The sequence below is a fragment of the Macadamia integrifolia genome, chromosome 14, assembly GCF_013358625.1.
Source record: "Macadamia integrifolia cultivar HAES 741 chromosome 14, SCU_Mint_v3, whole genome shotgun sequence".
NCBI classification, from domain to species: Eukaryota; Viridiplantae; Streptophyta; class Magnoliopsida; order Proteales; family Proteaceae; genus Macadamia; species Macadamia integrifolia.
The window spans coordinates 10,141,397-10,213,485 of record NC_056570.1 but is presented as its reverse complement, the minus strand read 5'-3'; the positions used below and the strand labels follow the sequence as shown (position 1 = coordinate 10,213,485).

Here is a 72,089-nt window from a genome sequence, read left to right as displayed (position 1 = left end):
TCTAAACGGAAATCATTAATTAGGAGATCCATTACAAAATCGCTCAGTTACATTTATTAATCGATTCGAGAATTTAGATTATGAACAAAAATCATTAAGAGATCCACCGCAGTAAATTCTATTTATTAATAGATTCCAAAATTTAGATTCTAAACGGAAATCATTAATTAGGAGATCCATCATAAAACCGCCTAGTTACATTTATTAATCGAATCAAGAATTTAGATTCAGAAAAAAAAAATCATTAGGAGATCCATCGCAGTCAGTTTTATTTATTGATTTTTATCACTTTATTACCGTTGGATCTTACTTAGTGGATCGGTCAAGACTCAGGTCTCTCAATCGATACTGATTCGATCCGGATGATTTCACTCACCTATCCCGATCCGATTTTTGAAACCGTTAGTCTCACACTATAGGCCCCACCGCCGCTAGGTGAACAGCATTGAGCGTGATTCACTCGTACGTTTCCTTTGAGCCCACTGCGCCAATGCGATTGGTATTGGAATTGGACTAGACTACCGTTACATGGTGCTGACTGCTGACCACTCGACGCGTAAAAAACGTCTCAGTAACAAATTTCCTTTAATGAGGATATTCTAGTAAATTTTTAACGATTTCGATAAGGAAAAATATGATCGTTAAAAAGGAAACGCCAAGGCCCTACGCCCTGCGCTAGTCCTGATATTTCTCTGATAGCGGTTTAGGGTTTCTCTCTCTGGTCCAGTTAACACCGGGACTGGATCCGCTCAGAAATGATTAAAAAAGAAACTATTTCCTTTGGGAAAGATATGGTTACCTAACGGATCGGACCTTCTCATTATAATCCAGATCATACCAAAGATCCATAATCTACGGCCCGCTTTCTCCTTCCCGCCGGAAAGAGAGGAACAACTAACTCAAGTCACGAGACACACAACAAACGAATTCCTAGGTGGCAAAATCTAGTCCGTTGGTTATCAGGAGACGAAACTTCTTCCCAGTTTCCTTCACCCCAAAATTTCGGTTATGGCCCACTATCTACGGCCACGCGGCATCTCGACGCTGATAGTGATTCCTAACTTACTTTTATTGACCAGAGGAAGAAACGCTCCTCTATTATCATCAAACTACTAATTTTAGGCTTGACTACCAAGAATCAGAAATCGAAATCAAAATCAAAATAGAAATAAATAAATAGAAATTGAAAAGATATTTATTTTTCTTTCCTATATAAGCCCCCTTCGCGTCCCATGCAATTCTCGCCTATTTTTCTCGACTTCACTTGCTCTGTGATTAGCATCTCTTCCATCTCTCCGGTGGTTTTTCCTTTTTTCCGGCGTGTTTCTCCGTCAACAACCTTGTTCCTTCGCGAGTTTTCTTATAGACTTTTATTTGTTTTTCTTGTTCTTCGTTCTCTGAAGGCGTCATCATCTTGGTCCTGTGACTTGCTATTATAAATCTCTGGTTTTTGGCTTGTTGAATCTCTGTCTTCGTAGGAGAATTTTGGTTCTTGTCAAGCTTTGTTTTTGAATCTCTATTGTTTGAATCTGTTCTTCTGAAATTTCGGTGTGGGAATAGCTGAGTTACGTAGAGGCGATCTAGCGTTCTTCTTCTCTTTCTCAGTTCTTTACTGCTTCTTTTGGGGGGGTGGCCGGGGCTCCGGCCTCGGCGTTTTTTAACGCCCCCTACTGCACAAACCAAAAATTTAAACCCTTAGATTCAGTTTTTTTACTAACCCATACACAGATCGGGGGAGAGATGCCGGCCTTGACATGCTACCTAGATGCTGCAATTCCTCTTGGTTATGCTTTTGCCGGGGATGGCTCTCTTCCCGCGCCGGATATACTTTCCGGTGCACCTCCGGCGACAAACACCACCACCACCACCTCCATCCTCGACCACTCGCCCCAACTTTGGTCTCCATCCCTGTCTGCCTCTCTGTACAGGATTGATGCCTGGGGTCCACCTTACTTCTCTGTCAACTCTTCCGGCGACATTACCGTCCGTCCTTACGGTTCCGATACTCTTCCTCACCAGGAGATTGATCTCATGAAGGTTGTCAAGAAGGTTTCTGAACCGAAATCCACCGGCGGATTAGGTTTGCAGTTCCCTCTCATTGTTCGCTTTCCAGATGTCCTCAAGCACCGTCTCGAATCTCTGCAGTCGGCGTTCGATTATGCTATCCATTCTCAAGGTTACGAATCCCATTACCAGGGTGTTTATCCTGTTAAATGCAACCAAGACCGTTTTATTGTCGAAGACATTGTTGAGTTCGGATCGTCATTCCGTTTCGGCCTCGAAGCCGGATCCAAACCTGAGCTTCTCCTCGCGATGAGCTGTCTGTGCAAGGGAAGTCCCGAGGCTTTCATCATCTGTAATGGCTTCAAAGACGCAGAATATATTTCACTTCGCGCTGATTGCGAGGAAGCTTAATCTTGATACGGTGATCGTTGTTGAGCAAGAAGAAGAGGTTGATTTGGTGATAGAGATCGGCCGAAAGCTGCTCGTCCGCCCTGTCATCGGTCTGCGGGCGAAACTTCACACTAAGCATTCTGGCCATTTCGGAGCGACTTCTGGAGAGAAAGGAAAGTTTGGTTTGACGACGGTGCAGATATTGAATGTAGTGAGTAAGCTTGAACAAGAAGGGATGCTTGATTGTCTGCAACTCCTGCATTTTCACATTGGATCGCAGATCCCTTCGACGACCTTGCTAGCCGATAGTGTTGGTGAGGCTGCGCAGATATACTCCGAGCTGGTCTCTCTGGGTGCTTCCATGCGAGTGATTGACATTGGTGGCGGCCTCGGCATCGATTACGACGGTTCGCGCTCCACCGACTCAGACCTCTCTGTTGGGTACGACCTTGAAGAGTACGCCGCCGCTGTAGTTCAAGCAATCCGACATGTTTGTGACCAGAAATTTTTGAAGCACCCAGTGATTTGCAGCGAGAGCGGGCGGGCAATTGTGTCTCATCACTCTGTTCTGATCTTTGAGGCAATGTCTGCTGCTGCAGCGAATAAGCAGCCTATGTCGTTAGACCTCGGACTACAGTACTTACTCGACGGATTTTCTGAGGAAGCTCTAGCAGATTACCGGAATCTGACAGCAGCAGCTGTTCGCGGCGATTCGGATACCTGTTTGCTGTACTTTGATCAGCTCAAGCAAAGGTGCGTCAAGCAGTTCAAGGAAGGCTCATTGGGCCTTAAACAACTTGCAGCCGTAGATGGTCTCCGTGATTTAGTTTCGAAGGCGTTGGGAGCATCAGATCCAGTCCGCACATATCATGTGAATCTCTCTCTGTTCACTTCCATCCCTGATTTCTGGGCAATTGGGCAGATATTCCCAATAGTTCCAATTCATCGCCTCGATCAACGCCCAGGGGTGAGGGGGATACTATCGGATTTGACCTGCGACAGCGATGGCAAGGTTGACAAGTTTATTGGCGGTGAATCGAGCTTGCCCCTGCATGAGTTAGATGGGGAAGGTGGTCGTGGTGGAGGATATTACTTGGGGATGTTCTTGGGCGGAGCTTACGAGGAAGCGCTCGGTGGATTGCACAACCTTTTCGGCGGCCCTAACGTGGTTCGGGTGTCGCATAGCGATGGACCCCACAGCTTCGCATTAACTAGGGTGGTGCCAGGTCCGTCGTGTGGGGATGTGCTACGGGCGATGCAGCACGAACCTGAGCTCATGTTCGAGGTACTCAAGCACCGTGTAGAGGAGTGCGGTCACGAGGACGAAATGACCCGTGCCACTCTGGCTAGCGGGCTTGCCCGCTCCTTCCATGCGATGCCATATCTTACATCAGCGGCTACTTGTGCGATGGCAAACAATAATGCTTATTATTACTGCGGAGAAGCTAACAATAGCGTCAATGAAGACACTAGTGCTGCTGTTGCTGAGGATGAGCAATGGACCTATTGTGTTGCTTGAGCTTCGCCAACATCTTCTATCTATGGTTTGGTTTATGTGTCAATGGAGGTCGTCTGTGTTTTTTTTTTTCTTTCTTTGTTTTCAAGCAGGACTAATTTCTGTAGTGGGAGGGGACGGGAACAGAATCAAACTCCTCTGTAATTAGGATTCTAATCCCCTTTTTAGTTTTCAAATTAATAGATCTTTTTTCCTCTTTTTTTAATCTTGGAGTGTCGCCTTTGCTTCCTTTGATTTCTTCTTCTCGTTGTCTCCATGTTTGGCCGGTAGTAGTCAGTGTTAATGAAAAGTGGGGGCCATCCCCATAACCAATGATTGATGAACACAATGGAAACTCTCCTGTGAGAAGAGAGAAAAACGATTTTGAAAGCAAATTTAGATTTTCGGGGAGAAACAAAAGATCCTTGGACCACTGAAAAAGTAACGAAGATTTTAACACATAGTATCAGCAAGGGAATCTATGAATTCAGTGGCTGGATCGACATCATCATATTTGATGGTTCAAAATTTTAGACCAATATAATGTTTACAAGTGTCATTATGGTTTTTTTTTTTCTCGAAAAGTTTGACAAATTATTTTATGAGAGAAAAAACATTCTTTATAATGTTCCCACGCCCACACACTGGCAGCCTCCTATATTAAAATGCCCCTGTAGTGTGTGAGTGTGGAATGCTAGACGGATAGCATTCCTTCCATCGTAAGATTGTTTTTGATACATTTGAAACTTTGATGTAGTGTCATATTTTATTTTGATAATTTTAAAATCTTTATGTGACCTAATACTCTAGATCATGATTCCCTTACCTTACCTAGGCAAATCAGAAAAAATTTCTTCATTTTTTTAATGAAATTTCTTAGTTAGTTATATACTTGTATCATGTATGTATTTGCTCAATCTTGGCATTATTGATCATGATTATTTTCCTCATGGCCCGGAAATTATTATTGGGTTGATTAAAGCCCAAATTTCATGTTGGAAGGCTCCGACAAGTTGCATATAGCACACACAACCTGTACTCGTCGCCTTTCTTTTCCCAACATACTCTGTTGTCGTTGCAGAGTAAGTCGTCTAGTTGGCTATTGCCATCTGTTGTGTGTAGTCGGGTTCTCAGAGTACTCCGTAGTAAAGTACCTGAATTAATGCAACATTATGACCTTCCCCAAGACCCTGAAGTCGTAGAAGCCTCAAGCATTGGACACGCCTTTTCACACTTTTAATGAACCATTTAACCTAAATGTCAAATATTTGCCAATATTGGATAAGATACTAATGATATCAATTTATATTATCCCAATTCTCTTCAGCTCTCTTTGGTATGATTAATGTTTCTACTTATTTGACGTATTTCTATTTCTATAGATGTTTGGTATGATTTATAATTGTATTCGTATCCATCCTAACAACATTGGAAAATGTTTTCTAATCTTAACGGCTCCGACACGTTGCATAGAGCACACACAACCCGTACCCGTCGCCTTTCTTTTCCCGACATACTCTGTTGTCTTTGCAAAGTAAGTCATCTAGTTGGCTATTGCCATCTGTCATGCGTAGTTGGGTCGGGTTGTCTTTTCCCAAACACACTGTGATGTCCCTCAGGGTACTCTGCAGTAAAGTACTTGAATTAATGCAACATTATGACCTTCCCAAAGACCCTGCAGTGGCTGAAGACTCGTGCATTGGACACACCTTTTTAAAATTTTAATAAATCATTTAACCTAAATGTCAAATATTTGCCAATATTGGATGAGATACTAACGGTATCAATTTGTATTATCCTAATTCTCTTCAGCTCTCTTTGGTATGATTTATGTTTCTATGTATTTGACATATTTCTATTTCTATTTCTATAGATGTTTGGTATGATTTATATTTGTATTCGTATCCATCCTAACAAGATTGCCAAATGTTTTATGATCCTGACAATTTGCTTAATGTTGACAATATTGATTTATTATACTTTTAATGCAATATTATATAACCTTCCACCGACCCTATAGTGGCGGGACTCTCGAGCATTGGATACGTCCTTTTTACACTTAAATGCAACAAATAACCTAAATGCCAAGGTTTTCAATCTTGGTATTGAAGCTTAGATCAAATGCTGAGTCTTGATCTGACCAAATATTTGTCAATATTGGATAGGATACGAAAGGTATCAATTTGATTTGTGCTAACATGTCCCAATTCAATTAATTCTATCCCGACAATGTTGCCAAAATTTTTGTAATCCCGACAATTCGCTCAATCCTGGCATTATTAATTCATTACACTTTTAATGCAACATTATGACCTTTCCCTAGATCTTAATTGTAGTGGCGAGAGCCTCGTGCTTTTCAGTTCGCACTTTACATTTTTAATGCAATATAGAATCTAAATGCCAATATTTTTTTTTATCTTGGTTGAAGATTGTATCAAACAATGCCAAATTGCCCAATCGTGACGTGGTGACATATTCACAAATATTGGATAGGATACTAACGGTATGAATTTAATTTGTGTTAACATATCCCAATACGCCTAATCTGATCCCAACAATGTTGCAAGAATTTTTCTTATTGTCACATGTCCAAGAAAGTTCTTTTGTTATCACTTGTCAAATTTGCTTAATCGATACTAACAACATTGCATGAAGTTATCTTGTTGTCACATGTCCAAGAAAGTTTTCTTTTTGTCATGTGTCCAATTCGTTTAATCCAATCCCAACAACATTACATGAAGTTTTCTTATTACCACATGCCCAAATTGCTTAATATGATATCGACAATATAGATAGAAGTCTTCTTTTTGTGTCCAATTCGCTTAATTTGACTCTGACAATATTGTCAGAAGTTTCCCTCTTGTCACGTGTCCAATGCGCTTAATCCATTCCCGACAATAATGCCAGAGGTTTTCCTATGTCAAGTACCCAATTCACTTAATCTGAGCCCAACAACATTGTCCAAAGTTTTCTTGTTGTCACTGTGTCGAGAAAGTTTTCTTGTTGTCACTCTGCCGAGAAAGTTTTCTTATTGTCAATATCTCCAACAAAATTTTCTTATTGGATAGCTTCGACAAGCTACATAGAGCACACACAACCCATCATCCTTGGACATCTGCTTCTATCTTGCGCCAAGAAGAATGCCTTTCTACGTGTGCCAGAGTTTGATCCACTCAAAAGTGTGATCCAACTGTGGTATCATGGACCACAAGACATCTCCTTTCTTTTCCCTACATACTCTGCCGTCTTTGTAGAGTTAGTCATCTAGTCGGTTGTAGCTATCTATCGTCTGTAGTCAGGCTAGGCTATCTTCTCCTAAACATCCTGTGTAACGCCTCCAAATTCAGGTGAGATATGGATGAAGGCCCTCGCGGACCACCATTAAATAACGGCATACAAATGATCTATTAACTTTAAAACCTCAAAACATTAGTCAACTAATCATGGGCCCACCTTTACTATTCACCTTGCTATTCATAGGACCCAATGTGTTTCCGTTGCGCACTTTGATCAATTTCATCAAATATACATAAAATCTATCAAATTCAAATATACAAATCAAATATCCATAAATCAAATCATGTACATCATGTACCCTATGTACAAATACAATAAAATACGTTTAATCCTCTAAAAATACATTTCCTCAATTCTCCTCAATTGGCTTTTCATCTGTGCCAAGCCACACCTGATCTGTGAGACATGAAACTATAGTGGGGTGGGCTAAAGAAAATTAGCTAAGTAAAATGGAACATGGCATAATCACATTTAGTAAAATAATACATTATTTATACAATCATACTTTTCTTATACATGCATAAAAACATCTTTCATAACATGTTAAAATCTCTTATTCATATACCTCACTGGGTAGTTTATTGACCCGCCTCAACTCCTCTCCCTTATCTTGCTCTTAAGCTCAAAGGATCTTGGTAGTATCTTGACCTAGAGTCTCACCTCCACGTTTCTTGACGGACATGAAACTATGCTTAAAACCTCTTTCATGAATTGTGTTTTAAAACTACTTTTCATATATAAAAATATATACATACATACTAAAATAAAAATACATACATACATACTATAGAGAATCTCATGCATATTAGGTGAATCATGGCATAGTCCACTTACCTTGGGTACAACTACATGTACACAAACCTTCCCTAATCATTGCTTTCTCGTCCCACTTCCTGGTTCTCGGTCTTTCTTCCATCTCCTTCTCATAGTTCTCTCTAACTTTTGTATTTTTTTTTTCTTTTTGTTCCTTCTTTTCTTTCCTTTCTTTCTTATAGAGCTTTCTTTTTCTCCGTTTACATTTCAATTAATGCATAACTAGTGGCTTAAATTTCTATGTAACTGAATATTTTTTATTTAATTAAACCCTATCTTCATCCTCTCTCATTTTCTTTCTTACGTACTCTCTCTATCTCCTAAATTTTATCTTCCGTTAATCTATTATTATTATTATTATTACTACTACTATTGTTATTAATGTTATCATTATTATTATTATTATTATTATTTTTATGTAGTAGCATTTAATTTTTTTCTAAAACGTAGAGGGTCCTCCTTTTACTCAACCCTCTCTCTCTCTCTTCTCTCTCTTATAAACATACAATTTTATCATTTTATTTTATTTTTAAAATCCAACATTAATTTGAAGAGAAGTTGTATATGCACACTCTCCCTTGTCTTTATTTCGATCACAATTGCACACACATCACTCTCATCTTTCTCTTTTTTCTTTTATTTTGTCTTTTGTTTGTTTATCAATAAATAAGTGAAGTGAGGGAACATGTAGTTCCACCTCACCTTCCACCCTCTCTTGTTTAATTTCAAAATCAATGTGTGGGAAAGCCTACTCACGTAACCTCCCTCTTTTTTTTTTTTCATTTTTTTCTTTCCTCATTTTATCTCTTTTCCTCATAGGGTAATTACCATCTGATACAAATGGTATCAGAGTCAACCCCAACAGCGTGTGGGGTCATAGCGGGAATGCTGTACCGAAAGGGGGGAAGTGTAATGATTCAAGAATACGGCAAGTACCAGACCCGCCTGAGAGATCGATGAGGTGTCCCCACCAAGAATACGACAAGTACTAGGGGGCTTGGGAGATCGGTGAGGGTGTGTAAACTTTAGTCCCACATCGCCTAGAGAGAGATTACTGGGCTAGTTAATCATTAACATAGCACAACACGTTTTAAAGCCTTGAGGCCCATGGGCCAAAGAGGACATTATTGTGCAAGATTAATGAGGCCGGGGCGTTACACCCTGTGACCTCCCTCATATACTTCGCGGTAAAGTCTTCAAACTTAATGCAACATTATGACCTTCACCAAGACCTTAGAGTGGCAGAAGCCTCGTGCATTGGACACACATTTTTACATTTTCAATGAACCGTTACCTAAATGTCAAATTTTTTTGCCACTATTGGATAAGATACTAACAGTATCAATTTATATTATCCCAATTCTCTTAATAATCCTGACAACTTTGTCAAAAGTTTTGTGGTCTTTGATAATTCGCTCAATCTTAGCATTATTAATTTATTATACTTAAAAGCAAATATAGTAACCTTCTGCAGACCTTGTAGTGGCGGGAGTCCCGTGCATAGGATACATCCTTTTTAGACTTTTAATGCAACATATAACCTAAATGCCATGATTTTCAATCTTGATATTAAAGATTGGATCAAATATGAGTCCGGGCCTGACCAAATATTTGTCAAAATTGGATAGGATACAAAAGGTATTCATTTGATTTGTGCTAACATATCCCAATTCACTTAATTCTATCCCAACAATGTTGCCAAAAGTTTTTTATTCCTGACAATTCGCTCAATCCTATAATTATATATTAAATCATTACACTTATAATGCAACATTATGGCTTTCCCCAGATCTTGTAGTGGCGGGAGCCCTGTGCATTGGGTACGCACTTTACAATTTTAATGCAATGTAAAATCCAAATACCAAGATTTTTGGTATTTAATATTGGTATTGAATATTAGATCAAACAATACCAATCTGCCCAATCGTGATCTGACCACATATTTGCCAATATTGGATAGTATACTAATGGTATCAATTTATTTTGTGCTAACATATCCCAATTCGCCTAATCCAATCCCGACAACATTGCCAAAAGTTTTCTTGTTGTCACATGTCCAAGAAAGTTTTTATGTTGTCACGTGTCCAATTCGCTTAATCTGATCTGGACAACATAGCCATAAATTTTCTTGTTATCACATGTCCAGTTCGCTTAGTCTGATCCCGACAATATTGCATGAAGTGTTCTCGTTGTCGCGTGTCCAATCTAGCTTAATCCAATCTCAATAACATAACCAGAAGTTTTCTAGTTGTCACGTGTTCAAGAAAGTTTTTCTGTTGTCATGTGTCCAATTCGCTTAATCCGATCCCGACAACATTGCATGAAGTCTTCTTTTTGTCATGTGTCCAATTCGCTCAATTTGATTATGACAATATTGTCAGAAGTTTCTCTATTGTCACGTGTCCAATTCATTTAACCCGATCTCGACAATATTGCCAGAGGTTTTCCTATTGTCATGTGTCCAAGAAAGTTTTCCTGTTGTCACGTGTCCAATTCACTTAATCTGAGCCCAACAGCATTGTCCAAGGTTTTCTTGTTATCACTGTGCCGAGAATGTTTTCTTGTTGTTAGTATCTCCCAGAAAATTTTCCTGTTGGATAGCTTCGACAAGCTGCATAGATGTCGCACAACCCATCCTTCTTGGACATCTGCTTCTATCTTGAGCCAATAAGAATGCCTTTCTACGTGAGCCAAAGTTTGACTGACTCAAAAGTGTGATCCAACTCTGGCATCATGGACCACAAGACATCGCCTTTCTTTTCCCGACACACTTTATCGTCTTTGTCGAGTTAGTCATCTAGTCGGTTGTAGCCATCTATCGTCTGTAGTCGGGCTAGGCTATCTTCTCCTAAATGCCATGTGATGTCCCTTAGATACTTCGCAGTAAAATCCCCGAATTTAATGCAACATTATGACCTTCACCAAGACCTTAGAGTGGCAGAAGCCTCGTGCATTGAACACAACTTTTTACACTCTCAATGAATTGTTACCTAAATGTCAATTTTTTTTGCCACTATTGGATAAGATACTAACAGTATCAATATATATTATCCCAATTATCTTAATCAATCCTGAAAACATTGCCAAAAGTTTTATGGTCTCTGATAATTCGTTCAATCTTGGCATTATTAATTTATTGTACTTTTAAAGCAAATATAGTAATCTTTCATAGACTTGATAGTGGAGGGAGAGTCCCAGTGCATAGGAGTATAGGACTAGGGGTGTCAACGGTCCGGGTCGGTGCGGTTTCGGTCCGGTTCCACCGGTTTCGGTGTGAGTTTGGAAGTGACCGAAACCGACCCAATAAGGATTTATCGGTTTCGGTCCGGTGTCGGTTTCGGTGCGGTATGGGTTCGGGTTGGTACCGGTTTGGATTTATTAGGTTCATTTCGGTTTGGATCGGTTTTTTAAACCGGTATGAAGCCATTAGGAAACAACCAAATGATGAATTGTTGAACTTCGATTTCTTAAATCGATTTGTAACCGGGTTGGTTTTGATTTTTGGTCTAGTTTGAATTCGATTTTCCATACAAATGTATACAAAACTATTCAAATTTTAATTTTTTTAATGAATTTTGGAGTGTTTCGGTTTCTTACCGGTTTGGTTTCGGTTTCGGTCCGGGTTTTGAGCCGGTTTCGGTTTGGTTTCGGGTTCATTCGGTTTTTGGTGCGGTTCGGTTTGGTTTTGGGGTTACAATACTTGAAACCGAACCGAACCAATAAGGCTTCGGTTCGGTTCGGTCCGGGTTATCGGTTCGGTCCGGCCGGTTTTACCGGTTCGGTTTAGGAATTGACACCCCTAGTAGGAGGTAACCCAAAAAGATATACTTAGTACTTTGAGGTTTTAATTTTCCTGATGAATGATGATCCTTAGTATAGCAGGCCCACCCAAAAGTCTTTGGAGGAACCAGGAAGGATGTAGTCCCTTGTAGAACCTCAGCAAGAGTTTGATAGTTGAAAACTCGAGTTGGCACGTGATTGATTAGGTAGGCCGCACTATAATACTGAGATGGAACCTGTCTAGCAATCATCATGGATTGAGCAATATCCATCAAGTGCTTGTTCTTGCATTCAACCGCCCCATTTTGAGTAGGAATGTCAACACAACTTGTCTGATGAAGAATCCCATGATCAACTAGGTATTTTTGAAACTAACATTCCATGTACTCTTTTCCATTATCACTACGGAGAATTTTCACAGTTGCATTGAACTAAGTCCGAATCATTTTATAGAGCTGCTGAAAATAACTGAACACTTCATTTTTGTGCTGCATCATGTAAATCCAAGTGATTCTAGAGTGACACAATAAATGACACAAACCATCTTTTCCTAGAAATTGATGTTTGACGAGACAGACCCCACCAGAGTGAACCAAATGAAAAAGGAAGAGCTTGTTTTATTTAAAAGTAAATAACTAGAACGAGTTTGTTTAGCCAGAGTATATGCTTAACAAAAGAATTCGTCCCTAATATATGATTTAACTAGATGTGAGGATAAAAGAGAGAAGGTCCCAATTGGTGAGTGTCCCTGCCGATAGTGCCATTGATTCAATTCAGAATAAGCAAAGTGTTGCTGATGAGGAGTAGTTGATGTTGCAGCCGTAGGGAGACAACCATCATGAAGCAAATAAAGACCACCCTGCACCTTACCACATCCAATTGTCTTCCTAGTTACCATATCTTGAAATATGCAACGAGAAGGAAAACAGATTACTTTACAGTTTAAGTCTTTAGTAAGAGTACTAATGGATAGAAAATTAATAGTAAAATTAAGAATATGTAAAACTGAAGACAGAGGTATAGAAGAACACTGAATAAAACCCTTTCTGGAGACAGATGATAGGGGGCCATCTGCTACCTAACTTTATCTCTACCTGAGATGGGTGAACTGGTGAAATAAACTGGAGGAATCAGTCATGTGATCAGTGGCACCGGAGTCAATGATCCAGGGAATGGAGACGATTGATACACAAATGACTACTAAATAAAATACCCAAGTAAGCAAAATTGGAACTTGAGGGGACTAAATTGGCAGGAGTTAAGGGATTGGAAGCCTTGAGCATAATTCGGAAAGCCTGAAGTTCCTCCTGGGAGAGTCCTATATCAGTTGTGTGTGGAGTGTCCATAGTGTCAGCCTGATGGGCTTTAGTTTTGGACCGACCCCGAGCACGCTTTGCCTCAGAATCATTAGGTTTTCCATAGAGCTTCCAACAATTGGCCTTTTGGTATGGTACGGCTTGTGGCAGTGTTCACATTTTTAATGATCTCCTTGGTGGTATCACCAGTTCGATTTGCTTCCTTAGAGATGGTAGTGGATCCAGTCTGTAGGGCTGACTTTTCAGTAGTAGGAGTATGTAGCATAGAGTTACGATGATATTCTTTCGTATAAACCATGGCAAAGGACTATTCCAGAGTAGGGAAGGGAGATTTGCTACGTATTTGAACATGTATTTGATCATATTCGACATTCAAATCAGCCAAGAAATCATACACCCTAATTTTATCTTTCATGTTTGGTGTAAGTAGTACTGTCTTCAACATTTTTGGGATGACGATCTGCAAAGCGGTCTAGTTCATACCATAGAGTTCGAAGTTCGGCATAATATTTAGACACAGAGTTTTTGGCTGGTACTGGTATTTGACCTTCTTGCGAAGATCAAATACCTGAGCATCATTCCCTAGTTGCCCATAAATTTCTTTTACAGCAGCACAAACCTGAGAAGCAGTATCAAAGAACAAAAATCCTCGAGAAATAAATTTATGAATATAACCAATCAAGTAAGCCATTGTCAATGAGTTATTAGTGACCCATTTTATCCTGAGGAGGGTTTCTTCAATTTCCCTGTAATGTGTCCAGTGAGACCTCTACTAGCAATGCTAAGATATGTAGATTTGAGTCAGAAGAGGAAATTAGTTCCATCTAATTTCACAAAGTTAGTCCCAAAAGGCATGTAGTCATTGCGAATTTATTCATCAGACCTAGAGGCTACAATAGTTACTTCAGACATGATTGAACTAGTAAAAAATAACAATTAGAGAGAGAAATACCAGATCTTCAAAAGCAACCATTAGAAGGTGTCTATACTTGGATCGAATTGCCCCATAAGGGTAGTGAGACACTCCTCCAAATGATATTGGATATTGATGAAGAACTGTTGTGACAAGCAATTAAGGTTTTGGGAGAAAACTCTACTTATTGAAGAAGATGGGAGATTTCATACAATGACTTGGCAGATGGGGCCACAATTCAGGTCGATCTTCTAAAAAATTCAGCCAGTTCTGAGGAGAGAGTCCCAAAAATCAATTTAAGCAGGGTTTTGGAAGAAAACCCTGTTTTTGCACAGAATTGATTAGTGTAGATCTTCAATCTTGCAAGTGATAATGAGTCCTTCTAGGTAGCTATATTTGATCTTCAAGTGGTAGAGGTGTGTTCTTTAAAGAGGTAGAAACCACTCCCCCGGAAAGTAGAAGAATCAAAGTCGCAGAGTGTGAAGAACCCTAATTTTCTTGCAAGGGATTTTTGTGTTTTAGTTCATGAGGTAGAGTATAGGACAACCACTAGATTCAAAGGAATCACCTCATTAATGCTGCCCTATGATAGGTTAATGGGACAAAGGTAGGAGAAGATTGCGGCTAACAAAGGTGATGGAAGGGAAGGTGATGAAGGTCTGCGATTCTTGAAGGAAGAAGGGGCTGGAAATTGAAAACCTAGATCATAAATTAGCCTTGATACCATGTTAATAGGAAGAATGGGAGAATGCTTCTGTGTCTTTAACTGATCACACAAGTCCTCTCTTTATAATATAGAATCATGATAGAGTCAGGATAGGAGTACAAAACAGAAAGCCCCAATGTGTCCCTGCGGCACTTATTCTTATTCGAACAGAAAAAGTTGAGAATCAAAGATTTAGAGAATGATTTGACTTGTCAGTAATGACAGTCTTTCTTATTTATAAGAAGATTACAATAAATCAAATAAGGGAAGTAGGATAACTAAGCGTCCCTATCTATAAGATACGCTGACTAAGCTTTCCTATCCATAAGATTTACTACAGTAAATAGTAAATAATAAAACTTACCCAAGGTAAGAATAAAACTAACTATGGTCATCTCAACACTCTCTCTCAAGTTGGTGCAAATATATCATACATGCCCAACCTGGAGACGACAGGATGAAATGCCTTACAATGACCTGCCTTGGTAAACACATCAGCTAGCTGATTTGCAGTACTAACAAAGGGAATGTAGACAGTCCTTTGGTTAAGCTTCTCTTTGATGAAGTGTCTATCAATCTCAATATGCTTGGTCCTATCATGCTGAATAGGGTTGTGGGTGATGCCTTGTTATCACAATACAGATGCATAGGACCTTCAACATTAACTCGGAGATCGTTCAGTAGGCTCTTAAGCCAGACCAGCTCACAAATCCCTTGGGCCATTGCGTGATATTTGGCTTTAGCACTAGACCGAGATACCACGGATTGTTTTTTGCTACGCCAAGTAACAAGGTTCCCTCCAAGGGAAGTACAGTACCCAGAGTTAGATCACCGATCATCAATAGATCCAGCTTAGTTAGCATCAGTAAAGGCCTCAATCTTCAAGTGCCCCTGATTAGAATACAGCATACCCTTTTCAGGAGCGAATTTCAAATACCGTAGGATTTAGTACACAACATCTAGGTGAGGTGTTCTGGGATCATGAAGGAAATGGCTAACAATACCCACAACATAAGTAATATCGGGCTTGGTGTGGGACAGGTAGATTAGACAACCAACAAGTCTTTGGTACTGCTCTTTATCAACAGTCTCCCATTGCACTGCTCAGCTGATGATTGACCTCCATAGGGGGCTAGGGGCATCTGCAGGCTTGCACCCAAGCATACCTGTCTCACTAAGGAGATCCAAAACATACTTCCTTTGGGAAATGAAAATACCTCTGTTAGATCTAGCCACTTCAATCCCAAGGAAATACTGAAGGGTTCCTATGACCTTAGTCTCGAACTCTGCTGCTAGTAAGGCCTTAAGATTGGAGATCTCCTCATCATTGTTACCAGTAATCACAATATCGTCAACATAGACGATTAGAGCGGTGACCTGATTACCTTTCGCCTTTGTGAACAAGGTGTGATCAGCTTGACTCTGCCTATATCCAAAGCTTATCATAGCTTTCATGAACCGACCAAACCATGCCCTAGGAGATTGCTTGAGGGCATACAACAACTTCTTCAACTTGCAAACACATCCGACACTGGAATGAGTGGCAAAGCCAGGAGGAACATCCATATAAATTTCCTCTTCAAGATCTCCATTCAAAAATGCATTCTTGACATCCACTTGTTGAAGATTCCATCCCAGATTTGCAGCAACAGATAGCAATGCCCTGATAGAGTTCATCTTTGCAACTGGGGCAAAGGTTTCTTGGTAATCAATCCCATAGGTTTGGGTAAAGCCCTTAGCCACTAGGCGTGCCTTGTACCGCTCAACTGTTCCATCAGCCTTCTGCTTGACTGTAAACACCCACTTGCACCGAACTAATTTCTTTCCCTGAGGGGGAAGAACAAGTTCCTAGGTACCATTTTTGTCTCATGCTAACATTTTCTCAACCATTGTAGCTTTCCACTTTGGATCATTTATGGCTTCCTTCCAACCTTGTGGAATAGACACAGAAGACCACGAAGAAACAAAGGCCCTATAGGAGGGAAAAAAAGATGCATGGGAAACAAAATTGGAAATGGGATGCTTGGTACAAGAACGAACTCCTTTTCTAACAACGATAGGACGATTGTCCACCGTAGGAGCAGAAGGTATAATATTAAGTATGGGAGGCTCTGAAGAAGTAACAGGTATAATATCAAGTATGGGAGAAATATTACCTGATACTGATGGATCCGATGGAGGTGCTTCAGAAGGGTATGGCTGGTTACTTGTGGTGTCTTGCTCCTCGGTGTCTTGTTCATTGGACCTCCGAGTGTAAGTGATCACATCTCTTACAGGCTGATATGGTGGCTCCCCCTGAATGGGAGGCATACCTTGAATAGGAGATGTATCAATAATAAAAGGAGGCTCTTCCTCAAGACTCTTCCCCTGAAGAGGTGACGTGAAATACACCTCAGACTCATGAAAAGTGACATCTATAGTGACATACAAGCGGCGAGTGGGAGGATGATAACACTTATACCCCTTTTGAGAAGCCGGATTACCAAGGAAAACACACTTTAGAGCCCAAGGATCAAGCTTGGACCTTGAAGGAGAGGAATTATGGGCAAAACAGACACACCTAAATACCCGAGGAGGAAGACTAGAAACAATTGTAGGAGCAGGGAGAAAAAAAATTGGGGGTTTAAAGTCAAGTACACTAGAGGGCACTCGGTTAATAAGGTGGGCAGCATTAAGAATGGTGTCGCCCCAGAGATATTTAAGAACACCAATAGCAAACATTAGAGCCCGGGAAACATCAAGAAGATGACGATTCTTACGCTCTGGGATCCCATTTTGTTCAGGTGTCCTAACACAAGATGTTTGGGAGAAAACGCCCTGAGAATCAAGGTATTTCTGAAACTCCCCATCTATATACTCAGTGCCATTGTCACTTTGAAGGACTCGTACAGTGGCATCAAACTAGGTACTAAATATGGCATGGAAAGATTTAAGACAAGAGAAGGCATCAAACTTATTATGCAACAGGTATACCCATGTCAGATGAGTACAGTTATCAATAAAAGTAATAAACCAACGAAAGCCATTCCTATCAATTGTTCGAGAAGGACCCCACAAATCTGAATGAATAATAGAAAAAAGAATGTCACTTTTATTTTCAGTAGGAAAGTAAGAAGTGTGTGTATGTTTAGCAAACTCACATACATCACACTTAAGTTGTTCAAAACCACAATGTTTAACTAAAATAGGAAACATGCGACGTAAAATATGAAAAGAAGGATGTCCCAGACGACGGTGCCACTGGTGGAGTTGAGAGAGAGAGAGAGAGCTGTCAGAACGGAGAGTATGCGCTGCCACAGGAGGAGGCACAACCAGTGGAGAATCCAAGTAGTAGAGCCCATCATGGACCTGACCATATCCAATTGTTGCACCCGTCACCAGATCTTGAAAAAGGCAATGGGTAGAAAAAAAGTGAACAGAATAATTCAACTTCTTAGTTAAACGATAGATGGAATTAGCATATAATATTAGGACATGCAACACAGATGGAAGAGAAATTGTAGAGGTACAAGAAACAGAATCTTTACCAGAAATGGGGGATAATGAACCATCGGCCACATGTACCTTATCCGACCGGAACGAGGAATATAAGTATGGAAGAAATATTACCTGATACTGATGGATCCGATGGAGGTGCTTCAGAAGGTTATGGCTGGTTACTAGTGGTGTCTTGCTCTGATACCACTGTTACGGTCCTGGAAGAACTTAACCCCATAAATCGGGTTACAAGGTGAGGGGACCCAAGACCATATCAACCCACATCAATTCCCATAGGAAACCGATGTGGGATGAGCCCCCATAAGCTAATATGGGAATATAATATACCACCACGCTTCCCAACCCAACATCCACGGCGGCCCACTCCAGATCAGTTAGCCCTTTCTAGGTGGCTCTTAATCTGCTCCAGGGTTTTTTCCTGGCGGCAGGTAGCCCTTTCCTAGCGGTTCTCACTCTGGCACCAGGTCGCCCCTTCCGTGCTCGGGTTGGGCCGAGGATTGGCTGCTTTGATACCAAGTTGAGAATCAAAGATTTAGAGAATGATTTGACTTGTTAATAATGATCGAGTCTTTCTTATTTACAAGAAGATTACAATAAATCAAATAAGGGAAGTAGGATAACATTGACTAAGCGTCCCTGTCTACAAGATACGCTGACTAAGCTTCCCTATCCAAAAGATTTACTATAGTAAATAATAAAACTTACCCAAGGTAAGAATAAAACTAACTATGGTCATCTCAACAGAAAAGTATTGACTTTGTGATCCAAACTAAAATAGGAAACTAAACTAAAAAGGAAAGAACAAGTAAAAGGAAAGTATTGGAAATAGTTACTCCTAACTAAGGAAACAAAAACTTCCTAAATTACAAAGCTTGCTTGCCAAGACTAAACAACAACAACAACATTCAAAACCTTATCCCAACTTAACGGAGATTCCAAGCAAGGACGAGTGCGAGAATCAATGTAAAAGATTGATAGGTTATGGCTAATTATAATAAGTGCCAGCTGTCAACTTGATGCATCACTACAAATCAGCCACAAGCTTATAACGAAAGACTATAACAAGATACCGGCTATCTACCTGACATACCATATAGATTGGTCAAGCTAAATCGTCCTACATATATTATGTCCAGAACCAAAACAATCTATCACCTAACTTACTTTTATGAAAGGAGAAATGAGACAATGAATTCCAAGGCTAAAACAAAGAAATAAAAATAGAAACTAACACTATAGGAAACTAATCCTACCTAAACAAAACTACATGCTAGCTAAGAAATAAAGTAAATAGAAACTAATTTCTCAGATCCTAACGACTATTGGTAGCATCTCTTCCAAGCCATCTGTCAATATTGGACCCCAAGGTACTGTTCACACACCTGCATGAACAGTAACAGCAATTTGGATGGCTGAGTGGCCCTTGTTGCGGCTGGCTTGCTGCTGGTTCAAGTGGCCAGAATTGTAACTGGCTGGCCTGGTTTGATTGGGACCAACAGCCCCTTCTTTTACAAGCCTGATCTACATCATATTATGTGTCAGAAAAAGTGTACATGTGCAGTCTATGATTGTGTATTGAAGTATGGACTCTGTACATGTGCAGTCTATAATTGTGTATTGAGTTGCTATAATTACGTATTGTATATTGAAGTGTGGATCAGAGTCCTCATTAGTTGCACTGATCTACACACATGCATACACACACACTCTCTGTCTCTCTCCCACACACAGAGAGACACAGAGACAAAGAGAGGGAAAGAGAGATTGCCGCAAAACCAACTTCTGGGAAAAAATGTATCCTGGGTTTGTAATGTTGCCTGTTTCTGTGTCATGGAAATATAATTGAACTCCATATTTTTTATTCAACCTTTTCCCCTCTGTTATTAATAATTCTGAACTATGCCATACAGTCTTTGAAAGAAATGACTTTAGGGCCTTCTTGGGTTTTTTTTTCTGCTTTTTGAGGTTTCTGAGGAAAAATATGCAAACAGATGGTTTAAGTGCTTTTCAGAAAACCCAAATGGTTTTATTGTTGCTTTGGATTTTAGAATCCTTCTGAGAAACATAGAAATAACGAAGTGCCTCTTGGAAAACCCAGATGAGACCTCCTATGCTGTCTTGCTGAGATGGCATATAATAAGTTTGTGCACCTTGCGTCTTCAATGTTCCTTTTTATGTTTCGCATGAGATGCTTGTCAAATGCTTGTAAGCCCAGCAGTTTTTTTTTTTCATCATACAAATTCTTTTTTGGAGATGAAAAACAACCAAAACTGTTCCTCAAGAGGAAACAGATTGGAATCCTATCTCATATGCATACTTGCATAGTTGTCATGGCGTCTAGGAGACCTAAGGCGCTGGAGGGGGCCTAAACGCAAGGCGATACCAACAAGCGACCAAGGCAATTACCTTGGCTACTGGATGCCTATGAAAGTCTTGTGTCATTGTGTAGATAACAGATAGTTTGTGGTTCTAATGTTATTTTTGAACTTTGACTGTATCATGTTGTTATTTTATTACCTTAACTTGCCAGTTACAAGGTTTGAGATTTCGATAGGGTAGGTCATTTTGATCCTTGCCAAAATAAAAATATTTAATTGTAATGGTTAAAAATTTGGTAAAGTTTGCAGGACTGAAGGGAAATACATAGCATTTTGAAATGTAACTTTAAGAGTTGCTTATTTAAGCATAAAAATGATTTTATGAATGATTAGATGTTACAAACAAAAGAACACTCAAAATGGTAGCTCGGTTCTACACCCTATTTTGCGAGTTTTAGCATTCAAACATTGCTCAAATCTAACAAATGAACCAAGATGATAAGACTTAGGGACATCTCTTTCTTGAAGTTTCAACCCAAATTTCTCTATGCAATCTTGTCGTGGGAGCTTAGATGAATTTGCGAGAGATTTGATTCCTCATAGATTTGTAAGTTTTTGAACAAATTTGAAGCGTTCTAGCAATTTGACTCATTTTCCTAATTTTGTTTCATCTTGCCGATGTCACTCATTTTGACTCGTAATTTGGTATGTTTTATGAAGGAATGTGAAATTTTGATTATTTTGACCAAAATTTTGATAATTCCATTTCACTAAATTTGACGATATATTGTATTCTTTGTATTCCCCGTGATCTTGTTTTTAGGTCCATAAAAACAAAAATATTCATCAAAATTTTGAACATTGACCAGTTAAAAAAAAAAGGGCGTACCCAGTGCACAAGTCTCCTGCCATTGTGGGGTCTGGGGATGGTCATAATGTATGCAGCTTTACCCCACTTCCCGGAGAGTTCTGACTCAAACATTGAACAGTTAACTTATCTAAATTAGTTCTTGTTAATGTTTTACTTCATGGTGCATTCTTTACCCACTTGCTTGAGGGCTCTTGTAATATTGCTTTGCAATCTGTTGTAACAGACCATAGATACAAGGATAAAACTTGCTTTTGCCCTTGCTAGACAGTGGTTTGGGGTATACATCACTGCTGAAGCACCAAACGATGGTAAGTTTCTGGAATCTACTAATTTGAGTTTTATGGTTTAATTTTATGTATCGTTGAAGTCATATCTAATAAGAAAAATTGTTTGCTTCCTATACGACTGGTTGGTTGATTGCAGAATGGCTGTTGGATGGTCTTGCTGGCTTTCTCACTGATTCATTTATTAAGAGATTTCTTGGAAATAATGAGGCACGTTATCGCCGATACAAGGTTTGTATTCTTTGAGGGCATTGATATGAGCAGTAAAATGGTCCATTTTAAATAAGACAATGGTCAGTGATTATGTATAGTTGAGGGAAATGACTGATGCCAACGCAATCTGCACCACACATCAGTGCAGAGTATGGTGTTCATGATTTTTCATTGCCTTGTGAGCATGGTTCTATGTCGAAATTCCAAAACCTGGTCAAAATATGGGCCTCAACTCATGGCCAGATTTGAAGAAATTCAAAAATCAAGATTTAATCAAGAAATGGCAATTTTATATATTCAACCAAGAACCTCCATTGGGCCCCAAAATATAGTTGATCACCCCTCCTAGACAGTCCAGAAAAAAACCCAAGATCTTGGCCAGATCTGACCAGCACAAGGTCCTGCGATTTGGGGCTCAATTATAGCCCCAAAACTTAAAATTATGGTGTAATTCGTGTTTTGGAAAAACCAGAATTTCGAATCTAATCTGATCCCATCAGATGTTGAGGACTCTAGGTCATGCATTAGGTTAGAAACAGTAGACTCAGATAGGTTTAATCATGGCACATCAGATCTGGTCATGATCTCCATTAGAGATCACAACTAGGTCAAAACTAGGATGCAAACTAGGGCAGATTTGAATACCTACTTGTATGGCTGTAAAGATGTCAATAACTCTTGAGTTTCCAGCAGCAGTTCCTCCCTTGAAGTAGATCAAAGCAGCAGTAGATGAACCCCAAAAAAATCAAGGCACCAAGGTTGAAGAAGGCTGCGATTCCCCCTTTCCTCTCTTCTCTTTTTTCTCTCTTTCTCAGAGTCCCACGATTTACCCTCTCTCGCTCTTATTCTTTTCTTTTATTGATCCACAATACTTATCCTATTTCCTCTCTAGCTCCCATTCCTTCTGTAATTATTTTACTTGCCACCTAAGCAATCCAACTCCTCCCTTGTCTCTTAACTATTTTCTTAAAAAAAATAAAAACTCACTCACTTTTTCTAACCTCCCATGAGTTGGACTGCTTCCCTCTCCCATGATTTTGTTTAGTTAGTGCTATGGTGGGTCCCAACAGAGCGGCATAGCCTAGGACTAATTAAAAAGAAACTCTTAATTAAATCCGTATTTTCCTCTTTATAAATTATATGGTTTGAACCAAAACCTCCCCCTTTTACCAACCAAGGTCCTAATCACTAGGCTAGCCCCTTAGTCATTAATTTAAGCCACAAAACAAACATTTAAAGAGGCTTAAAAAAACAGTATGAAGGAAAAATATATACATACACTAAGGTACAAACATTGGGCCATTACAAAATGAAGCTCCCAAAATATCGTACTAAACCAACTAACCATAGTTAGACCCGGCTGATCTTGATATTTTCCTTTGAACGGGTTTGTAATGGTCCAAGGCAACGCTACTACAGCACGAGTTTGCCAAGTGGCAAAATGGTTCCTTGAAAATCCAGGACTATGGGAGAGTGCACAATAGTGGTTGGAGTAGTGTAGGTGTGCATAGACATACCAAGGGATGCATCATGCATGTCAATGCGTGGGAGAGAGTAAGGTTGAACTAAGTTTAGAAATTTTACACGTGGCCAATCCAGACCATGTGTCCTCTTTATCCAACAGACAGAATCGTTACATCATCTGCCCACGTGGTTCGACATGGTGGACCTTTTAGAGATCTCTTCCAAAAGGGGGCCGTGCTGTAAAGGCAATTTTATCCAGGATCGTTCCCGAAATTGTAAAGCTAGCGAGAGATCAATCGCATAAGGGGTGCAGTATTAAGAACAGAATTCTCTAACACTCATTATTTATTTTTTACATACGAAAGAAAGGTAAAAGGATATGTTGGCTTCTCACCAACCATAGAGAAAGGCCTCTCACCAATCTCCAGCGTTGGCATCCCACAATGGAGCAGCGCTGGATCCCAAAGAACCATTCATAGAACTCACATGCTCAATGCTAAATTATTTCTCAAATTGTTTCTTCTATTATAGCAGTAATTGTTTAAATAAAAGAGCCAAAGACTGAAAATAGCAGCTAATTAGAACCTTCCCTATGTGGACAGCAACTTGGACCAAAAAAAGAAACTAACAAAATAGAATAATGACAAGACATTTCCTGTGTGGCCTTGATTGCAATCTCTTAAAAATAAATAGCTTACTAAAGAAAGAACCCCAAGTTACTCAGAGACATGACTCCTAAAATCTAGGAATTTTCAATGCACACAAATCACGATCATATATTTAATTGGGCTCACACCTGTTGTTTTCAAGAGATGAGAGATCTTCACACGTAAGGCACAACTTGGACTTGGGATAAGTGCCCAGATTTATAAGAGATGGTAACCATAAGCACCTAATTTTCTTCCACAGGCCCCACCAGGCTGCAGAATCTGAGAGTTTATCACCTGAAATTTAGGAGATTTTCTTTATTGCAAGCTTTCCCTTTGAGCACCAAGACTGGGTCTCCAATCAGAAATTGAAACATAAGCCTCAGGAAAAGACCATATTTGCAGGTTTTATATTAGAGGTGCAAGCCTTCTTTCTCCTCCCTATGATCTGCTTCACAATTTTCCCTTAAAATAAAAAATTGTACTGGGGAAATATATTTTAGGGAAATTTACAGTGCCACCCCCTAGAGAATGCCACTATTTACAAAACACCCCCTACATTAATGACAATTAGAACTGGACCCATTATCGCCAGTCTCTGTTAAGTCCGGATATGAATAGACTATTTTACCCTTTTGCGTAACCCTTCGCCGTGTAGGACAGAGGACCATTCACCGTGTAGAACATAGAAGGCGTCATGCGGCTCCATCCTTGCGATTTTGGTGATCGTGCTCCATCCTTGTGAGTGCCCCACTCCGGTGATCGTGCTTCGTCCCTGCAAGTGACTCATTTCGATGATTGGAGACTCTCTGTTTCCTCTTTCATTTCCTGTTTTTGATTTTTAATATGGAGATGATGAAGAAGAAAAGAAGCCGCTGCCGCGACCCTCTACCTCTCAAGTTACCTACCTCCCTCTGCCATAGTTATTTGCCCTCTCTACCTTACTCAACTTGATTTCTCCACTTGTTTTACGTTGATCAATAGCCTCGAGAGTGGAGATTAGGCACACACTGAAATTTCAGCTCAAGCCATGGAAGAAGAGAAGGGAGTGGTGATTCAGAAGCTGATTGACCTCATTAATGAGATCTCTATAGTCCCCGACTACAGATGTGCCACCAAGAAGCAGTTTAGCAACTTAGCAAGGTTGAATTGAAAATGTATAGGTGTGCACTCACAAAGAGAATTGGGCGATCAAGAATTTGAGAGGAGCCGGATCCAAGGAAGAGAGCCGAAAGTTTCAAGCAGAAATGCCTCTGAGCCTCAGAGTTCCAGATGCCGTCCCTTCCATATGAATTATTATATGTAAATCCCAGTTGTTGCAGCAAACTACATCGTTTCCAATGGCAGGGAGACGGACTATAGAGATTTAGCAGCCGATATGGCTTGCTTTTCTCCCTCCATCTTATCTCCTACACCACCCCAGAGATCGGAGGATCCAACCTCGTTCCAAAACCCCATAGAAGAGTGGCTCTTCTATTCTCTCAGATCTCCCAGAACCCTACCCTAACTCAAAAGCCTTTATGCCACATCTACAAGATTGGCCTCATAGGCAATGATCTTATCCTGGGGCAGCTCCTCTCATGCTGCTTCCTCTCCAATTCCATGCACTACACGTCAAATCTTTGGTGCGATCCCTCGACCCAAGCTCTTCTTATACAATGCCATGATCAAAGGGTACTCCGAAACAGGACCCTGTCACGAAGCTCTTCGCTGCTATTCCATAATGTGGGCTCGCTTTGTCCCTTGTTATTCTTTCACATTTCCTGTTGTTCTAAAGTCAGCTTCTAGCCTAGCCAGGATGGATGCCGGGGATAGATGGGGTTGATTTCCATTCACCTTTTTCGGATCCCATATCTTCACCTCAGGCTAAGATTCCGCAGCTTTGTGGAAGAAGGAGCACTCCTTGCGCTCGTTGTCGGTTTTTGGTCGGGATTTGTGGTTGGGGTGACAAATCACAAGGTTTCATTGCCTGGTTGCCTTCTATGATTTGGGGAAGAAGACAATGGAATGTGAGCGGGTATGTGTTTTAGGAAAAAGGGTATACTTGGTAGTTTGCTTATTATGAGGGTATTTTGGTATTTAAAAAAAAAAAACCAGCTGATATCAGCACTCAAGGTATATTCCCTAATAGAGACTGATGGTAAGGGGTCCGGTTCTAATTGTTAGTAATGTAGGGGGTGTTTTGTTAATAGTGGCATTCTCTAAGGGGTGGTGCTATAAATTTCCCTAAAATTTACCATATGTTTCCTGGTTTGCCTCATCATTTACCACCGCTAAGAATCTTCCGAGGCATTCCTCTCATTCATCTCACATTGTATGCCATGAAAATTAAAATTGGATTTCTTGATTTTCTTAGTAGTTAGTACCTTCTCCGAATTTGGTTGCACACACTTGGGCACCCTATTTTTCTCCATTGACCTTAGCTACAAATTCTTCCAATGCCAAGTTTTTATCCGAGTGTCAAAGCTGAAAAATTTGTCTTAGTCTTTATTTGATCCTTTAACAAGTCTAGAATTGGCCTATTTGACTACTCTAATATTTAATTGCAAAGTAAGCACTTATTTGTGTTTATCTCTTTTTACCAAGTTCAGGCCAACTGTGCTGTTTGCAAGGCAGATGTCAATGGTGCAACCGCTTTGAGCTCTTCTGCTTCTTCAACAAGCTTGTATGGGACTCAATCCATGGGTTTATATGGCAAGATTCGATCGTGGAAGTCTGTAAGTTAATTTTGCTTCTTTTCGGGTTCCCTATATATCCTTCATGTTCTTGTTTTACATGTCTCTATTGACAGGTGGCGGTTCTTCAAATGTTGGAAAAGCAGATGGGGCCTGAATCTTTTCGTAAGGTGAGTGCTCTATAGTCAGTTTATTCTGGCTTATTTCTGTTTTTTAGTGATTAATCTGTATTTTCCCCCCTTTTGATAACTATCTTTGGTGGAAGATATTATTTTCTTTACCCAAAAAAAAAAAATATTATTTCTCAATTTTTGTTGCTGACATGGTTTCTTGGGTCACATGCATAGATTTAGGGTTTTTTTGAATTTCTACTCGCTGAATGACATCCTGTTTTGGGTTTTGTTTCCATCAAATATTCAGATTTTGCAGATGATAATTCTTCGGGCTCAACATACAACTCGTCCCTTGAGAACTCTTAGTACAAAGGAGGTAATTGCAGCCTATCAGAGTTAGATTTTTATGATCATATACATTGCTCTTTCACATTCTGTATTTTATTCTCATCAATTAGGTATGATTTTCGTTACCTCAATATGTATTTGCTTATCTCCAATTTACTGTTACTAGTACTTATTTGTCCTGACAGTGCCCTTATTTTCGAAAAACAGCTTTGAATCCTTCAATTTCTTGGTGTTCTTGTGTGCTTTTAATGTATCTTGTTGAAGTCTTTTGTCTACTCATTTAGAAGCATTGTCTTAGGTTGGAGGTTCTTCCACCTTTTGTTTATTGGCAATATAAACAATTGAATACAGTTTTTGTCATATTTTATTACTAGATTATATTTATTTTCATATTATATATTGCTGTTCATAGAAAGGGAGTTGGCTACTTGTTTGTTTCCTTTTTCACCCCTCAACTTGAGGAAAATTTCAAACATACTCGATCAACATGTAATCTTTCTTTTGGATCATGGAGCACTATATTCCCAAACTGTTATTATTTTTTACCCATTATAATTACAAAAGGACACTGCCATTTCTATGTTCCCTGCTTCTTTGTTTCCCTTTCAATCCTAAAATTGAAGAAAAATTTCAAGGGTACTCTAAAACCTTATTGTAATTCTTCTCGATCAACAGGGTGTTCATTCCTCTTGTATTGCCTCTTCTAGGATTAGTCATATTATTTTGTCTTGGGGGCTTCACCCCTCTTTGATTAGGACCCTTCTTTTCTTCTCTTTTGGTTATGAATTCCTTATTCCCCCCGCCCCCCCCCCCCCCAACCCAAAAAAAAAAAAAAAATTGGTTCAACATCATTTTATGTTCCAATTTCCCAGTCCTCTCTCTCTTTGTGGGATATCTTTCTCAATTCTATCCACTACCCCGTACTAATAAAAAGAGATTTTTCCATTTAAAGCTCCTACTTAGACATAGAGGGTCTGCCATTTCCAAGCTCCTACTTGCCTTTTCCCTTTTCTACCTTTATCCTAAAATTTTACAGATGCTCCTAATACATCCTCTTAAGCTTCCTTGAAGACCTGTGTAACACTATTTTTTTTTTTTTTTTTTGATGAATAAATAATTCATTGCCAAGAGGAAGACAATATAAAAGGGAAAAAAAGGGGGCGGGGCAACTGGAGCAAAGCCAAAAGAACCAAGAGGCTAGGTCCCAAACAACCTAACCAAGGGAAACATCAATTGGGGGGGATGGTATCCGTAGGGAGGCCCCAGGAGACAACAATGAGCCTGTTCCTTGGGGTGTCATGGACTGGTCTGCAACGTAAAGATCTGAGTCTAGACGTAACATCAAGATAGATGGCTTTCCAAATCCCTTCGAAGGAATGGGAGTTGGGGGTCCATCTACGAAGATGCAAGCTTTCCAATGATGTGACAAATGGTGGAGCCACTAAAGGTTATGTCAATCTAGATCCATTCTCGAGGGAGGGGGAGGATGGGCCGGGGGAAGGGCCAACAGGAGCGGAGGACTTTTTTCCAAACGGAGGAGGAAAAAGGACAGGAGAAGAAAAGATGATCCACATCTTCTGTGCCACTTCAACACAAACAACAGGAGGTAGGGACTTGGATGTGTCGGTAATTGAGGAAAGCCTGCGTGGGGAGGTAGTAAGTGAGAGCCCGCCAAGCGGTGAAACTATGGCGAGGGATGTGCCCTTTAGACCAGATGATGTTCCTCCAGGGGAAAGAGGGTCTTTTGAGCGAATGAAGTTCCAAGTAGAGGCGGAAGAGAATAAGCCCGAGGGGGTGGGCTTCCAAGTTATTGAATCCTGGAACCCTCTGTGACCAGGGGGGATGGGAGGGAGGGTGGACCAGAGGTCAGCCAAAGGGGGAGAGAGATGAGGGGGGTCCAGCCATTGTGGGAAAGGATGGAGTCCACCATAGCAGAGCGACAAGAGCTCGAGGAAGCAATGATTCTAGGGGAGACCAAGGGGAGAAGGATTCCAGCCGGATGCCAAGGGTCAAGCCAGAGCAGAGTAGAGGAGCTGTTGCCAATGGTGTAGGAGATGGCAAAGAGGGCCAGGGGTCTGGACTTGAGGAAACCACGCCAGCTCCAGAAAGCATCAGGGGAAGGAGAGACAGTCAAAATAGATTCATTTTTGAGAGGGACAGAGTAAATCCAGGAGACCCAAATGCTTCGTTGCTTGGAGGCTATCTTCCAACTGAGTTTGAAGATAGCAGCCTAGTTGACATCCTTGATTTTGCGGAGACCCAGACCACCTTCGGCCTTAGGACGACAAACTTTGGACCAACTTATGGGGTGGAGGAATCTGGTGGCATCGGATCCTTTCCACAGGAAGGCACAGAGGATTGAGTCAATGGCCTTACAAGTGGAAGCGGGGAGTAAGAAGATGCCCGACCAGTAAAGGTACTGATTAGATGAGAACAAGGCGGCCAGCATAGGAGAGCAGCTTGCCTTTCTAGAGGTGAAGCCTCTTCCTGATGGAGTCAATGATGGTGGAGCAGTGGTGAGAGGAAAAGTAGAGTGGGAATCGTGTAACACTCTATTAGTCCATTTGAAAATCTAATGAATCGATTAAAATCTTTATTCTGCCTTCTTGGTGTTTGGTAGACTGAGTTTCAACACTTATGAACCGATTTAATGAAATGAACTACCTATGCACATGTACTAGACATATTTTCACATTCTTGTTGGTTGTGCTTTGCATATGCCATCATTTTATAGATTATATAGACTTTGATTTTATTCTCTTACATGGCAACAAGGATCATAAATTGTTGAGGACCTGAGGTAACTTTCATAAGACCACTCAATAACTTAGGCTTGTGCTTGATGTACTGTGAAATAAAATTCTTTACCGTGTGTGAAAACAAAAATATTATCTTTTATGTTAGTTTGTAATGACTGAATGTTAGGAGAACGGTTTAATTTGTCGCAATCAGTCTGTTAATTAGAATCGTAGCCATGCTAGTTACATTTTAATTAAATTATATTCAATAAATATATTCTCTCGAGGGTTTGCATCTTTTTATATCAACTACGTCAGTGATATGAAAATGGATTTTTCCTGTATTTCACAATTGAAATGCTTCCGGTTTCATTATCAAGTGTCTGGAGATTATCATATTTAATGGTTAGTGTCTAAAAGGATGAGCATAGGAGCATGGTGTTGTTGCTTGTTTCTATGGTCCTCAATTTGTATCTATTGTGATGTCTTTTTTTGCTTCTAATTTTGAGATGCAGTTCCGGCAATTTGCTAATAAGGTTGGCAATCTTGAGCGTCCTTTTCTTAAAGAATTTTTTCCTCGTTGGGTGGGATCTTGTGGATGTCCTGTCCTAAGGTTGGGTTTCATTTAAAATGACTTTTGCTCCTTCGTCAGCCTTTTTATTTGAGTTGCATCTATTACTGATTCTCCTTATTTGAATGTTTTTACCTTTTTTGTCCCTTTTTTGAAGGATGGGATTGTCTTACAACAAAAGGAAAAATTTGATTGAACTGGCGGTTCTTCGGGGCTGCACAGCTATGCTAGACTCAATTTCTTCAATTCCTAATGGTATTCCCGAATCTGAAACCCGAGAAGGTGATGTTGGGTGGCCTGGGATGATGAGCATCCGAGTTCATGAACTTGATGGAATGTACGACCATCCAATTCTTCCCATGGCTGGAGAGACTTGCCAGCTGCTAGAAATACAATTGCACTCGAAGCTTGCTGCGAGGCGCATTCAGAAGCCTAAGAAAGGCTCCAAACCTGATGGCTCTGATGATAACGGTGAAGCTGTTCCTTCTGTAGATATGCGTTCTAAGTATGTTATGATCTTGTTTTGTCTCTACGTCATGTTCTAACTGGGCAGATTTTTTGACTTCCGTATCAAGTATGATGCAATTAGTTCTTTTTGCAGTGTGGAATCTCCTTTACTATGGATCAGGGCTGATCCAGAAATGGAATATCTTGCGGAAATTCATTTTAATCAACCCATCCAGATGTGGGTAAGAGGATTTTTACCATTTTGTGCAGCTAGAGTTTATTTTCCATTTATCTTTTGCTTTTGTATCAATCTGTGTTAACTGGGTATAATGATGCACTTCTTGTGAAGTCATCCAAATAATTAATATTCATAGCTTTAATATCTACATTGTTAAAGTTTTTATATTTTCATAATTTAAGTTTTCAATCATCGATCTCCTTGTAACCTTGTCAGGTTTATATTAAAGTGCTAGTTGCTATACTTTCGTTTGTAAATGTTTATTATATTTTATGTGCTGTTAAATTTTGTCGTAGTAACTTTATGTTCATGGATGAATGATCTTGCCATAAATTTATCATATTCAACAAGTTTGCTGTCTCTTGCATTTTTGGGTACATGTCGTGCTATGCATATGCATGTTCTTAACAACTAAGGAAAGTTGCTATTTTTGTTTGGGGTAGTAAGAATATCTTGTACTTGTTTCATGCAGACTCTTCTTAAGTTTTAATGCCCTATGTCTCAGATCTGAATCTCTAGTTCTATAGCTGTATCTTCCCTCTATCCACTTAATGTTTGTATTATTGAATTGTGTCCTCTGTGACAGTTACGTTTAGTCAGTTAATGAAGTTTTCACTTTGCAATTGAGGATCTAACGATCAGGATAGGGGTCTGGTTAGTCTCATTTGGCCGATGCTTACCGAAATTTAGCTTGGATTAGTGGATCTAGCTGAAGCACTTGGATGATCCATGCCTGATCCCTTCAAGAATCACCAATTCTAAAATCCTTAGTTGTAGATCTGTAATTTTTGGTGGCCCTTCTAGTGCTCAGGATGTGCATAACAATGACACAGATTTTAGTCCTATACTAGTGCTTGATAGGATGCAGTTCTCTATAATGTACCTTCTTCTGTTCTTCCACTTTCTCTTATTGACTGTTGCATTGACACATGGATATGATTCTACCTTATTTATACTTATCTAATTATTTATTTTGCTCATATATGTAGATATAAGGTTTGAGATTTCGGTAGGTCAAATCGTGACGTGATGGTTCCATTAGGCAGCGAATGAAACCAGTCTTCCGCTTGTCCAGTGAGCCTTTCTGCAAACAACCTGCAACTCACATCTTGCTCTCGTACTCCAAGTATGTGAAGAGCCCTCCCGACCACCAGCTGCTTTTTATCCGTGTGCTTCTTCTATTAATTCTTTCACATTCTGATGCATTGATCATAGGCTCTGAGATGGCTACTGTACAGCATCTATTCTGGCGAATCCACTCCTTTAATTTACGGCCTTACTCCAGAGGGGGGGGGGCTTAGTCGCCTGCCTGATGTTCCATACCAGAACGCTATCCATTAATTGGAGAGCTTTGCACTGCCTCATCTGTGGTCCTAACTTTGGACCTAGTAAGCTTCCCTCTCCCCAACTTGGTCTTGCAGAGCCTCTTTCTAGATTTCTTGTCATTGTCTTCAAACAGACCTTCATGTTCATCTCCTGATTTTTATTTAGCCGAGAACCTATATCTATACTATAGCCCGCAAACCGAAGTTTCGCACCCCACACGGTTGTTCATCAGAGGCACTTTTTGCGAGCTCCCTGTGCCCTATTGAGGTTCCAGTTTCTCTTTTTGGTTTCCCTATTGCCTTACCTATAAGAGAATGAACAATGATCGAATGGTATCAATAGGGTGAAATGCCATGTATATAGAGTCATTTTCCACATATAGAAGCATGAACAAAAAGGAAGGGAACAGATTTCAACTTTCAACCATAGTTAAAAAAACTTGGGTTTCGGCCTGACCAAAATGACTGAAATTTTGCCGAAAAAGTGCATTTTGCTGTGAGTTTCGGTTGGTCATTTCGAGGGGCAAATGTCTGGAATAACCAAAATGGGAAATTTCGACTGAAACAGTGCATTTTTTGTCTACAATGTAGACATGACCGAAATGACAATTTTACTGAAATTTCGACCGAAACACTGCTGATTTCTTAATTCGCCTGTTATTTCATATTGGTCTAGTCGAAATCACCAAAAATTTGGTGAGTTTTAGAACTATGATTTCAACCCCTATTGAAATTGGAATGGATGAAGTTTGTTGAAATGGTCGAGAAATTTGGAAAATTGTGGGAAATGAGGGGAAATAAGACAAATACTAAAAACTTTAAAACAAAACTTTAGGGATGCTTGTTTAAGCATAAATATGCATATATGAATGATTAGATGTTAAACAAAAAAACACACTCAAAGTGGGAGTTTGGTTCACACCCTAGTTGGCAAGTGGCATTCAAACATTGCTTAAATCTTCGAAAAAATTGAACCAAGATGATAATATTTTGGGACCTACCTTTTTCTCGAAGTTTCAACCCAAATATCTCTTTGGAATCTTCCCATGGGAGCTTAGATGACTTTGCGAGGGATTTGAATCCTTAATGGTTTTTAAGTTTCTGAACAAATTTCAAGCGTTCAAGAAATTAGACTCTTTTCCCTAATTTTGACTTGAAATTGGTAATTTATATAAAGGAATATGACATAATTTCGACATTTCGATCACTTGGCTAATTTCAATGAAATGTTGTATTTTGCATGTGATTTCGTTTCGAGGCCCATCAAAGTCAAAATTTTTTGCCAAATTTTGACCATTTTGACAGAAAGTTTGAACATTACAATGTTTATTTCAGATTAATCAACTGGAGAAGGACAAAGACGTTGTTGCTCAGTCACAAGCAATTGCAACATTGGGGGCCTTACCACAGTTTTCTTTTTCAGTCGTGAATGCTCTGAATAACATACTCAGTGATTCAAAGGTATTTCTTGGACTTTTTAGGTATTTTTTGTTTTGATTCTTTTGCTATAATCGTGATTGTGTTATATATATATATAATATTTTCTTTCTGCTGCTAGGCCTTTTGGAGAGTCCGAATGGAGGCAGCTTTTGCATTGGCTCATACAGCGTCGGAGGTAGTCTTTTGTGTTTGTTGTATATAGAACTCCCTCTATTGCTTTACCTTTAATAGAATGTCTAATTTAAGGTGGTGTCAGTGGTATCTGCTTTCATGTGTTAATAGTGTAGGCGTTATAATCTCCTGGCAAACTAGAAACTCTGTGTGGGCCTTCCTGCCCCCTCTAAATTGGAATGGAGGAGGGGGGGGGGTATCTTGGGAACAATTTTGTAGATTGTTTGTTTTGGCCAGTAGCAATTTGAGAGATACAGCTGGTAGTGGCGAGAGAAGGTAGTCAGTTTGGTAGTATGATGGGGAATATATCCCAACGAAAGGTGGTGGGTAGATTTAAACAAAATCTAGGCTGGTTAGCCCGGTTTGCTTCAAATATATGACGCTAGAACCAATTGAAAGAACTTGTAACTAAACAACACTCTGAAGTGAGTTGCAGTCTAACAAAGCTCGAGCAAAGAAATATAATGAGGTAACAAAAAATTGAAAAGGAAATAGCTGTAGAAGTGCTCCTACTTACTAGTTTACACTGGCATCCTTACAGTTCATCAAACAACAACAACAACAGAAAATTAACAAACAAACTCACCTTAACCCAACTTAATGGGGTCGGCTACATGGATCCAAACAAAACAAAGTAGGGACAACTGAGGTCTAAACAAAAAGAGAATGAAGAAAGGTGAAATGATATGAGAAATGAAAAATAAAAAATGAAAAATGAAAGATGAAAAATGAAAAATGGAAAAATGAAAGATTAATGTAAGAGGAAAGAGGCACAACCCTGCCAGTTAGGAGAATCTTAGCTAAATGGGGTCAACTACATGGATCCTTGCCGTCCAATAGGCTCAATCCGAGATCATACTTTGTATAGGACCTAGACTGTGCATGTCCTTCCTCACAACTTCTCCTATGGTATTTTTAGGCCTGCCTCTAGCTCTTTTAGCTCCTTCAATTGGAATCATTATCACTTCTCCTTACTAGGGAGTCTCTAGGCCTCCGTAGAGCATGACCATACCTCAAACGACTTTCTTGAAGCTTCTCGTTAATCGGCGCAACTACCAAATCAGCTCTAATACGTTTATTCCTTATTTTATCCTTCCTAGTCCATCTTAACATCCTCATCTCTGCTACACATATCTTCTCACTATGACACTCCTTAGCTGCCAAACATTCTTCCCCACATATCATAACTGGTCATACAACAGTCCTGTAAGCTTTAAAGGATTACGTTGTCCACACAGTACTCTAGTTGTACCTCTCCACTTCATCCATTCCACTTTAATTCTTTGAGAAACATCATCCTCTGTCACCTTCTGTATTTATGATTGACCCCAAATATCTAAAATAGTCACTTTGCGGTATCTCTCTTTCTTCAATTCTCACCATGCCAGTATCCATCAATAGTGCGACTAAAATTATACATCATATACTCCATCTTCGATACTAATTTTAAGGACCCTTGTTTCCGAAATTGATCCCCATAGCTCTAACTTAGCATTAATCCATTCTTTTGTCTCATCTATCAAAATGATGTCATCGGTGAAGAGCATACACCATGGGACCTCATCTTGATTGCTCTTGGTTAGGTTGTCCATGATAAGTGCAAATAGATAAGGGCTTAAGGTGATCTCTGATGTAAGCTAATCATAAATGGGAATTCCTAGCCCCGACCTCTCACAAATCAGGGCTAGGAATTCCCAATTACATCCACATATTTATTCAACACCCCTCTCTTCACTAGGTTATGTTGGATAAAATCTCTACGGACTCTGTCACAGGATTTTTCTAGGTCAATAAAGACCATATGGAAATCCTTCTTGCTCTCTTTATATCTTCCATGAGCCTCCTCAATAAGTAGATAGCTTTTGTCGCGGATTTATCTGACATGAAGCCAAATTGATTCACTGACATATGAGTCTCTTCTCAAATGGGATTCAATAGCCCTCTCTCAAAGTTTCATAATATGACTCATTAGCTTTATGCTTCCAGTTATTGCAGCTTTGGATATCACTTTTATTTTTGTAAATCAGGACTACAATGCTTCTCCTCCATTCATCTGACATCTTTTTTGCGTTCATAATCCTGTTAACAAATTGGTTAACCAATGTTTTTCACAAACTCCTAGGGTTAGAGTTGTCACTCCTAGACTATAATGCTTCTCCTCCTTGCATTTCATCAAAGCCCTATGAAATACACATCCATCAACAGAAAATACACTTTCATAAATACACTTTCATTACCAAGCAAAAACCACCCTTACAATATGACTTAAAGCCTTTCTATAGACATGAGCTTCCACAAGCCTTTGTTGCTGATGTCCCAAGGATCTAATCACATGTAGCATAAGTAATTAGTCACTTTGCCTTAGGCAATTAACTGCTTGTACCGCAAGTGATTAGTTACACTAATTAACTAAAACTTGCTGATGTAGGACAACCTAGCATTTCAAAGTCTAAGGCTGGGCTACAATAGAAAGGTGTAGGATGGATTAGAGAAGTGAATAGACAAGAAACAAGGAAAGCGTAAGGGAAAGCTTCTGTTTTGCGATTGTGAACAGTAACTTAAAAGAAAAGGGAGAGGGGAGAAGGGGGGAGAAGAGATCGAGAAAGGGAGAGAAAACTGCTAATGCAACCTAGGGTTTGAAAGCCCTAATTTTGGGTTGCTAGGGGCTCACAGGTGGCAACACTAAGAGAATGGCAAATTTGTAAATATATTGAAGTACAGACCTCTTTCAGGTAAGAAAACAGATTCTGGGATTAAACATGAAATAAAATTGAGGACGTTTCTGGAATTTCAGAATTTTGTGAGGATAAAACATAATTTTTTTTGAAAGTGAGGGCTGTTTGGTAATAGCAAGTTTCTGTCCTCAAAATTTCTAAAACCTGAGTCACCTTCAACGTCACGAGTTACCACAGAACAAACCATCGGTGAGTTTATCGGCTTGCAGTTCAGAGAACCCTTTCAAATAAAGTCCAATCGTGCTAAGATTTTAGAAGAAGCTTCCCAACCCACAGGACTATTGATTAACCATCACTTGAAACAGAAAACAGAAGAATTAACTAGACTCCCTGAAAACAGAACTTGGTGGTGGTTGCAGGTTCAGAGATGGTTTCGGACTTGGTTCTCAAAGCAGGATGTGTTTCAGGGGATAATGACCAAGGGTTAGAGTCACCTAGTCCCTAGAGCAGAGGGACTCCTGCCAAAAATCTTGGGAAGAAGGGGAAGAGATGGGGGAGATCAATCCAAACTTGTGGGATTGTTATTACTGCCATGAAGAGAATTAACAAGAAGAAAGGAGAAGGAGAACTGTAAGAAACAGAAGAGAGAAGATAGGTGGGATAAACCTGGTAGAAAGGATTCAAATTGTATCAAGTAGGGAAGAGACCAACTGAGAGAGAGAAAGCATTCAGCCAACATGCTTGCACTGCAGCACACGAACTCTGCAACTATTTCATTCATTCAAATCTGTCTATTTTGATAGGTTGAGTGCATATATAAAATAATGACACCAAACTAAATTGAATTCAAACTGGGAAACTGAAACAAACTCTCTCCTTTGACTACTATTATTGGCTGACCAAAAAAAAAAAAAAAAATCTCTAATTATACTTTGGAACCGAAAATCAGGTTTGGACCTGGTTCTTCTCGTTCCGGGTTTCTAGATTAGGTCATGCCAGTTTAGGCATCATAATGCTACTGAATCAACTGTCCACCTAGGCAATTACCAAATTAAAACAAATTTAATCCTTTTTATTCCATAGTTGGGGGTGAGGGTTTCTTGCATATTTATAAGAAAAACCAGAAAAAAGCTTCCTAAATCTGAAATCTCTTAGGTTGCTAGACTAACTTAACTAACAAAGACTCTAAAATACGTAGCTAATTATAATTGTTGAAGCTTAAATCTTCTAGATAACTTGGGCCCCACACAACTAACCAAAAGATGACCCTTTAATGACTAAACTAAATTCAACTACACTTCCTAATGGACCCATTACTATTAAATATCTATTTCGTACACTGCTTTAGATCCCCCCTCTTTTGGGTCTTTTAATCAGCCATTACAAATAAAATTTCAATGAATTAATGACCAGTACCCAAAAGATGATTAAATAACACCAATTTTTGGACCAGGCTTGCATTACTTTTTTTATTTTTTGGGTGAATAAATAATTCATTACCAAAGGAGAAGAAAAAGCATACAACCCCTAGAGGGGGGTTGAGAGAGAAGAAAGACAACAAAACCAACTCTCGTGGAGGAGTTGTAGTCTTGATCACAGAGCTTGGAAGCTCCTAGGGAGCGACAATATAACAATTTTTTGGGGAGGGATTACAAATGGAAATTACATTGGAAATCTTGGGCTTTAACATCAAAGAAGATGGAACCCCAAATCTTCCCAAGCGGCCTAGAGTTGGAGGTCCGTTTCCTATGATTTCTTTCCATCCTAATTTGGTTTAGGGACCACAGGAAGCAAGCTTGCCCACAATGTACAGATAGTCTTCCGCTGAAATGTCATATCCATCCAAATCTACTCCCTCTGAAAGGGGAGGATTCGCCTGCTTGAAGTCCAACATTTGGACAACACCCGTTTCCAGATGGAGGCGGAAATTGGGCAATAAAATAAGAGATGATCAATATCTTCTGGCTGAGAAATGGGGAGCTGGAATTCTTCTCTGAATAAGGAATGCTTGCGCAGGCAACCAATTTGTGAAGACTCTGAAGCCGTAACACTTTGGCAAGGTATGTGATGCTTGAACCAAATAAGCTTGTGCCAAGGGGAGGAGGGACCATGAACCTTGACAAAATTTCAAGCCGCCTTAGCACTAAGGAGCCCGGAGCTGGCGGGGGTCCAAAGAATAGAATCCTGCCTCTGCTATTGAGATCTAGGGATGTCCGGCAAAGAGTTCCAAGCGATGACAAGCTTGAGGGCACAAGGGACCAGGGGGTACAAGTACCAGAGGTTAAGATATCAGCAACTAGCACATGCTTATCCAATCTCGAGCTAGAGATGACTCTGGCACTTAGAATATGGGAGAGAACTCCCTTAGGGTGCAATGGACCGAGCCAATGATAGAGGTTCCATCCACAGTGGAAGAGGAGATAGCTTCAGAGACAGATGGCCTATGAGAGAACATCTTGAGCCACACCCAAGAAGCATCAGAATGAATTCGCACAGACCAGAAGATGGGGCTTGCATTACTTACCTATCAAGTAAATAGAAAACTTTAAAAATCTACTGGAAAGTAGAAGTATGAAAATAACCCTTGACTGGATTACAAAATTACCCAAGCCAAATTATGAATATACCCTTGACCAAATTATTAAAATGCCCCTCAAACCAAATTACAAAATAGTCTTATACTTGAATAATATCTCAAGTGTGTAAAGGCTAGATTACTGAAATACCCCCTTGTACTGGAAACTAACGACAATCAAGGTATGACAAATGTTGGCTGTAGGTGAAATTTTGCATCATAGTCTTGTTATAGTGGTCCTGCTGGTGTCCTGATGATGGGTTTCTGTTTTATGGTTTTTCTAGTGCTGCAGGGTTCCTGTTTACTTGTGAATCTCTTTGTTTGATGATGTTAATTTGTACTGATAAAGAAGCCCACTTCTGTGATTGTCAATGTTGCAATTCGCTTCCTAATTTTACTCTTTTGCCCTTGGGTTGTGGCTGCCTTTTTGGGCTCTGAAATTGTACCTTCTCTTTCTCTGTTTGGAGTGGGTTTGGGCTTTGTGTAGATTCTTTTACTGGGTTGTGTTACAGAATTTGATGCTTCATGCTCTCTGCCCCCCTCCCCCTTGTGTGTGTGTGTGTGTGTTAAAGGTGTTCTGTTTCCCAGACTATTTTCATAGGGGACTAGGTATTTCCAGATCATTCCTGCACTTTGGGAAACTGTGTACCATCTGCTTGAAAGTTCTGGTTCAAAATTTCCAGCAATTATGTATGGAATTTTATCAGAGATGAGCACTAGTTATTCTGTTTAATTTCGTAAGTTATATGATAAGACAAGAATTTCTTACATACCTCTAGGGGTGTCAATCTGTTGGTTCGGGTTGAGTCAGTTTCGATGTGGGAATGGTGAAATCCGAATTCAAACCAATAAGGAAAGTTCGGTTTTGGTTTAGGCTTTGGCCTGGGTTTGGTTTAACATAAATATTTATACAAAAATATGGAAAATCTGGTTTTTTAATGAGTTTCGGGCTGTTATCGGTTAGAGAGTTCAGAATCCTTTTCTTTTTCTACCTTTGCTTGGTATGGTATGGCAAGGCCTGTTCGGTGTGCTAGGAACAGGCTGCTCAAAACCATTGATTTCATGTCTAATATCCCTTGTTTTGAGCCTAAATCTGATAATTTCACTGGTTCTCCAACATGTACTGATGAGACTCTCATTCCTGTCTTCTTATTGGTGGATATTGGTTTGGTTTTGGTTTTGGTTTTGGTTTTGGTTTTGGTTCTGGTTTTGGTTCTGGTTTTGATCCCGTTTCAGGTTCGGTGTCGGGTTCTTTGGGTTTCCGCTGCAGTTCGGTTCGGTTCAGGCCATATTACCCATTTTGACACCCCTACATACCTATTCTGAAATCCAAAATGGTTTTCCCTTCTGTATACTTCATACATCACTAATAGCTTGAAATTCAGTGGTACTTGGTTGGGCACTATTATTGTGGATACTTTGTTTAAAGTGAACAGCTGTGTTTGTTATGTATTGATATATGTACTGATTCCTCCTCGTCTATGCATGCACTTGACCATGGTGATTGTCTGGCAGGAAACTGATTGGGCTGGTTTACTCCATCTGGTTAAATTTTATAAAAATCGAAGATTTGACCCAAACATTGGACTCCCTAGGTTAGATTCTGAACTTGTTCACTTCAACCTCTTTCAGAGTTTGTGTTCTATTTTAATTATGCACCATTTAGCTTTCTTCTTTTATTTTGTTGCCAGGCCAAATGACTTTCATGATTTCCCTGAGTACTTTGTTCTTGAGGTAATGCAATGAGGTAGGCCGCATTTGAATTATATGTGATGCATGTAATTGGTCATATATTTAGTTCCTTGAGATTTTGTTTTGGGCTTAAAACTAAATTGATGGTTTATGTTGATTGTTCTTTTCAAAGTTCTATGTCCTTTTGGCATAAGAACTGATATTGTCCCATAGGAACGGTCAACCCCGTTTTATACCTTACCTTTTCCGCAACTTGTATTTGCCAGAAACTAGACTTGAGATCGATCCTACTGAAAACTCTAGCTCCTGTAATCCTGAGTAGAAGCGTCTGACGGTTAGGAGCAGGATACCTAATCCATTGAAGAGCATCATTGAGAAGCTATCAATCTATAGAAGTGCAAAAGTGGCTTGCAATAGTAGCAAACTAGCTCTACCCTACAGGTTCTGCATATTCTTGTCAATCAGAACTATCCAGTTACCAAAACCTGCACAATGAATGAATACTTCCAGCAAAAGCTTTCCTCTGTCTTGATTTTTTATAAGTTAAAGATAGCATTTAATAGAGAAAATTGATTCATCAGTTGTTTAAGATCATAATTTAATTATCATCACGTTAGTGTTTTGTACTACCTCCATTTGGATGACATACTCTGGGTGATCAATTGGATGAGGAAGAATTATCTTCGTCTCTGGAGATATCAATCTCTCCAGAAAATGGGACATCTTCCATGGTCAAACTTCTGATAGTACTTCATGAAAATTGGAGTTAACGTTTAAATCCTTAATTTTTTTTTAAGGTGAAATTCCCTTATTTTAATCCCCTTCAGTGGGTTCTATCACCTTTTCAGGAACTAAAACATCAATTTGAGTTTTATCCAAAGAGGCACTTGCATGAGTCCAATGGTACCACTCAGATTTATGAAAATACACTATATACAATAATACATAATGTAAGGTGGGTATTGCCAGGACTTTTTGGTTCCTTCTTTGTATGGTTCTTAGAACCTCGTCGGTTCAAATACTAGTCTAGCAATCATAGTGGATAACCTCATCTTTCTCCAAAACGGTGCTTCTATACTAGGGAAATCTTGGTGATATAAATTTACCATGAGAATTTTCTGGCTGTGGCTAAATAATAGGTTGGTTCATAGCTAGGTAATAAGCACATTGATTTGGGTGCATTTTGTTAACTGACACATACTAGGCATCCAACCTGGTTCCTACTTCCTACTAGGAATATGATATAATATAAGGCTTACATGAAAAACTGAGCATTGATCTCACCATCATCTAGCATGGACAGCCAGGTGCCTGGCATGGTAAAGTTGTAGTATGTTGCCTGGTTTAAAATTGGCACTGATCAGTTGTGCCTTTTACAGGGTACACTATAGTCTTGTAGTCTTTTCTTTACATTATGCTATTTCATCATGGCATTTTGGTGTACAAAAATTGACTGCTTCCTTGAGTAGAATGTCATCTGGGCTACACCTCCCTTGGAAATGTTGGTCGACAATTGGAATTTAATGCCAGACCCAATAAGTTATGGGATCCTTTTTTAGTGACCATCCTTTGGAGCATATGTAGAGAAAACGAACTGCAGAATTTCGTTACTGTGGAAACTTTTGATCAGATCATCGTAAGGGCTGAAGATGGGTTGCCTTGTGAGCCCCATCAAGCAGTGACTTTAAAAGGGGAAATAGAAAGAAGAGGAAGGGGGAATACCTTCTTGGGTGTCATTGCTGCAGTAGGGAGGAGAAAAAACTGTAGCAGTAGCCGCCACTGAAGAAGAAGAAGAAGGAGAAATAGGAAGAGAGGAAAGGGGAATACCTGCTCAGGTGTCTTCCAACATCCTCTGACTTCATCTCTCCTGCATATGACATCAAAAACGAAGAAGACGAAGTCTTTGCGACTAGTTCTCCTCCCGCGAAGCCCTCAAGGCCTAACCCAATCGGCTTACATTTGACTCATAAAATTGATTATCCACTAATAAGTCCTCTTTGGTCTTTGAATTTGAAATCAAGTGGAAAATGGTTTTCTTGTGGTCATAACCTGCTTTTCTGGTTTACAACTAACAAAAATAAGTCTTTTATAGTACATAATCCCCTTAACCCTCTTTCTATAGAACCACCTTGTTCAATAAGGAATCATCTAGGGCAGCATTGGCTCGCCTAGGCACTGTGAAAACTATGTTAGAGATACTGGTATATGAGAGCTTGATGGACAGATGTGTATGCTTTTAGAGAATGTGATTTGATGGTTTCAAAATTCAAACAGAGAATATGTTTGAGAAAACAACTTAGGAAGAGATGGTCGGGATTTTTCAATGAATCACCTCCATTGTGTGCTCGGCTGTGTTTGAGTAATAGATTATTTAGAAAAAAAGGTGTTGGGGACGATTGCACAACCACGATGAAGAAACCAAGCAAGAAATCACAGACAACACGAGGAATTTAATGTGGTTCGGCATGAATGGTAACATGCACCCAGAGGACCAAAGATTTTTTTCACTAAACTAGAAAAATTCTCTACACCACTCTCCACCTCACAAAGTGATATCCCTTTGCTTGTATCTATGGTTTTCCAGACAAAGACATATATAGGAAACCTTAAAAATCCCCACGCAATCACAATTTTATCCCCGTACATGTAATGGACCCAAAACTCTACCCGATTACAGATACAGACTCAATAATAATTATGTGGACCTTTATAGTACAAGACATAAAATCTAACAATCTCCACCTTCGCTTGGATTTTTTGAAGCCACCTTGAAGACTACCAGTGTTGATGTTGATTCCACAACCTTTGCCATTGCCTTTGCTTGTCCGCCATACCTAAACCAGTATTATCTACACTCTCCTGCCTGGTGTACCCTTGCCTCTCCACCATTCCCAAATTGGCATGGCCCACACCCAACCCGGGGTGTCTCATACAACTCATCACTGCCGCACGATGTTACGTGGCTCCACCTCTTATACTGCTACAACCCGCTCTGAGAGATCATTGCCACTCACCGAATCTGAAGTGAAAGACACCCACCAGACAAGGAATCCATAGCCTATGAAAGAATGAGAGATTGAAGAAATGCATAACCTAGATGGTTGAAGATCCATCATGAATAATGATTAGAGGGATATCAAAAGATAGTGGTGATTGGTTTCAGAAGTTGTTAGTGCAGAACCTTTAGTGTAGAAATTAGTACAACTTTTCATAGAACTTGTGCTGTATGTAGGAATGTCTATGTCTGGTGCTACCAGAACCTTAGACAGGTCTGGGGCCCCACGTAACATGCCATTTTTCACCTTTAAATTATCTGGGTCTTTGTGAATAGCTTCCATGTTAATTATTCTGCCCATTAAAAAGTCAATATGATCAGATGTATATTAACCATCTGATGTAATGTTATCCCCCCTTCCTGTTTGAATCACTTGGGAAGGGGTTCCTTCGACCCTAAGGGAGAAATAGAGAGGAAGAGATAACAGAAGCAAAGAAGAAGGCCTGACAGAGAAGGAACAGTAAACAAAATGGAGAGAGAGAGGCTGCACTGGAGAAGGGGTTTTGGGTGGGGGGGAAGAAGTTCGCACATGCGCAGCCACACAGGCTCTCATCACACAAAAAAAGAGGCTGTTTCCTGACTTGAACCTGCGACCACGAGGTTTGCACAAAAAAAGAGGCTGCTTACCGTTGCGCCACACAAACTCGACTTCAATTCATTCTCAAATCTGTCTTCTACTGTGTCATATTGTCAATACGAGGAAAACTCCCTTGCAGTAAAATAGGAAACCTACTAAAACAAGAAACCAAAAAACTACAAAATAACTCAAAAGTACGAAATTTTCCTTCCTAATCTAACTCTATAGACCCCACCCCCCACCACACCCCCCCCAAAAAAAAAAAAAAAAAAAAAAAAAAAAAATTACATTACCATCCTAATAAAGAAAAAAAAAATCTAATTTATTATGCTAGGTCCAAGGACTCAAATTTGGACCTCGTTCATCTCCATCTGGTTCCCCAACGCGTTTGGGCTTGTCCAAGGAAGTGCACCTGCATCGATTCCCTCGATGTTGAGAAAATTTCGGCCTCAAATTCTGTAGAACGAGAGTATCAAGACCACTCAATCAACATCCATCCTTGACTGTATGAAATCATCGATTAAACCATGATCGAACGATCTGAAATCCGTGATGGGAAGTTCATTGTTGAAGTAGTAAGTTGGAATTATAAAATCGACCGGTTCACTCAAAAGATCAACCAGTTTATTCTCTTCCACAAGTTGATCTTCACCGACCATTGCCGCCATCTCATCCCACATTTGCGGTGGCTTGTCTTTTGTCTCTTCCACGGTTCCACCATTTGCTTAACGACTTAGATCAATTTATTAGAGTCCATACGATCAAATGTGAGCAGCAATTGGTTCTTGACTTCCTTGCATTGTCGCCGAGTGTCATCGAGCTTCTCTCGTATGAGTTGAATTTGTTGACTGATCTAGTAAGAGGGCTGGATCCATTGGCCAGGTTGTCTCTAATACCAATTGGTTTAATCCAGTGTTGCAAAACCTGGTTCGGATCTCTTATGGGCCCACCCGAACTATTAGGACTCGATCAATTGAAAGGAATGGCAATCTCATAATTTCATTGGAAGTTTAAAACACAAAGAAGTGAGCAAAAGGTGAAGGCAATGTATAAGGTGAGGAGGGGCAAACTTGGAAGGGAAAATAAATTAATGGCAAGACCTAATAAAGAAGAAAGGGAGGGGCAATATTGAAGGTGGGGGGTAAGGGTAATAATAAAATGTAATGTGAATCAACCTTGAGATGCAAGCCAGGGTGGAAACCAGAATTGATCTTAAGGGAAGAACTCACTTGACTGTGCTCTTTTTACTTTGAATCATACTCCAAAACCCTCCTGAATCCCACTAACATGAGATTCAATCAAACCATATTTAAAGTGATGACTGACTGCAACAGATCTGGCAGAAATGTCTCTAAACCAGATCTGATTTCTAGGTTTTACTCACAATAGGGAAGCCTAATGGGGTAGGGTAATCTACTGTTTGAATCGCCAAGGAAGGGGTTCCTTCGATCCTAATCATAGGGAGAAGGAGACGGGAAGAGATGACGGAAGCCAAGGAGAAGGCCTGCTGATACTGCCTGGAACAGAGAAGGAACAGTAAATGAAACGACAGATAGGAAGAAGAAGAAATAAAGAGAGAGAGATCACACAGGAGAAGGGGGGTTGGAGAAGTTCATACACGCACAGCCACACAGGCTCTCACCACACAAACTTAACTTCAATTCATTCTCAAATCTTTCTTCTACCCTTATATTGTCAATATAAAGAATACTCCCTTGCAATAAAATAGAAACCCAACTAAAATAAGAAACTAACAAACTAGGAAATAAACCAAAGTAAGAAATAATTTTTACGTAATCTAACTCTACCAAATAAAACAAAATAAATAAAAAGATTACAAGACCGTCTTGATTAAGAAAACAATCTAATTTAATATACTAGATCCAAAGACCCAAATTTGGACACAGTTCATCTCCATCTGGGCTCCCCAAAATTTTGGGCCGGTCCAAGGAAGTGCACAAGCGTCACAGGGCCTTGAGGGTTAGCTAAGGATCTGTGGCATTTGTTTATTCTGGTCTTCTTGGTTTGAGTAATTCTACCTGCTGTAAGACATTGCCACTTTCCTGGCTAAAGTGTAGCCCTTTCCAAGGAGTCTGGCATCTCCTTGTGGAGGGAGACTCTACTATAGTCTTCATTAAATGCTTAGGATTCTAATGAATGGGGAGATTTCAGATCGTTGTTGGCAAGCTTGGTCTGCCTCCACTTTGAAGCATTTGAGTCGGTGGAGAGAGAAACTTCAAATGTTTAAACTGATGAGCTTGTTGAATAGGGTATGTTGAGAGGTATATTGGGTTGTGGACTTTATTCCTCAACATTTTTTTTTCTCCTTTGCTTTCTTTTCCTCATGGCTATGATTATTCTGATGCCAGTTATGTTTTCATGCATAATCTTTCAATAAATTATGTTGGGCATCTGGCAGTGGGAGCAGCAGGCAGTGTGTTGTCATTATTGGCAACAGTTCTGGTGATGTGGCAGTGCTTTTGGGTGAGGTGGCATTGACTGGGATGGTATGGGGTGCTACACAGGGCTTTGAAGTGATCTGGAAGTACACTAGTCTCTAGAGCAGATGGCAGTGGCAAGTGGGTCCCACTTGTCTATGTGGTAGTGATGAGATGGTAAATGAGGTGTATATGTGCCATGTAGGTCATGATATATGCATGCATATTGCAAGATGTATGCCATGATGCACATGAAATGACCATGATGTGGTATGACATTATGTGGCAATGACATGGGTGCAAGGATGATGTATGACATGTGGATATGATGGGTAGAGTGCATGCATGATGTCATGGGATGCTTGGATGACATGGCATCCAAGGTGGCAGCCAGCTGACATGCCATGCCCAGGTGGGCAGGCCACAACCAAGGTATCTCAGTCATGGCACCACACAACCCAGCATGGCTGGCAGCATAAGAGGCCACACACCTATGGAAATGGCACAGCATGCACACAAGGTCACTAGGCATAGGCGGCACGCAACATCCATGGCTGCTCATGGGCAGGCAACACGGTAGGGGTTGCGTGTGCATAAACAAGCTACAGGCGGTATGGAGCCTTAGGCCTTTTGGGGCTTCGATTCCTAAAATCGGCTAAGTATGGGGCGATGCACCAATGTTTGAACTTATGCCCCTTAGAAGGGCCATTTGGGTGAGCCCTCGGGCTCCAAGACCCTAAGTATGTGTTTTCCTAATGAGTTTATCGATCATAGAGGCAGCGGAGCCACATTATTAGTCAGGTGCTGAAGATACCAGCGTGCATGATGAGATTGGTTTGTGCACAGAGACCTCGTACACCAGTGCTACACTGGTGTACAGTCTTGGTCACGATTCGCTAGATGAGGAACGATGTTGGGTGATTCAGAATCAAAAGTGGGCCTGAGTATCGCTGAAGATGCTCTAAGGAGGGCTACGGTTGGTAGTGCGTAGACTTCTCAGTTCACTGCGATGCAGGGAATTGAGTCATTGATTCGGTGATGCGTGAGCGCATGTATTATGTTAGGAAGATGCTCTTTCCTTGGTTGTAATCAGTCGCACAGTTTTAAAGGTTTTTTTAGCCGAGATTCCCTGATTCAACGATCCGAGTGTAACCTGCGTTTTGGAGAAGAATCTCATGGCTATAATGTGAGCCGATGGCTCATGATACTCCAATTGGAGAGAACGTGGCTTGAAGAGAGAGAGAAAGAGCTTGTGGAGTTTTTAAGACCTATTTTTTCAAGAAAAACTCAAGAGGGGAGATGGTGATTAATAGGTTGTATTGAAGCATCCAACAACCATTCAAGCTTGCTTAAAGGCTCTATTGAAGGGGAGTGAAGTATAACTGAACTCAATTGAAGACTTATGTACCTTTGCAAGTAAAGAAAGAGAAAGGTAGAGCGGGTCCATTGTACAAGGACACATGAAGATTCAAGTTTTTCCCCATCAAAGGGGTCAGTTGAAGATTCTAGTGGACATCACTAGGAAACATTGTGAAGCCTCTACAATTGCAATTACCAAGGAAACGATAATCTTTTGTTGCTCAAGTCCTGTGTATAGCCTAGGTTTCAATTAAAAGATTGTACCTAAGGGTTTAAACTGTAAAGGGTGGAACTTGTATTTAAATTTGATACCCACTGTAACTTGTCAAGTTGGGCCTTGATAGGGTGGGACTTGTATTTTAATTTGTTTTTTCGTTTACTTAAGATATTATTCATAAATAAGCAAATACCCCCTATTTGAATCCAATAAAAATAGTTTAAAAATGAAACTCTAAAAGGATAAAAAGTGAATCCCCCCCAGCCTAAGAACAAAAACTGGATTTTGGCTATAGGGGTGATTTTCAACTTTTAAATGCTGCGGTTTTTCTCAATTATGAAAATCTTATAAATACTATCATGTTAAAAAATTGGTAAAAATCAAAAGTCCAGTAAAACAATCTTTTGTTTTGATATCCATAAATTTTTTTTTTCCATTCAGACGATTTTAACAACATTCACGCACTTTAAATAAGTTTGACCGGAGCATAACTTTATCATTACAACTCAGATTTAAGTAATTTTAGACTTGTTGGAAAGATAGTTTTATGTTATACCTAATACGAAAAGTTTCATGTAAGAATAAAATAATTTGACCTATCAAACTTATTATAGAACAAGAGAATTTCTCTAAATGTTGATGTTTTATGACTTAATTTTAATTTTTTATTGACTTAATGTTGATTTTTTTATGATTTGATGAGTCTAAATGTTGATTTTTAATGACTTGATGTGGCTTAATGTTGATTTTTTATGATACAAGGTATATGTAGCTTACTAAATAATGTTAGAAAATAGGGAAAAAAATAAAGTAATACTTGGTTGCCTTGTTCGCCTTAAGGCGAGAGCCTTCTCGCCTAAGCGCTTAGACAACCCTCCAAAGCCTTGGTTCGCCTTGGCGACGTGACAACAATGGCTGAGACAGAAGCAAGTGTTATAACATCTGGACTATTGTAGCAGTCAAATCCCAGTTGAGTATTGAGTTTTTGCAAATATCAGTATGGTTTGGAGCTTGCAAATCTTATACACTCGTCAACTAGAGGTGGAGGGATTGGAAATGAATGAGATGTTTAGAAATTCTATGATACTTTGTCCTGGAAATTTTTATTCGCTATCTTGAGGAGCTTTGGTTTGAGTTCCAAATGGATATCTTGGCTGCATGAAATTTTGTCATCTTCCTGAATCTCAGTCCTTCTAAATGGTGGACCATTGGGTTTCTTTGGTGTTCAGAAGGGTTCCCACCAAGAAGATCCAGTTTTCCCTCTTCTATTCATTTCGGCAAAGGAGGTTCTTTGTAGGGGCTGAGTCGGTTATTGAATGAAAGTAAAATTAAATATCTCACGTGTCCGCATGGCACTCAAGTCCCAACTCATCTTCTGTTCACTAATGATGTCTTTATATTTATGAACGCTTCAATCAGGTATGTCAGGAACTTTGTCTTTTTTTTTTTTGGCTAATTATCAAGATTATTCGGGGCAGTGTATTAACCTGGAAAAAGCAAGATGTTCTTTGGGAGCATTGCTTCAGGGAGAAGACACCGGATTTCTGAGATTTTGGGTGTTCCAATTTGCAATTATCCAACCCGTTATCTGGGGGTGGAAATTTTTAAGGGTAGAGTCAAGGAGCGAGCCTCTTCTTCCCTTGATAGATAAAGTTTAAAGTTGGTTGTTGGGTTGGAAAGGGAAGTTGTTATCTATGGCTGGTAGAGTGGAGCTACTTAGATAAGTTATATTTACATAATTTCTCCATATATAGGCGGCCGTCTTTGTTAATAAAACAATGAAGAAACGGATGAGGAACCTTATATGGACGGGGGATGTGGACTCAGCAAAGAAAATTACAGTCAAGTGGGAGGAGGTTTGCTAGCCAAAGTATGAAGGGGGTCTTGGTATCCGGAAGCTTCAGGAAGTTAATGAAGCTGTCATTAGTAAATTGGTGTTGCAAATAAAGCAGGAAAAATCGGTAATGAGTTGTTTCTTTCATGCTAGGTTTGTGAACAAATCTGGTTCGGTTAAGAAGGGTTAGAGATCATCATTAGTTTGGCCTGGAGTGAAAAGATTGTGAAATTTTGTCTCAATGAAGGAGAGGTGGGCGGTGGGAAATGGAAAAGAAATCTCTTTCTGGAATGAAAGGTGGATTGGAAGTATTTCGATTGAGGAGTTGTTGCTGTTAGACCGCAATTTATTTCGTGACTCCAAAGCTCACGTTTAGATTTTATTTCAGACTTTAAATGGAACTTTCGTCAGGTAGAGTCAAATATTTTGGAGGAAATCAAAATTCCTACCCTGTGGATGACTTGTGTGTGTGGAGCTTATCCCCTTCCGGTGTTTTCCTGTTAAATTGGCCTGGGAGGAGATAAGGGACAGGAACCCGAAGGTTCCTTAGGCATCGATTGTTTGAGGGAAGTTGTTATTGCATTGGCAGTCCATTTTCGGATGGAAATTGGCTCGTGGAAACTAGCTACTGACGATACAGTTCAACGCAAGGGTGTCCCCCTTCCTCTAGATGTGATCTTTGTTATAAAGATTCGGAATCCTTGAGTCATTTATTCTTCGAGTGTAAGTATGCAAGATCTGTTTGGAACGCCTTTATTTTTTGAAGTCTCATGGCAGCCCCGGGCTTCAACTCTGCTAATGTTTTTATGGTGGAAAAGGAAGGGCAGAGGATTTTCATTGAAAAAAGCATGGTTTCCTGGTATGATTCTCAACCCTTATTTTATTTGGCTTGAAATAAACTCAAGATGCTTCGAAGGAAAGTCTAGACAGCATGGGTATATCTCTCTGTCAGTGCTGAGAAGTCTCTGTGAATCTGCTCCTGATTTAAAAGGGTCGGTCATTTCAGTGGCGGGCCTATTGTGCTCAAGGAAGTTCAGAATTCCTATCGTGCCACGGCAAGCTCCATCTGTCTTGGAGATTTTCTGGTGCCCACTAGAAAGAAATTGGATTAAACGAAACGTCGATGGATGCTCACTGAGAAATCCGGGAAAATCAGGGGCTGGGGGAGTTTTTTATTTGGTCAAGCAAGGGTTGTGTTTTTCCTTTGAGAAGTTCCTTGATAAAAAAAACAAATTATGAAGCTGAGTTCTCAGATTTACTTTGTGGTTTGATATTTGTAAGAGATTTAGGGATCCACAAGTTATGGATTGATTGCGACTCCAGGGCCATTATGATATCGGTTATCAGTGGTGTCATCCCATGGTTTTTCATACAGGAGTGGAGTTTTCTTCAGCCTTTCCTTGCTTCCATTGAGTGGAAGATTACTCATTGTTTAAGTGAAGTAAATCCGGTGGCGGATTATCTGGCAGAATCAGTGTCAAAAAAGGGCTTGTCTTCTTCTATGGTTGTCTTTCCCCCTTTCATGCAAAAGATGATCATGTGATTGGTGCTTGAAGGAGACCGAGATTTTGTATCTCAAGGTGTTGACCCTTATTTTGTTAGGCGGTTTCCCCTGTTGATGGCAATGCCGAAGGTGGGAGGGAGCTGTCTAAGCCTTGTTTGAGTCTCTGGTTATTTTTCCAGTATATCTCCGTAATCTTTCTCTTCTTTATTTTAGTGCAAATGATCTTATCGAGAGGTGTATATATATATATATATTTTTTTTTTTGGGTTTGAGTCTTGAGAGCAGCCACTTCGTGCAAAAAATGCCGAAGGTTAAGACTGTCTCCAAATTAACCCCTCCCTGCACCCTGCGTAGGCTGGACCAGCTATGGATAATGCCCCCTATTTATGTTAAATATTAAAAATCTTGAAAATAAAACTAAATAACTGATGCTTTACTGAATCCTTCACTACTTTATGTCGGTTCTTTCTTGGTAAATACCTTTATGTGGATGAATTGCTGTACTGATTACTGTTTTCTTTGTTAATTAAAAAATGGAAAGGAATAAGGACTGTTTTCCTTTCTATAGTAGGTATTTCTTTGTGGTTACAGCTGTTCAACTTTGACATATAAGGTTTTAGATGCTCTACAACCTGTCTTTTGCTATTGATCTGACTAGCTATTGTAAATGGAAAATTAATTCTATTTGCTGGGAGACTGATTTCTAAGTATTTTCTTTAAATGCTTTAAATTTAAAAGTTTTTTCTTTTCCATTTTGATAAAAGCTCTATTTATTCTGTCTTAGGACTAAACTGAATTCTCTTATTAGGCCATTCCTCCTGCAATAGCTACAGTCAGAGCAGCAGACAAGAAAAGCCCAAGAGAAGCAGTTGAGTTTGTTTTACAACTGTTAAAGGTAACTCTTGGCCCTTACCCAAAAGTTTTGTCCCCCACAGCTCAAGTTCCTATATATCTTCTTTTCAATCTCTATTATTGTTCTGTGGACTGTAATTACTAATCAATGATCTGTTTGACCCCAAGGGTGTAGCCGAGTTGGCAAGGGACCTTCGCCTTAGGAAGCGTGTGGTTCTGAGTTAGACTCCTCTTACTTCCTTGTGGCCATTCACACGGGGGTGTTTAGTGCTCTTCACTGCTTTCAGTGAAAGTTGAATGGTTCTCATTCACCCCTGATATGACCCGGTTCCTGTGGTTGGGGGTTCAGGATGGACCTGCGCGAATAGTCAGGCACTCAGGCCTGGATACCTAACCTCAGCAAAAAAAAAAAAGATGTGTTTGACTGAACAGATTATACTTTATGGATTGTGACGTACACATTCACTATGGTAGAAGATTTGAGCAAATATTTGACGTCTCCCCATTTATGTTAATTAACACCGATTGAAAACAAATTGCATTATGTGACTCCTATCATCTCCACTACTGGAATCTGTACAACAAAACCTCAGTCCATTAAAACTCTCTGCAGATTAGAAAATACATCTTTATCAACGCTTGAGTCTTGAAGATTCTTCTGGTCCTCTATTGCCAAATCCCTCTGATCTGCAATTCATTGATGAAAAGGCTTAGAACAAGTTCCCAAGTGTTGTAAGATCCAAATTTGGGGAGAGTTTGCATCGTTAGCAGTTTTTTCTCGTAAAAAATTGAAATTTATATTTAAACTTTTGATAATTTGCAATATTTACATATAGTTGTTTTCCAGTTTTATGCCTGTCTTGTGAACTTCTATTGATGGATTTAGTTATTTTGCACGTTATTGAAATATTCTATTGTTTCATATTCTCCACATGATTTGTCACAGTTCTTGAATCATAATTGTCAGTCTTTCCCTCTCCAGTTCCAACCCCCTCCCACCCCCCTCACCCCCCCCACCCAAAAAAAAAAAAAAAAAAGGCGAAGCAATTTCACTATCTTCTTAATATGTCCTGAAAGGAGTTACTTTATAATGCTTATGACACTGAGAGCATTATGCGAAGAGGTTTTATTAAGTTGTCCAAAACAGCTGTTAATACTGAACAGAAATCAATGGAATATCAACTCAGCTTGCTTGCAACACCAATCTGTTTGTGCTACATGGGTTAAACTATTACATTCAGCAATGCTTCATGCTGTTTGCAGAATATCTTTCACCTTTTTTTTTTCAATTCAAATTTTTTAATGGCTCTTTTATTTGCTTTGTTTAGCTAGTTTCTTATTGCTTGCATAGTTTGTAAATGGTTTCTATCTTCATGGTCTGGGATCTTTCCATCTTGGTTTAATGTAGGTGGTAATGTCGACCAGCCAAGCCTTCAACTGCAGGATTTTTTTATCAGAAGAACAACCAGAACCAGCCCAATAAAATGTCAGGAAATCAGAAAAGAAAAGAGGACACAATAAAACTGTCGATTCCAACAGATCTGGTTCTGCAGGTCAAACTAACAAATAGGACCAGTGGCCTACCAGGGGACTAGCAAAGGTCTCTCACTGCCTATTCAATATGTATAATAGCATAGGATAGTATAGAACCCAAACACAGTAGTACAGTTCCACTGATTTCAGTTTCAGTCTCATAAATCCACTACAGGACAAAAAGAAGGAGATTTTTAATCTTACAATTGGATGGTCAGAATCAGCCCAAACCAAGGTTGAGTTCCACTAGGTAGGGAGGAAGGATCTACCAGAATTTCAGCCCAAACTGATGGCTGTAAGTGCTACAGGGAATAGGGAACTGATTGTGACACTTGAGAGAATTCTGGGCAGAACTGAATTCTAAATACCTGGTTCGATGATCAATAATAAAATCCTTGAACAACAACCTTGAAGCAGAAGAATACTTGAAGAAGAAGATCCTCCTGGGCTTCCCACCGTAAGGAGTCTTCGGATCGAACACCAACCCTTCACTGTTTTCTTAATTCATAAAATCATCCCAGCTTTAGGAGCTCTTCTTCTTTATTTATAATGATGGGGAAGGGAATTACAAAATAGAAGGTTCCTTAAAAGGAAACCGTAATTTAGTCTCCTAATACAATACTTATTAAAAACTGAAATTAAAAACTAATTAATAATGACTTGACTCAACTAATAACTTGATTCCTAAGAAAACAAAGACTAACAACTTAATTTGAACTCAACTAAAAAGGAAACTAATGAAAAAGGAAACAAACTAGTAATTCCCGTATGCGACCTTAAAGCCCCTCATTAGGCCCATAAAGTGGCCTATTACACTCAAAACACATGGGATCAAAGGCCCAACATATATGGAACCCAACCCTAGGCTTATTCCTAATAAAACAAAGCCTAATTTGGTGAAGAATCTGCATTAGGTGGCATATCAATTGTTGTATATTGGCCATTCCATTGTTATCGACTTTGATCTTTTACCTAGTGAGGGAGACACCATTTTGACGGGTAACTTAGAATAGTACAAGCGCTCAAACTAGTTGAGCTGGGTCTGGGTTGGGTACTTGAATGTATATATTGAAACTCAAAAAAGTAATAGAAGCTTCAATAGTGGAATTCTTGGAATAATAAAGGAATATTTGTTGGGTTTCTGTCACAATTGAAATTTCTTGCAAAATAAATTCTGTTAAATCATAATGTCATGCTGCCTGCTAATCTAACCCTTTTTTCCCCTTCAATTCTGAGTTGTATGAATTGGTGGATTATCTGGATGCATATCAGATGGAAATAATGAATTGATATTGTCATCCATACTTGAAGTTAAAACTTTGATACATGTAATGTCATTTAGTTATGGATTTTCTTTGCCCCCAACTTAGTGACTATGCTTTTGACTAAATTTTACTGCTTTGTCAATTTTGCAAATTGAATTAAACTCACAAATTTTTTTTTTGGATTTGGTTTTATTCCTGAATTTGAGTTTTTAGTAAGGAGCCGTTTGATAACACTTCTATTCCTGGAGAGTGTTCTTTTATAGAAGTGTTCTTTTTCGATTCCATGCTGTGAAGACACTCTGGCGGAATAGAAACATCGTTTGGTAAAACTATCTCAGAAATGTCCTTAGAACAGGAAAAGAACAAAAACAACGTTTGACAAACACTTCTATTCCTTAAAGGACAATAATGAAAATTCACTTTTGAACAATGAAATCAATAATTATAAACATGCTATTATGGTCAAATTTAACTTAAATAAGGAAATAATTTGTTTATGAAATTATCTTTTAAAATACTATTACTTGAAGGAAATAATAAAATATAAGCATAAAGAGTTTCCACATTTATCTTAATAAAAAAACAAAAGTCTACTATTCAAGTTTATAGGAATTACAAAATAAAAATCATAGCTGCAAATAGGTGTCTTGAAATTTTATTACATAAACAATCAAATTAGGGGGTAACCCTTATCTACTGCCATCTGATTTGCAATTTGTATCCTTAGCTCATTCATCTGTCTTCCTTGTACACATTGACTGCCCTGATGAATTGTAGTAGAAGTACCTACACCATCACTATTGGTGTATTTAGAATGTGTAATCTTTTTATCAGTACCTTTATCATGTTCCTAGAAGTTGTGTACCCAGCGGCAAGAGCAAGCACTGGCTGCACCGCAATATAAAGGCCCGGGACATTAAGGTCTCAAACATAATCTCGCCAGTGTACTCTCGACTCTTGGGAGGAGTGAGGGGAGACTCAGTGAGAAGGAAATAATGATCCTCCGGGTCACAACGCAAGTAATTGAAGATACACTGTTGCCAGAATCGCTCCATGGCATCCCAATTCTCCACCTGACCATGACGAATCGGGTAACTAAGATTGTAAGTATTACTAGATCGATATCGAGCAGTAGCCTCGTCTCCAATGAAGAAGTCAAGATCGGCCATTACGCCCGCGCTGTGTTGGGCAAGCCAATTACTACCCTTCATAGAACTCCTGGATTGGTTCGTAAATGACTCGTTAACAGCAACCACGGTGGGGATGATGAAACACGGTTCAACATTACCGGCAAATCCCATCTTTGTATAACTGAAATCGTGCAAGAAAGTATAAGAATAAGAAGAATTAAAGAGAAACAAAATGGGAGGTTCTGTGGAAGAATGGGGAGAGAGAGAGAGAGAGAGTACCCAGTTCTGTTATCTATGACAACAGCGGGACGAGAAGCGGCGGCGGCGTCCATTAGAGCGGAAAGTGGGAGAAGTGGATCTGCGACTGAGATCCGAGAAGGGTTTAAGACATGGTTTCATCATATCGGTCGCAGTGAAGGAGTCGATAAAAGCAAAGCAACAAAAGGAGATCTCGACGTCGATCCCAAGCGAAAGCACCCACTCGACGCACACCCCCCTCGTAGGTTCAAAATGATTCTTACTCCATCCATTTCAACGACGCATGTAGGGGTTGCCGACTAACATCATCCTCATGCCTTGGGCGACCGAGAGAGAGGCAGGGAAGCGGCGACCGAGAGAGAGAGAGACCATTGCAGGGAAGTGGCGACCGAGAGAGAGAGAGAGAACCTGTTGCAGGGAAACGGCGGGTTTGGGGATTTTTGATCGTGAGTTGCAGTAAAGGGGTCGTGGGGTTTTGAATGGTTTTTGTTCTTTTAAGTTAGTGGAAGAATAGAAAAGTAACTTTTTTGTACTCTTGCAATGTGTTCTTTAGTCATTCTTTTCATTGGTTCATTCCGGGGGAATACAAAAATGAACCGGACGTGCCAAACATATTTCTGTTCTATTTGCATTCCTGCAGAATAGAAGAACACCAGAAACATTCTCCCAGAGTGTTATCAAACGGCCCCTAACCATGAGTTAAACAGTCTATTCCTTCAACCAAAAATTACTAATGGTCCATGGTTTTCTGGTAAGATTCTAGCTGACTCAGGCTGGGTGATTGGATGACTTTGGATGCAAACTGCTGGGACCAAACAGTCCAAGCTCCACTCTCTCTCTCTCTTTCCACCATTGGGTGGACCATATTGGTGAATCCCTTGTATTGTTTGTCAATTGATTGATTGAAAACAACCAAGTTTTTAAATGGGTAGGCTTGGGTTCTTCCAGTGTTGACGTTCAGAAATGGGATCTAAACTCTTCGCTTTAAAAATTGAAGAAAAAGGGATGATGTTATGGACACCCACTTAGCTGCTCTTTAATTTTCCCCTAAATAGAAATATGTAAAGTTCATTTTTATCTGGTTCTTGTTTTAGGAAAGGGTGCTTGGTGTCACCAAAGTGGGAACTTAGTAGCTGTAACATTTTTTTAATTGCCCCTTGTCTTGTTCCCAGAAGTTCATTAATTTGAGGGTAAAATGGGATTTTTACAACTGTCACTATCAAGAGTTGTCATTGTCTTGCATAATTTTCAAGTTGACATGTGAAATGACAGTAGTTGACCCTTACTGTAAAAAGTTTTTTATACTAAAACGGAAAAAAGTAAAAAGGTTATAACTATCTTTTTCACCAAGCTTGGTTACAGCAAGGTTTTCCCTTTAGAAAAATTTAATCTCTTAAAGTTCACGGTGTCTTAAAGTAGAAAGATTTTTTTTTTGGTTACCGTGAACTTGAAGTGCATGCATGAGTGCAGACATGTGTATACACATGTTTTTTTCCATTGCCTTGAATATTTCCATTTAGTCAAATATGTGAAGTCCATGAGGATTCTTTGGTTTGTTCTTGAGTGATTGTATGTGTATATCGTGTCCAATGTTAACTTTTTCTCTTTGGCCTTTTGATGATTGCCTTACAGTATAATGATAACAATGGAAATTCTTACTCTGATGTATACTGGCTTGCTGCATTGGTCGAGTCAGTTGGTGAACTTGAGTTTGGACAACAGGTACTTGAATATTAGTATCATTTTCCTTCATGTCAACACTGAAATATTGTTGTTTCTTGATTACTGATGAATAATTTTTGTGACAATGTAGCATTACTTATATTCTTCTCTCTTCAGGTTATGTTTCTTTTATGCTATTGTGTCTCAACTCTAAATCATTGTTTGGCCTGCTGCAAGTCATTTAATTGTTATTATCATTGTTTCATTTTATAACTCAAATATGTGACAATTGGAGTTTCTGAATATTATTCTTTGAACTTGATCTATTATCCTTGTAAAAAAATATGTATGAATGGAAAAGAAATGAAATCAGTATTATCTGTCCCTTCTTCTCTTGAGATCCTAAATCATACTAAATTTAATGTGATTATTCTGTTCTGTGAATATAGGCCTCGACATTTCTAGGAACCTAGATTGACTTACGTTTATGAATATAATGTGTTGTGAGGAACTTTTGAGAAGCATGTTGGGAATAATCCCTCATTGGAAAACCTTGGGACCTTGGACGTCTTCATATACCAGTTAGGCCTCCCCCCCTAACATCTTAAGCTTTTGGGATGGACTTCTTCAACATGATATCAGAGCCATCAAGCTCACTGTGTTAATTAAATCTCTGTGTATGGTCACCCAAAAGTTGGGCCATACATGTCATACATACTGATTACTGCCATCCAAAAGAGGGCCAACCCGTGAAGGCGAGTGTTAGGAATAATCCCACAATGGAGAACTCGGGGACCTTGGATCCCTTCATGTACCAGTTGGGCCTTTCCATCTTATAGCTTAAGCTTTTGGGTTGGACTTTTTCAACAACATGCCCCTTGATTGAACATATGCACCCAAGGCCTGCAAGGACTGTAGCAGGTTGTTACAATAATAGTAGCTGAATCAATCCCTTTCTGCCTTTCTGATTGACACTTCTTGATTCCTTTTGAAAACATAATTGCTAGGCTGATGGATCCTGCCTGTCTGCTGAAAGGAATCCTATGATTGACTTATTCTGACCAGAAACAAAATTGACTTGGAGCCTCAATGTGGACAGTCATATTGTTACATCTGATTAGTTTTGGCACTTTGCAATATAATAATGTTTAATACAAAACCTAATAGCAACATGTAGTTTTCTCCGCTGCTAGTATGCACTTCCATTTTCTACGCTGCTAACCTAGGTTAGGGGTTTTTAACATTGGGTGGGTAAGAATCAAAAGTAGTTTCAGTTCTTTGGATGGACTCAGATTATTTTCCATCCTAATCCTTAAAACATTGGTTCTCTCTCTCACACACACACGGAGTTCTTGCTGCTTAGATTTTTTTGCGGTGTATGTATTTTTCTGTTCGAATTTGGGACAAGGCATATGCTTGGATAACTTCTGCTGTTTGTAATTTTCATACTCGTCTGGTACACATTGAGAACTACTTAATTTTCTTCGGAAAGACTTGATGCAATTGACATCAGTGTCATCCATGGGCAAAGAAAAGTGGCAGATATCTTGACCCAACTTCATCTGCATGATCTCTGCCATTAGGAAATTTAAGATTTTTACTTTGTTTAGTTATATATCTTAATTGGGGAACTGTAATACTCTTTTTTTTTTTTTTTTTTCTGATTCTTCCACACTTTGTTTTTCCCATCCTTTGTTTATTGATGACATTCATTGTAACACCCCAAATCTCACCCCTTTACATTGACTGTGAATAGGCAAGAGTGACAAACTGGAGAAGCCAACACTAGCTTGGCTGGCAGCAATGGAATGCCAGGAAGGGGATGACCCAACGTGTATTTGTACCTTCTGCCAACAGTGTTGGAAGAAACAACAGGAAAAGCGGGCCAGCAGGTATTTATTCACCTTCCATAAGGGTTAAAAAAAATTAAATATATATATATATATATATGTCCAACTGGCTTGTTGACTGGACAGAATGCTAGAATTGGCTGAAATGGGTCTCACATTTGAAAATTTGACATGTGGACCTATTTCTAAGGTTCAGAGATAATTAATTAAGATAAATAATAAAATATGTAAGTAAAATAATATTTTAAGATGGGTACCTATAAGTATTAATAATATAGTAATGTAAGTCATATGGTATCATATATATATCTGAATATATAATATTATATAATAAGATAGTGGATATATTAAAATAAGTTAAATAAGAAAAATTATGAAATTAGAGTTGTAATTTAATATGGGTATATAATGTATAAATCTGAAATTAGAAATATATATTAAGTATAAGTATATTATAATGTATTATTACATATAGTGTAAGTGGGCCACTAACTTTGAGTTAGTGGACCACTAAGGTAGTGGGGCTATTTAAAGGCCATCATTAACTCTTTCTCTCAAATCTCTCACACTCAACCGTATAGCAAGAAGAAGAAAGAAGAAGAAGAAGAAGAAGAAGAGAAGAGAAGAGAAGAGAAGAGAAGGACATCGGAGAAGAAATTGATTTGCTTAGAAGATTACTGCAAGATTCAGAAAAAAGGTAAGATAATCTCACCTAGATTAACCTGTAAGCCTGTAATAAGAAGAATTTTTAAAAATTAAAAAGGGTATGAACTGATTTTGTGTAGAGAAGGAAATTCTGAAAATTTCAGCAAGTAAACTTGCTATATAGAGTTTTATTTCTCTGATTCTGGATGGATGGAAGGCATGAACTGATTTTACAAAAAGAGATACACTATGGCCGATTGGGGTTAGAATGTGAGGTTTCATACCTAAAACCTCAAAAACAGTGAAATGGCTTAGAGAAGAAGTGAAATCTCTCTCTGAATTCTGTTCTTTGAGACTCTAATGGTGCATGCAAATTAATTAAGGTTCAATCTCTTACATGCAAAGTAAAATTTGTGATGAAATGCATGCATGCAACTTTAGATTGGAGATGGATCATGAAAATTTGATGATTGAACTTGTGGATGGAATTTTGAGATTAATGCATGATTAATCTCAAATTTATTAGTTCACTGTGAATAAGTACTTCAAGTTGATCACTTTATTAATCCAACACTAACCCATTTTAATTAATTATGATCAATTACCCATTTCAGCAGAAAATTCCATAATCAAACCTCATATTCTCAAAATTCCATCCACAAGTATGAATTAGTCATCAAATTTTCATGATCCATCTTCAATCTAAAGTTGCATGCATGCATTTCATCACAAATTTTACTTTGCATGTAAGAGATTGGACCTTAATTAATTTGCATGCACCATTAGAGTCTCAATGAACAGAATCAGAGAGAGATTTCACTTCTTCTCTAAGCCATTTCACTGTTTTGAGGTTTTAGGTATAAAACTTCACATTCTATAACCCCAATCGGCCATGGTGTATGCCTCTTTTTGTAAAATCAGTTCATGCATTCCATCCATCCAGAATCAGAGAAATAAAACTCTATATAGCAAGTTTACGTGCTGAAATTTTCAGAATTTCCTTCCATGCACAAAATCAGTTCATACCCTTTCTAATTTCTGAAAATCCTTCTTGTTACAGGCTTACAGGTTAATCTAGGTGAGATTATCTTACCTTTTTGCTGAATCTTGCAGCAATCTTCCAAGCAAATCAATTTCTTCTCTGATTTCCTTCTCTTCTCTTCTCTTCTCTTCTCTTCTCTTCTCTTCTCTTCTTCTTTTCTCTTATTGTTGAACGGTTGAGAGAGTGAGAGATTTGAGAGAAAGAGTTAATGGTGGCCTTTAAATAGCCCCACTACCTTAGTGGTCCATTAACTTTACTACCTTAGTGGTCCACTTGCACTGTATGTAATAATACATTATAATATACTTATACTTAATATATATTTTTAATTTCAGATTTATTCATTATATGCCCATATTAAATTCTAACTCTAATTTCATAATTTTTCTTATTTAACTTATTTTAATATAGCCACTATCTTATTATATATATATATATATATATATGTATGGTACCATATGACTTTCATTACTATATTATTAATACTTATAGGTACCCGTCTTAAAATAATATTTTATTATTTATCTTAATTAATTATCTCTGACCCTTAGAAATAGGTCCACATGTCCAATTTTCAAATGTGAGACCCATTTCAGCCAATTCTGGCATTCTGTCTAGTCAACAAGCCAGTTGGACATATATATATTTAATTTTTTTTTTTTAACCCTTATGGAAGGTGAATAAATACCTGCTGGCCCGCTTTCTTGCTGTTTCTTCCAACACTATTGGCAGAAGGTACAAGTACATGTTGGGTCATCCCTTTCTTTCTAGCATTCCACTGCTGCCAGCAAAGCTAGTGTTGGCTTCTTCAGCTTGTCACTCTTGCTTATTCACGGTCAATGTAAAGGGGTGAGATTTGGGGTGTTACATTCATGGCCTATATGTTATTTGTGGTTGTGCTTTTCATCCTCTTGGTGCTCACAATTTGGACTTTGCCTACTTTAATTTTTCCAGAGAATCATTTTTAGTTTTTTATTTTTGGTTTTATTTAAATTGATGGATGATATTAACTAATGAAATACGAAACTGGATTGAACAGTAATTGCAAAGAGGGGGGGGGGAGGAGTAAAATAAATGAAAAGTGGCTCCATAAATAGTGGCTTCATATGGTTTAAAAAAGTAACTCAACCCTGCTCAGCCTTATCCCAGCTAAATGGGGTCGGTTACATGGGTCCTCTTTTGCCAATCAACTTTATTCGAAGCCATACTTGTTACCAGCTCTAAGCTATGCATGTGTTTCCTCTCTACTTCTCCTAGAGGCATTTTAGACATGCCCCCGGTCTAAAACAACCGAACCAAATTCTATGTTTTACCACAGACAGAGATGGTGGGTAGATATGTTTCCTTCTGATAAGGCCACACCATTTTCCTGTGGAAGGTTCATGTGATTGGGTTATTGAGGGTCCAAGTACAATATTTATGATAAATATTGAACTTGGAAATCCAACCCCCCCAACCCCCCAACCCCAATATATATATATATATATATAACATGGAAGTTGGAACCACAGCATAGATAACATCCAGAGGGGGCTCATCTATCCATTGTTGATTTTGATAGATCAGACCTTCACATGGCTCACACATGTATTTTGAGGATAAGCTTCTCTAAATGGGCCATGCTGGAAAATTTTCTCCATTTGTCTGTCTCCTGGATGGCTGGATTGCTAGAAATGTTTGTGTCATAGTCATTAGTCACTATTGATCTCCATATGTGTGCATCTTGATGCACATGCTGATGGGCTTCTTAGAGGAGAGGATCAGGTCTATGATGAGAACTGCTGGCTCGTGAGAGCCTTGGGGGTGGTGGGGAGGGTTTGGATCATTTTGAAAAAGAATTAAGACTAAAATTGAGCTTAATGATATGGAACCATATTTATGATAAACTTCGGTCTTGGTCAGAACTGTCAGATGTGAATCAACCATCATGATCCCCGTTCGATGACAAGGACCTGGCTATGTTGATGAGAATTTGAATCATCTGACCAATTTAATGACTTACTCAGATAAGTCTGAATCAGTCTATATTGAAATATATTCTTTCAAGAATACCTAGCAGGAGGACCGATCTGCATATAGGACTGATATCCGGCTTAGATCCGATTCTACCTTGATCTCCATCAATCGGCCTTCAGGCTGGCCCTTTCCATGGTGGATTATGGCAGACGAAAACAGATCCTAGCATTGAAGAAGTTCCGGTAAACAGATTTTCTCACAGTAGAATGAGATGGGGAATGATGGAGATGTGATTGGGTTAGGGTTCGGCTGCTTTTTTTAGTAACTTGTGAAGGAATTGAACTGAAATTTTTGACGGGAATGGGCTTCTTTTGGTGGGATTCTGGTGCGGATTTAGTGCTTTCGTCGGTTTTTTTAGTGGGGTGTTTGTTAGGAGTTCCTTTGTTGAGTTCATTAATGGTGAGTTGATGTCGTTGGAAATGTAAGTTTCTGAATCTTCTTCTCTTGTTTGTTTGGAGTGGGACATGTGAAAGTGAAGTGCGTGTGTTGTTGGCGAGAGCTGGAATTCTGCAAGTTGAGTACAAGATCAAGCAACGAAGAAGCTTCAGTTGATGTTTTAGCTTTTTCATCAGCAGCGAAGAAGCTGTGGAGTCCCGAATTTTAATAGTCAGAGCTGGTTGTGGATTTATATGGAATTCGGAAAGTAATTTTTCAGCATTCGCCTGTGAAGGTTCTAGGTAAGAGAATCAGAAAATAGGTGAGAGCTGTGTTCATGGGATTTTAGTTTGTATGATGGTGGATATAGGGCTTTTCAAGAAGGATGGAAGTGGCCAAGGGGGAGAGGGAGGGCGGAGGTGAGAGAGGGAAGACCGGAGGTTACGGTGGCCAAGGGGTCCTGGTTGGAGGTTTCAAAAGAATGGATGAAAGAGAGGTGGAGATGGTAGGTTGCAGAGGTTGGGATCGCTCACCAAGGAAAGGGTATAAGGGTCTATTCACTACCCTTAAAGGGTAGTTTGGGTATTTATGATTTTCCCAATCCATGACTTCATCACTAATAAAGGGTGACTGACTAACAGACGGGCTAGTTGTAATAAATCTTAAATGCAAGGGTGGTTCAAGTAAATTTTCAAACTATTGGGTTGTTGACTGTCGAGCAATCGGACCATAGTACAGGGGGTGTCCAAGTAATTTTTCCATTTATTTCTTACTTCTATCAGTGTATTCTTTTCTAGTGGGGAGTGGTGATGGTCATTTTTCTGTAACAAGCTTGGACTGATTATATTAGTACTCTCTTTTGCATCACGAGATGATTTGACATTCACTTCAATTCGATATACAGAGCATTTTTTTTTTTTTTCATCCTTCTCTTTGTTTGTACTCTTCTTTGAAGTATGCCATTCTCAGGTGTTTCCTTTTTTATCTTTGCCAGAGTATACTCTTCTTATCATCACTTCTCAAACGCATTGATCGGCTTCTACAGTTTGACAGGTGCATTTGGGCTCTATATTTGCAAGATTCACTGCGATTTCATCAAATCATACATGTATTAATTGCATAAAATTCAAATTGCTTGTTTTTTCAGTTTGATGCCAAGCTACAATGGGATATTGACTATTAGCTGCATCCGCACTCTGACACAGATTGCATTAAAGCTTTCAGCATCCGTACCCCTTGTAATGCATCTTTCTACCAACAAAGTTAACCATTCTTATCGAAATCATTTTTATCTTTTAGAATTAGTATTTGTTGATTAATGCAGGGTCATATCTTTTTACTTAGCAGTCTCCTTGCAGTAATTGATTTTGTATTATTTAGTTTTATTTTGTCTACTTATTTCACTTGCTGCAGGATCATGTTTTTCAACTTATTAAACCTTTCCAAAAATTTGAAACAAACTGGCAAGTTCGTATTGAGGCAAGTAGAGCACTCCTTGATCTTGAGTTCCACTGCAAAGGGGTTGATGCAGCTTTATTGTTGTTTATGAAATATTTAGAGGAAGAGCCATCCTTAAGAGGTTTGGCACTGCTCAGATCTGATCTCTGAATATGCAGGATGCATCTCTTTGGAGTCTAAATTGTGCTTTCTGATTGCAGGACAGGTGAAACTAGCTGTGCATGCAATGCGCCTATGTCAGATAAGTTGTGGTTCTGACTCTAATGATGAAATAAGGAGTCCCACACTAGTGACATTGCTAAACCTTCTTGAAAGCCATAAAGCCTTTAACAATGTCTTCCTTCGGCATTACTTGTTCTGCATTTTGCAGATCCTTGCAGGAAGGTGAGTACAGATATCTTCTTTTTGCAGTTAAGTACCTAAACCCTTATTATTGGTCAGACTGATGAAAGTGTCATCATTGTTCAGTGGAAAACTGTTGTTGCAGTTAATTATGCAACATTTTTTTCTTTTCTTCTGTGATAAGCAACAATAGAAATGTACTGAGAGAATAAGAGGAAGAAGATACTAGGTCACATAGAGTGGCATCCAAGATCAGAAAATATAGGAAAGAAAAGAAAACCAAATCACCCAAGCTAGATATGGAATAGAAAAAAGGATCCCATTGACCACTATTCTGATAATGGTAGTGAGTTCCCCTATGTAGTGAATACTTATGTCTAATAATATGATTAGGCATCTTTGGCCCTTCTGTATTAGATCTTGGCTAGCGTGGAAATGGTCCTTATCTATGATATAAAAATCATGACTCCCTATGGTCTCAGCATGCAAGATACAATCTTTGAAATAGAAAGAATCTATCTTTACTATTATTTGGTCAAATTGAAGATATTTCATGCATAGGACTCTGGGTGAATGCTTCAAGAAATAAATCCAAACTAATCATATCCACCAACCATTGTATGTATGAGGCATATAGTTATAATTTAGTGTCATTTATACTGCGCATCCATGTCATATATGCGCACATATTTATGAATATACAAGCGTGAAAGGTTTGATGTTCTCTGTGAACTTTTTTGGAGCCTGGGCTAGGGTGGTTTTGGGTTACCGAGAGCATCAACCTGAGCCCAATCATAGCCTACTTTGTGTTTTCTTTTTTTATCTTTTCCCCCCTAAAAAGCCCAACCCCGACTTTCTTAGTTTTTTTTTTTCCTGGGTTTTGGATTGGGCTTGGGTAATCCCATCCAAGTACCCGCCCTATTAGAAACACTGAAAATATGAAAATGGGTGTATGGACCGGACTGTGACCGTGACCGTGACCGTGACCGTGGCCGGGGTTGGGGTCTGGTACGGGTACGGGTACGGGTGTGGGATTGGGTCCTCCCTTTCCCTTACTTTTTAGTCAAATATTTTTCGGCTCCAAAAGCATGTATACACTATACATATACAGATAAGTATCAGTACATGTATAGAGACACACCCATACGTATATGTACATGCATACATGTATATTCTACAATTTTTTTTTTTAAGGGATGTCACATTAATATTAATTCCTAGTCCTCTGTGCATTGCTATGCTTCTCTTTTAACAGCATGATGTATTTATCTCTATGACTAATAAATTTATGTCATTGTGCAAGTTCTCATTAAATTAAGTGTTGTATTCTGCAAGTTCTTTCATGTTATCAAGTGAGGTGTTATTATGTTACATTTCTATAAAAAATACAACTTGGTTTTTATACCATTTCTCTGGCTTTGAAAATTGCTACTAATTTTTGTAAGCATGTGAGCTTAATTTTGTAGAATTGTAGTTCCAATTCTATATTATGGTTTGCAATTGAGGTCCTGACTTTGTTTTCAGGCCTCCAACACTATATGGTGTCCCTAGAATTCAATTACAGCCAATGGGTGATATGGAAACTTGTAATGAACCGAAGAACAAACCTTCAGGATCTGCAAAGCTACGGATATCAGAGCCTCAAGATCCTTCTGTAGACATCCAAAAACTCTCTCTTGATGGTTTGCACAATCCTGAAGCTTGCAAGGATACAGATACCATTTCCAATGGTAACGAGCGAAGGATGCCAGTTGTTAAGATCAGAGTCAGGCAATCTGTTACATCCAGTAGAGCTGAAGATGCTGATAATACAATTGACAAGTCTAAAGGTGGGCACCATGAAAATGAGAGGGATGCCAGCAGTTCCATGTCTGTGGATGCACCCCAAAGGGTCACTAATGAGCCTTTTAGTACAAGCAACCAAAATGTGGAGGAAGTAAACTCATGCCATGACCATGGTTCTCGGGTGACTGCCAGTATTGGTAGTACCAAACTTGTGAATGATGATGATGAAATTGGGAAGGAATTGCAGTGCACTGCTGACTCAATAAAAGGTGCTTCTTTGCCTCAGTCTGATGATGTGTCATTGCCTGGCATCATTAATGGTACCAATGGAGAGACTGATGCACATAAATATGCAAGTCTTCAAATGCTACCTGTAGGCAGGCATAATCAGGATGGGGCTTTAGTGTCTGAGGGTGGAAATTCAAGGGAGAAAGAGAAAGAGAAAGAGAAGGGGAAAGACAAAGAAAAGAAACGGAAGCAGGAAGAGAAAGATGAGCATAAAAGGCATCGTGATGATCCTGAGTACTTGGAAAGGAAGCGTCTGAAGAAGAAAAAACAGAAGGAGAAAGATATGGCAAAGTTGCTCAGTGGGGAGGCAAAAGCATCTGTGGGGCAGTTGCAGAGCATGGTAAAGTCAGCAAAAGTGGAGTTAAAACCAAATGAATGCAGTGGATCTGAAGCGGTGCTAAAAAGTGTAGAAACCAAAGGCCAGGCTTCAGAAGGTGTTCCCAAGCTTCGAATCAAATTCACGAATCGGAGTCTCAATCAATCATAGTGAAGTGTAGAGATGTAAAGTTGGTTTAGAGGTGCTTCAAACTTTTTAGTATGGTGGATTATCCAAAAGAAAAGGGTAGAGTATGGGGATCTGAAAAATAGTTCACTCCATCTGTATGTGACCATTTTTTGTTTTTTTCCCCCTCATTTCTTTGGGAGCATGCAGATTTAGTTTATGTCTAGCACTGTTTTGTACATAGCGGGATATGTGAAATTAGAGAATTTGTGTTAGTCTAGCACTGATTTAGTTGCAGTTGAGAAGCATGATTCTATTTATTAAGTGTGTCAAAGCAGAAAATTTGTTCCGTTCTTGCAAGCTTGTCACCACTCTAATTTTTTTTTTTGGGGTGGGGGTGTTATGGATGAGAACCTCCTGGTAGGATGGGTTACTGCGCCACACACTATCAATTGCGCTAGGCAGTTGTTCTCACTTGTCACCAGCTGGATTTATAGTTTTGTTTTTGCTGAGGCACCTTAGTTTGTAGTTGAGGATCATTTTCTTTCAGCTAATGAAGTTACACGAATATTACACGATGAGAAGAAACTGTAAACGAAGTTGCATTGAAGAATGATTGATACTGTTTTGGGTGAAAGTGATGCCAATTCCATGTTTATCTATCTATACCTGGTTTGAAGTTGAAACTTCTCAGTGACATCGGAGGTGGTTCCATTTCATGGAACAAAAGCAGGGCAATTTCTAATTTAGGCCATGTGCTGATCCATAAAGCTCCTCCATAAATTAGTTCATAGAACATGCCTTTGATATAATCCCTTCTGCTTATGTTTGTTTAGGCAGATGCCCCACCCAGCTGATTTCTTGATTTGATGAGCTGAAAAGATTGATTAGTCTTACTGCTTAATTTTGTCATTTTCATTGAATTTCAGTATTTGTTCCTTGTTACTGGATTGTTGTTACTTGCTTGTTTTACATTTATTAATGTTGACATATGTTTACATTGGATTTGTTGGTTGCTTTTGTTTTCGGTCTTGAATTTATTGCATTTTGTTTGTAATTCACATTAATATAACCCCAAAATAATCTTATTTTAAAATTTCCTGCTCGTTTCTCAGCAGTGCCATTTTGCATCGAGGAACTTACAGGTTCTGTATTACATTTTATGAATCTTGGGCCTTCTGTCATCTATCTTGTTCAATTGAAGTTAGGGTTCAATAAAATGTTGGTTTTCTTTTATTGTTTTAATTGTCATTTAAGGTTCAATGCATTATTTTTCTGTTAAGACATCTAAATATCCAAAATTAATTGAAACAGATTTATAGTTGATGGGAAATTATCTAGTTTTACAATGTAGATGCTAGGAGAGAGGACTAGTTTGTTTCCCAGTGTGAGTAGTTATAAGTCATCACCCTTTTTATGTTCCCCCTCAGCTTTTAGCTATTTAGATCCATATTTGTGTTCTAAATCAAAATCTATATTCCGGGTATAGAATGCATTCTGAAACCCAATTTTTCTCTATTTTTTCACTTCGGAATGCATTTTAGATCTAGAATCTATTTTGAGCATGCAATCTGTATTGGCTGATTTCATTATAACAGTTAATTCTTCTGATGTTTTCTTCGTGTTTTTGTTAGATTTCAGGAAGTCGCGAACAACCTGATGTTCAGTCCTCACTCCTTATTAGAATTTAATTAATTAATTTATTTTTTTCTGGAATAAGGAAAATTTTGAATTTTTGTAATCCAAAAAGAAGTGCAAGAAGTTTTTTTCCAAATATATTATAGCGTATTTAGGCATATGTAAATTTTCCTGAATTGTATCCACAAACTTGTTTGTCCGTTGGATTTTTCAAGGCTCTAGCTTTTAACACTGCTCCCCAATACTAAATACCACATTAGTTTATTGAAACATGTATACTTAGAACTAAGAAGTGGAAGAGAGCTCTATGATGTGTCCCTACTTGATGGGAAATAAATGATAAGAGTAAAAGAGACGGAAAAAGTAAAAACTTGGTTAAAAGGTCTGTTCTTATGTGACGATCAAACCAAGCCGTCCTTTCTATTGCAGTTTAGGTATTTTCTATTAACCCATTAACTGCTCCTGCTTGCCCTTTATGACCCAAAATTCTGTTTGAGGTGGTCAACTAACGTTATGAAGAGGTGATCCAGGCCAGTACAGTCTATGTACTTGTGGAGTAATGGACTGAGGAATGGTTAGGGGTCGATGTTTACTTGCTTCAATTTTTTTTTGGTAAAAGGTTTCCTTGCTTCAATAGGATCATCAAATTAAAGAAGAAAGTTTTATGGGTAAGACACAGGGTCTACGCCCAGACATGGGCTAGGGGAGCGGAAATAACCTTTGTGCCCCTCCTGCAATGTGCCTCTGGGTCCCACCAGAAAACACTTGCCCTTTTAATGATGAATTGTATTTTTAACCACCCACTTGTAAAAAGATCAGTTTGGGCACAAAATGCAAATCACAATGCTGTCATATGGGAATCTACAATGCAACTTCATCTTCAACCTTTGTCCACCCCAAAGGGATTTGATACTGATATCTCCATAAGTTCATCTTCACATCCACATCAAGATCAACTCCAAGTAGTTGTACACTTCTTCTATGAAACCCTTCCCATGTCTCTAGATTCGACATCCCCATGTAATCACATTCCGTAATGTATACCGTTAGGATCCTCATGTATACTGTATAAACGCAATCATCCTTCGTATCCATATCTCAATGGAATCACATTCATCCATCAACAACAAAATGAGCAAAATAGAGAGATTATAGGGACATGGAGATTGCTTATAGATGGCGGATAGAATTATAAGAGTGAAGAAGAAGAAGAAGAAATGATCATTCTTGACCTTTGTTTCCATCTTGTTTCTTGCTTATACTTTTACCTCTATTTTTTTATGGATTTGGGTTTGTGTTGTGGTTGTGTTCACCACAAGTCTAATCAAGTTATTGACCAAATATATATCTCTTTCATTTTATTTGGATTTAATCATACAAACACAGCAGAATAACATCTTACTCTATCTCACATTCCTTGATGGAGGATGCATTATATCCATATATAGGACTCTAGGTCCTCCCTCTATTCTAATCTATTCTCATTAATGGCACACATTGCTAAGAG

General features: G+C 39.1%; 2 protein-coding genes across 2 annotated transcripts; both read left to right on the top strand.

The window, feature by feature from the left end:
- Positions 1-1,228: 1,228 nt before the first annotated feature.
- LOC122061789 (arginine decarboxylase-like) lies at positions 1,229-4,115 on the top strand. The gene is given in 2 exon segments (XM_042625259.1): positions 1,229-2,391; positions 2,393-4,115. Coding segments are annotated over 2 exon segments (2,172 nt in total). The 5' UTR covers positions 1,229-1,740; the 3' UTR covers positions 3,914-4,115.
- A 17,443-nt stretch (positions 4,116-21,558) lies between these two features.
- LOC122060609 (transcription initiation factor TFIID subunit 2) lies at positions 21,559-69,299 on the top strand. The gene is given in 19 exon segments (XM_042623740.1): positions 21,559-21,709; positions 21,825-21,916; positions 26,601-26,726; positions 26,801-26,854; positions 27,105-27,173; positions 30,399-30,496; positions 30,612-30,959; positions 31,056-31,143; positions 33,800-33,925; positions 34,023-34,079; positions 40,841-40,920; positions 41,017-41,059; positions 52,810-52,896; positions 58,672-58,761; positions 65,624-65,682; positions 65,777-65,867; positions 66,043-66,208; positions 66,288-66,471; positions 67,954-69,299. Coding segments are annotated over 19 exon segments (3,045 nt in total). The 3' UTR covers positions 68,990-69,299.
- The last annotated feature ends 2,790 nt before the right edge of the window (positions 69,300-72,089 follow it).